Below are 61,938 nucleotides of genomic sequence, written 5' to 3'. Positions count from 1 at the left end.
CCACTACATTTTGAAAAAGGGGAGCAAAGAAAAAAATGTTTTTGTAAAGCACAGTTTCTAATCTTGGATGGGATGAGTAATTTTTTGACAGTTTTGATCAAGGAAAAGGTGACTAACTGAAATAGTAACATTTATTTAGTGATACTGCTTCTACCACCACCACTACTACAGGTGCTTTTAGCAACTCGGGTGTGTTTACATACACTAGCGTTGCTCTGAATTGTATTGGGTTGCACAAAAACAATTGGTGGGAAGCCAGAAGTTAAATACAATTCCATTTCAACTTACTGTGGATATGTGTAGGATAGTTGGTAATTATTTCAGGGGGAAATTGAGACTAATAATACAATACTTTAGATATTTTAACAGACTTTCCAAATGTGGGTCTGTTGTAGACCCACTTCCTCTGCTTACATCATGTCAAAAGAAAAGTCCACCACGAATTATTCATTTTTTTGTCCACATATGGAGCATGTGCAGGACTTTTTATTTTGACATGAGGTAAGCAAAGAGGAAGTGGGTTTACAACAGACCCACATTTGGAAAGTCTGTTTAATAATACGATACTTTAGATATTTTGTCTCAAATCCCCCCCTCTCATAATGACCAACTGTCCTCCCCACCGGCACTGTAAGTTGAAAGGGAATTGTATTTAACTTCTGAATTCGCACTACTGTTTCTGTTAATTATATTCACCATACTACTTTGAATGTTGAAAGAAGGGGAGTTGTAGCTCTTTAACATTTGAATAACATTTATATGACTAGTATTTTCTACTTATTTTTAAACCATGTAGGACTAACTTTCACTGTATTTTAACATTTTAATGTGCATTAAATGTATGTATGCCTGCAACCTGGACTCAGGGGTAGATGTAACATAGTAATCGAAAATCTGGGATGCTCAAATTAGTATATTTTAAATTTGGTGTGGAATGCATTAATTTGTGGATGTCCATTTCATATGTTACAAATGTTAAATACATATATGTTACAAATTCCAATTTGTTGTGGCTAACGTTGGCTAGGTGGCACCCACCCATCCACCCTCCTTTCATATTTGCTTTATTAAGTTACATGTCTTATGTAACCATACTAAACATAACATATCCCATAGGGCTGCGCACAATTGGTCCCAGCGTCGTCCGGGTTTGGCCGTCATTGTAAATAAGAATTTGTTCTTAACTGACTTGCCTAATTAAATAAAGGTTGAATTAAATATACTAGTTAAACGAGTGTCTCGTTTACTTTGTTACGTCTAGCCCCCGAGACCAGCCTGATCACGTATCACTTAATTATTAGAATAACTAGGCTATAGTCGATAGGCTTTTCTTTTTCAAAATTGTCATCTGTACGAATGTAGCTATCTTTTAACATTTAATAAAAAAATATATAAGTTGTAATGTGAACAGTATTAGTTAATTTGCCTCTGGTTTTTGAGTCTCATGTCAATCCATGTGTGATTGTCCCAGTCAGACAGGTAAACACTAGGCTAGCCTACAGGCCAAGGCAGCTGCAGTAGTATGTATATGTTTACTGATCATCTCTCAGGTAATTTGTCCACGATGCAGTACCGTAGCACTCTTCGGAGTAGGGAGTGGGAAGAGGAAAAAAAAGTAGAGAGGAAAGGGTGTTGTGTGTGTATAGATGCACACTTGCTGTAAAGGGACGTCATAGCCGATCACACAGACGAACAGGGCTAACGTTACCAAAACATGGCGATGAAATAGTTTATGGACTATATATCGGGAAATTACTTGGATGGTATCAACTATACTCTTAACTAAAGTATATATTTAGAAGTACGAACCAGCTCAAATTCGTACAATTGGATCCGTACAGAAACTGCTTTTTTTCACCGTCGGTACAGGCAGTGCAAGGCGCGATCTGTGTCAACGCGAAAGGAGTGAAAGTTTGTGTTCAGATATCGAATGTCGGACATTCGACGTAGCTAGCTGGTTACATATGATATACTGACCGCGCCATTTGCTTGCTACGTCATTTGTGGAACATTAAGTCTATGCAGGACGCGAATTACGGCCAGCTAGAATGCAAGCTTATTCAAAATAAATCTTATTTTTGATTTGTGCGTGGGTAGCTAGCTAGATAACGTTAACAGCTCTGCTGCAGACCACCTTCGTATTATTGCGCTGTTATTATTTAGCCAACAGCTAACTACCTAGCCAGGTAACTTAGCTAGCTACTTATTCTAACTTTTGTTTAATCTCACAAACATAATTGTATCGTGTAGTTAAACATTCAAAGTATATGTAGACGACCACTTCGTTCGAATTGTCATGCAACATATACGTATTAATATTGCCAAAATGAACGCATAGAGTGCAGCACAATATTGGGTCTCTAACGCAATGGGACTAGCTTGCTAGCTAACTGCATTTCGCCTTGCCGTTTTTGCGTCTGGTTGTTTATGTTAGCAAGTCGAGTCTCATAAGGTTCCCCCATATCTGTCTGAGCGGGACCTGACAGTGCAGGACACAGCTAAATTAAACATTGGGCCACCTGGATTTTCTACCGGCTGCTACTTTTTTTTACTAATTTACTACTTTTGCCAGTATGTCCGAAAACGCCCCCACACGAAGCTTGGATGACATCGACCTCGCAGCTTTGAGGGTAAGTACAGCGCGTGCCAAAGCTTCATTGATGATTGTCATTTTTGGAAACTTGCAACGACTAGTTTTCAGTTTTGACGAGCTTCCATCTAGCAAACGTTCTATTTAGGTTAAATGGCCAGTTGTGTGTAAAACGTGTTTTAGCTTTGACTGCCGATAATCTTATTAGCAAGCAAGCAGTATTAGTATTTGCTGAGGGAGAGGCTGTACAGACACGCCTAGCGCCTAAATTGATGACGTTTGTCGCGCAGCGAGAGTCGAGTGGAGACGTACTGGTTCAGTCAGTCGTCCAAAACTGTCCACGCCAAACTTGGTGTAAAACCACGCCCACGAGAAACCTAGCAACATTTAAAGCCGCGCTGATTGGCCAGAGTTCGGTTGTTCACTGTGACGAAGTAAAGGCGCGCGAGAGACGGAGGAAGTAGAGACAGAATCCCCACCAAAACATTTCCAGCCTTACCTTGCTTTTCCCGAATTTGTATATGAAGTTGCATTGAACTATGTAGATTTTTTTGTGTGAGTGATTGCAGCCAGTCTGACTGACCAGATGGATAGCATCAACATCACGGATAGTTGCGTTGTTTTTGGAGGTAGGTAAGCTGTGCAGACTTTTATTTAATGTTTGTTATTTGAATGCTCGGCAGACAAGTGTTATCAATCAATCAAATGTATTTATAAAGCCCTTTTCACACCAGCCAATGTCACAAAGTGCTATACAGAAACCCAGCCTAAAACAGCAAGCAATGCAGATGTAGAATCACAGTGGCTAGGAAAAACTCCCTAGAATGCAGGAACCTAGGAAGAAACCTAGAGAGGAACCAGGCTCTGAGGGGTGGCCAGTCCTCTTCTGGCTGTGCCAGGTTGAGATTATAACAGTACATGGCCAAGATGTTCAAACGTTCATAGATGACCAGCAGGGTCAAATAATAATAATCACAGTGGTTGTAGAGGGTGCAACAGGTCAGCACCTCAGGAGTAAATGTCAGTTGGCTTTTCATAGCCGAGCATTCAGAGTTTGAGACAGCAGGTGCAGTAGAGAGAGAGAGTAGAAAAAAGCAGGTCCGGGACAAGGTAGCATGTTCGGGACAAGGTAGCATGTCCTGTGAACAGGTCAGGGTTCCATAGCCGCAGGCAGAACAGTTTAAACTGGAGCAGCAGCATGTCCAGGTGGACTGGGGACAGCAAGGTGCTATCAGACCAGGTAGTCCTGGGGCATGGTCCTAGGGCTCAGGTCCTCCGGGAGGGGAAGTAGAGAGAGAATTAGAGGGAGCATACTTAAATTCACTAAGGACACCAGATAAGACAGGAGAATTACACCAGACATAAGACTGACCCTAGCCCCCGACACAAACTATTGCAGCGTAGATACTGGCGGCTGAGACAGGAGGGGTCGGGAGACACTGTGGCCCCGTCCGACGATACCCCCGGATACCCCCTTTCCGTTCACCTTCTCACCTCTGTGCCAGACTACACTCAATCATAGGACCTACTGAAGAGTTGAGTCTTAAATAAAGACTTAAAGGTCGAGACCGAGTCTGTCTCTCACATGGATGCTGTCTAGTAGTGTGCGTTGTCTAGCATTAGCTTAGTGTGGTTATGTAAGTGTTAAAGAAAGGACTATTGAGAGACTTAGCTTATTAACATTTGTGCTAGTTGGCAACTAAAAGAGATGCTGCATAGCTAGCTCTAGCTGAATGGGTAAAGCAAGCTCCATTGATTCACAATTACTGACAATCATGTAATGTTAGCTACTGTATCTACAGAGTCACTTGCTTGCTTTTCGTTTAGCTGATTTCAAACAAGGCCAGGAAACTGCGTGTCTCCCACAATTCGTGGTATGGCAGGCACGAAACAAACTCAACTCCCCTTTGCGCTTTCTTCCTCTCAGGCACGTTTACTTCCTCACAGGGAACTTAAGAACTATGACCAATCAGCGTGGCTTTGAATGTTGCTAGGTTACCCGTGGGTGTGATTTTGCACCAAGTTTGACAAGGATAAAAAGGATTTGGCTGACTCAATTAAGTCCTGGTCAATTGTTTGGTCAATAGGCTGTTGGTCGACCAAGATTTCTTTAGTCGGGCAGTAGCAACATTTAAAAATATATCATATTGTGTACAAGACCCCTGTCTGATTCGCACTGAGTGGACTGATCCATTGTGGAGGCCTTGGGGATGGCACAGTCAATCAGTCTAAGACGTGCTACTGAAATTGTATATGGTTATATTTCATAAGAACAATGGTGCAACGCTAATAAAAAAAATCATTTTATAACAATTGCGTGTTCTGCCTCGTTGGATAGCGGTCGCTCTCCACTAGAGGTCGACCGATTATTGGAGGACCAAAAAAAGCAGGTGCGCATATATATATATATATATACACTGCTCAAAACAATAAAGGGAACACTTAAACAACACAATGTAACTCCAAGTCAATCACACTTCTGTGAAATTAAACTGTCCACTTAGGAAGCAACACTGATTGACAATAAATTTCACATGCTGTTGTGCAAATGGAATAGACAAAAAGTGGAAATTATAGGCAATTAGCAAGACACCCCCAATAAAGGAGTGGTTCTGCAGGTGGTTCTGCAGGCAGCATGCACAATTGTGGCCTGCTGGAGGTCATTTTGCAGGGCTCTGGCAGTGCTCCTCCTTGCACAAAGGCGGAGGTAGCGGTCCTGCTGCTGGGTTGTTGCCCTCCTAAGGCCTCCTCCACGTCTCCTGATGTACTGGCCTGTCTCCTGGTAGCGCCTCCATGCTCTGGACACTACGCTGACAGACACAGCAAACCTTCTTGCCACAGCTCGCATTGATGTGCCATCCTGGATGAGCTGCACTACCTGAGCCACTTGTGTGGGTTGTAGACTCCGTCTCATGCTACCACTAGAGTGAAAGCACCGCCAGCATTCAAAAGTGACCAAAACATCAGCCAGGAAGCATAGGAACTGAGAAGTGGTCTGTGGTCACCACCTGCAGAACCACTCCTTTATTGGGGATGTCTTGCTAATTGCCTATAATTTCCACCTTTTGTCTATTCCATTTGCACAACAGCATGTGAAATTTATTGTCAATCAGTGTTGCTTCCTAAGTGGACAGTTTGATTTCACAGAAGTGTGATTGACTTGGAGTTACATTGTGTTGTTTAAGTGTTCCCTTTATTTTTTTGAGCAGTGTATATCCTCCACACAGCCTCCACACACACACACACACACACACACACACACACACACACACACACACACACACACACACACACACACACACACACTTGAAGTCAAAGTTTACATACACTTAGGTTGGAGTCATTAAAACTTGTTTTTCAACAACTCCACAAATTTCTTGTGAACAAACTACAGTTTTGGCAAGTCGGTTAGGACATCTACTTTGTGCATGACACAAGTATTTTTCCAACAATTGTTTACAGACAGATTATTTCACTGTATCACAATTCCAGTGGGTCAGAAGTTTACATACACTAAGTTGACTTTGCCTTTAAACAGCTTGGAAAATTCCAGAAAATGATGTCATGGCTTTAGAAGCTTCTGATTGGCTAATTGACATCAATACCTGTGGATGTATTTCAAGGCCTACCTTCAAACTCAGTGCCTCTTTGCTTGACATCATTGGAAATTCAAAAGAAATCAGCCAAGACCTCAGAAAAAAGTTGTAGACCTCCACAGGTCTGGTTCATCCTTGGGAGCAATGTCCAAACGCCTGAAGGTACCACGTTCATCTGTACAAACAAACGTTCATACCGCTCAGGAAGGAGATGCATTCTGTCTCCTAGAGATGAACGTACTTTGGTGCGAAAAGTGCAAATCAATTCCAGAACAACAGCAAAGGACCTTGTGAAGATGCTGGAGGAAACAGGTACAGAAGTATCTATATCAACAGTAAAACAAGTCCTATATCGACATAACCTGAAAGGCCGCTCAGCAAGGAAGAAGCCACTGCTCCAAAACCGCCATTAAAAAAAGCCAGACTATGGTTTGCAACTGCACATGGGGACAATGATCGTACTTTTTGGAGAAATGTCCTCTGGTCTGATGAAACAAAAATATAACTTTTTGACCACAATGACCATTGTTATGTTTGGAGGAAAAAGGGTGACGCTTGCAAGCTGAAGAACACCATCCCAACCGTGAAGCACAGGGGTGGCAGCATCATGTTGTGGGGGTGCTTTGCTGCAGGAGGGACTGGTGCACTTCACAAAATAGATGGCATCATGAAGGTAAATTATGTGGATGTATTGAAGCAACATCAAGACATCAAATTTTATTTGTCACATACACATGGTCAGCAGATGTTAATGCGAGTGTAGCGAAATGCTTGTGCTTCTAGTTCCGACCATGCAGTAATATCTAACAAGTAATCTAACAATTACACAACAACTACCTTATACACACAAGTGTGAAGGAATGAATAAGAATATGTACATAAAATTATATGGATGAGCGATGGCCGAACGGCATAGGCCAGATGCAGTAGATGGTAGAGTACAGTATATACATATGAGATGAGTAATGTAGGGTATGTAAACATTATATAAGTGGCATTGTTTAAAGTGGCTAGTGATACATTTATTACATCCTATTTTTAATTATTAAAGTGGCTGGAGTTGAGTCAGTATGTTGGCAGCAGCCACTCAATGTTAGTGATGGCTGTTTAACAGTCTGATGGCCTTGAGATAGAAGCTGTTTTTCAGTCTCTCGGTCCCAGCTTTGATGCACCTGTACTGACCTCGCCTTCTGGATGATAGCGGAGTGAACAGGCAGTGGCTCGGGTGGTTGTTGTCCTTGATGATCTTTTTGGCCTTCCTGTGACATCGGGTGGTGTAGATGTCCTGGAGGGCAGGTAGTTTGCCCCCAGTGATGCGTTGTGCAGACCTCACTACCCTCTGGAGATTCTTACGGTTGTGGGCGGAGCAGTTGCCGTACCAGGCGGTGATACAGCCGGACAGGATGCTCTCGATTGTGCATCTGTAAAAGTTTGAGTGTTTTAAGTGACAAGCCAAATTTCTTCAGCCTCCTGAGGTTGAAGAGGCGCTGCTGCGCCTTCTTCACCACGCTGTCTGTGTGGGTGGACCATTTCAGTTTGTCCGTGATGTGTACGCCGAGGAACTTAACTTTCCACCTTCTCCACTACTGTCCCGTCGATGTGGATAGGGGGCTGCTCCCTCTGCTGTTTTCCTGAAGTCCACGATCATCTCCTTTGTTTTGTTGACATTGAGTGTAAGGTTATTTCAGTCAGGAAGTTAATGCTTGGTCGCAAATGGGTCTTCCAAATGGACAATGATCCCAAGCATACTTCCAAAGTTGTGGCAAAATGGCTTAAGGACAACAAAGTCAACGTATTGGAGTGGCCATCACAAAGCCCTGACATCAATCCTATAGAAAATTTGTGGGCAGAACTGAAAAAGCGTGCGCAAGCAAGGAAGCCTACAAACCTGACTCAGCTACACTAGCTCTGTCAGGAGGAATGGGCCAAAATTCGCTCAACTTATTGTGGGAAGCTTGTGGAGGCTACCCAAAACGTTTGACCCAAGTTCAACAATTTAAAGGCAATGCTACCAAATACTAATTGAGTGTATTTAAACTTCTGACCCACTGGTAATGAGATGAAAGAAATTAAAGCTGAAATAAATCATTCTCTCTACTATTATTCTGACATTTCACATTCTTAAAATAAAGTGGTGATCCTAACTGACCTAAGACAGAGAATTTTTATATATATATTTGTAATAATGACAATTACAACAATACTGAATGAACACTTATTTTAACTTAATTTAATACATAAATAAAATCTATTTAGTCTCAAATAAATAATGAAACATGTTCAATTTGGTTTAAATAATGCAAAAACACAGTGTTGGAGAAAGTAAAAGTGAAATATGTGCCATGTAAAAAAGCTAACGTTAAAGTTCCTTGCTCAGAACATGAGAACATATGAAAGCTGGTGGTTCCTTTTAACATGAGTCTTCAATATTCCCAGTTAAGACGTTTTAGGTTGTAGTTACTATAGGAATAAAGGACTTATCTCTCTATACCATTTGTATTTCATATACCTTTGACTATTGGATGTTCTTATAGGCACTATATTATTGCCAGCCTAATCTCGGGAGTTGATAGGCTTGAAGTCATAAACAGCGCTGTGCTTCAAGCATTGTGAAGAGCTGCTGGCAAACGCAGGAAAGTGCTGTTTGAATGAATACTTACGAGCCTGCTGCTGCCTACCACTGCTCAGTCAGACTGCTCTATCAAATATCAAATCATAGACTTAATTATAATATAATGAACACAGAAATACGAGCGTTAGGTCATTAATATGGTCAAACCCGGAAACTATCATTTCGAAAACAAAACATTTATTCTTTCAGTGAAGTACGAGACCGTTCCGTATTTTATCGAACAGGTGGCAACCCTAAGTCTAAATATTGCTATTACATTGCACAACCTTCAATGTTATGTCATAATTATGTAAAATGTTGGCAAATTAATTACGGTCTTTGTTAGGAAGAAATGGTCTTCACACAGTTCGCAACGAGCCAGGCGGTCCAAACTGCTGCATATGACGCGAATGTGCTTTTGTTAAATCATCACCCGTTTGGCAAAGTAGGCTGTGATTCGATGATAAATTAACAGGCACCACATTGATTATATGCAACGCAGAACAAGCTAGTTAATCTAGTAATATCATCAACCATGTGTAGTTAATTAGTGATTATGTTAAGATTGATTGTTTTTATAAGATAAGTTTAATGCTAGCTAGCAATTTACCTTGGCTCCTTGCTGCACTCGTGGAACAGATGGTCAGCCTGCCACGCAGTCTCCTCGTGGATTGCAATATAATCGGCGTCCAAAAATGCAGATTACCGATTGTTATGAAAACTTGAAATAATCTCTAATTAATCGGCCATGCCGATTAATCGGTCGACCTCTACTCTCCACGGTTCTGAAACACATCAGTGCGCTATTGAATTGGCGCCTTTTCCTAGAGCATGTTGCTTTGTGCATAATAACAAAGTTAACCAGCATATTGGTGTTGAGAACAATGCAGGGGAGGCATCAGCAGAATGAGATGAGAACACAGCCCTTGACTTATTGTCTAAGAAAAGTGAGGAGAGAGGAAACCCAAACTTAATTAGGTCTATAATCCATAGCCTAACTTTTAAATGTGCCTGCCTTTTTAAATCATCAATATATCTACAGAAATAAGACTGAACCTGCATCTGTTGCCTGTTTGAGTGTTTAATAGCCTACTGATTCCGTGAACACCAAGCCTCACGCAATGACATCAAGTAAACAATAAAAAAAAATGAGTCTGTTTTTAATTTTTGCTTTGCTGTAATAAAGGCTTGACACTTTTTTTTCTCCATTAGAACAGGCTCTGGTAATATTTATAATTTATTTAGTGTTTAGACTTCCAAATTGTCAAATATTATATTTATAATAATAACGCAATTTTTATTTTTCTCATTATTAATGTCATTATCATTAGTAGGCTTAGTATAGAAGCCTTGTATAACCACCATTGAGCTGTAGGCCTAAGAGCGGATCCTGTTGAGTCCTTAATACCATAACTTACTTAGGCCTTTATTTCAATACTTCTATAGGCTACTGTATCAATCATTCATTCATTAATGTCATCACACATTATGTGATGACATAATGTGAGTCATTCATTATGAGTCATTCATGATTTGAAATGCAATCAAGCGTTTTAGTTTTTAAAATAAAGCAAGCCTAGAATAATTAGCTTAATCAAGAATAAACCGTTCCATTTAGAAAATTGCATTCACGAATGAATGCGACTGTTGTAAGTCTGCTGTAATAAAGGCTTAACAAAAAAAAGTTACAACAGACTCTCTGGTATGCTTATACTTTATTTATTGTTTACATTGTACAATATAATTTTTCTGATCATTTTGAAATCTATACAGCACCTGTTTGACACACACAATATGCACACAGCGCATGCTCCTTACCTTATTTTTCTTGATCTCCAGTATTTTCCACAACTAGTCACATTTATTCCACACATCTGACTTTCCCTTTACCTCCTGAGCAACCTGTAAATATTCCCCTTTTTTTAGTTTATTTGTCATGTCCTCTGCATCCATTTGACTGTCACATTCAGAGTTTGTTATAACCAATTTATTGATGTGGGGCGATTTGGGAAGCCATCAGCCACTAAATAATATAATAATACTCGTAGGAATGGTTTTCATCTTTAGCACACAATCTGTTGGTACTATACGATTAGAATGGTTCAAAATGTAAGTAAAATAGCACAATTTAAAAAATATATTGCACATGGAAACCAAATGAGGGTGGTCTATGGTGATAGGTGGGATGGGCTGAGAATGGCTAAGGGGTGGGGTTAAAGAGCTTATGTTTGGTAATTTATTATAATGTGATTGCTTTATATAAAAGTACCACGTACCAGTTGAAAGTTTAGACACACCTACTCATTCAAGGGTTTTTCTTTATTTTTACTTTTTTCTGCATTGTAGATTAATAGTGACAATATCAAAGCCATGAACTAACACACATGGAATCATGTAGTAACCAAAAAAGTGTTTAAAAAATCGAAATATATTCAGATTCTTCAAAGTAGCCACCCTTTGCCTTTGACAGCTTGGCATTCTCTCAACCAGCTTCATGAGGTAGTCACCTGTAATGCTTTTGCAACAGTCTTGAAGGAGTTCCCACATATGCTGAGCACTTATTGGCTGCTTTTCCTTCATTCTGCGATCCAACTCATCCCAAGCCATCTCATTTGGGTTGAGGTCGGGTGATTGTGGAGGCCTGGTTATCTGATGCAGCACTCCATCGATCTCCTTCTTGGTCAAATAGCCCTTACACAGCCTGGAGGTGTGTTGGGTTATTGTCCTGTTGAAAAACAAATGATGGTCCCACTAAGCGCAAACCAGATGGGATGGCGTATCGCTGCAGAATGCTGTGGTAGCCATGCTGGTTAAGTGTGCCTTGAATTCTAAATAAGTAACCGACAGTGTCACCAGCAATGCACCTTGAGTGGCGCAACGGTCTAAAGAACTGCATCTGAGTGCTAGAGGCGTCACTACAGACCCTGGTTCGATTCCAGGCTGTTTCAAATCCGGCCGTATTGGAAGTCCCATAGGGCGGATCACAATTGGCCCAGCATCTTCCGGGTTAGGGTTTGGCCGGGCTAGGCCGTTATGTAAATAAGAATCTGTTCTTAATTGACTTGCCAAGTAAAATAAAGGTTAAATAAAAATAAAACCATCACACCTCCTACTCCATGCTTCACGATGGGAACCACACATGCAGAGATAATCCGTTCAACTGCTCTGCATCTCACAAAGACATGGCGGTTAGAACCAAAAATCTCAAATTGAGTCATCAGACCAAAGGACAGATTTCTACCGGTCTAATGTTTGTTGCTCGTGTTTCTTGGCCCAAGCAAGTCTCTTCTTCTTATTGGTGTCCTTTAGTAGTGGTTTCTTTGCAGCAATTCTACCATGAAGGCCTGACTCACGCAGTCTCCTCTGAACAGTTGATGTTGTGATGTCTGTTACTTGAACTCTGTGAAGCATTTGGGCTGCATTCTGAGGTGCAGTTAACTCAAATGAACGTATCCTCTGCAGCAGAGCTAACTCTTGGTCTTCCTTTTCTGTGGCAGTCCTCATGAGAGCCAGTTTCATCATAGCGCTTGATGGTTTTTGCGACTGTACTTGAAGAAACATTCAAAGGTCTTGAAAATGTTCGGATTATCTGACTTCCATGTCTTGAAGTAATGATGGACTGTTGTTTCTCTGCTTATTTGAGCTGTTCTTGCCATAATATGGACTTGGTCTTTTACCAAATAGGCTATCTTCTGTATACCACCCCTACCTTGTCACAACACAACTGATTGGCTCAAACTTATTAAGAAGGAAAAAAATTCCACAAATGAACTTTTAACAAGGCACACCTGTTAATTGAAATGCATTCCAGGTGACTACCTGATGAAGCTGGTTGAGAGAATGTCAAGAGTGTACAAAGCTGCCATCAAGGCAAAGGGTGGCTACTTTGAAGAATCTCAAATCTATTTTGATTTGTTTAACACTTTTTTGCTTACTACATGGTTCCATTTGTGTTATTTCAAAGTTTTGATGTCTTCACTATTATTCTTCAATGTAGAAAATAGTCAAAACAAAAACCCTTGAATGAGTAGGGGTGTCCAAACTTTTGACTGGTACTGGACATACATGGGCAATATTGATGGAACTTTTTGGCAGATATTGTGCTTTTCAATTGAATTCTGGCTAAGGGTGGGATAATGTGGATTTGATTGGATAGAGCTTGAGCTGTCTGATAATTGAGATTGGTTTGATAGTATTTGGTGAAACAGGTGAAAAATACATGCACTTTCAGAATTGTTTGGCGAGCTGCTGGTAGCTTGCGATCAACCTGTTGGAGACCCCTGATCTAGCTTTTTTCATCTCCTTACTGCGGCAAGCAGGAGCGAAGTATACGCTGCCCCGTGTTGTTGGCTTGCAGCGCAAAATCTCCCCCATTGAGCAGGGTAGACTGTATCACGGTGACATCCAGATGGTTACTACCAATAATATAAAAACGTATTTCTCGTTTAGGCTGCAATCCTACTCTAAATAAAATAAAGTGGGGTGGAACAAATTGGAGATGGTGACTAGGGCTGTTACGGTGACCGTATTATTGTTATTGTTATTATTATTATTACGAGTCATGAAGGCAGTCAAATTCCACGTGACTGTTTAGTCACGGTAATTAGGCTTCTCCAAGCTCTGATGCTGCTGATGGTCATTAGTATCCTACCAAACGTGCTAACTGCTTGGTACTCAGCACTCCATTGTCTCTCTAACCACTGACATCAATGCAAATGTAATCGAAAATCTAATCAAACACTTAATGAGAGCCCATGAGCTCATGTTGCGCAACATTTCAATAGGCTATGCAATTGCATGAGGCCTAGTATATTTATTTCTCAACTTCCCTAATATTAAGCACATTGCTTCTCTTTATAACAGCAGTATAGCCTACTTGGCTGGCATGAAAATGAACCACGGGAAAAGTGCCCTCCATTTGCTATTTATTTAGTGCATTTTTCCCCTGCCCCTGTTTCGAGACAGGTGCATGATTAATGGTCCATTCTAAATCAAAACAATTTTCAGACATTATTTAGATCATTATTTAAATCAAGAATAGTCTGATGGGTAACAATATTAGCTTATCACTTGTGAATTATACATAATCACCTGTGAATGATGCCCCGCGTAAGGCAAGAAACAATGCCTTTTTTTGTGCGACTTTTTCGAATCATAGTCGCCCACCTCATGTAGCCTAGTCCATAGGCCTATATGTTTTGATAAGGTTTTTATCACAACTAAAGATGGCAAATAACTTTTTAAAATTAAGCACATTAATCCGCTTTACAAGGGGTGTAGAGCCTAACTGGCATACATAAGCAGCGCGTGAGTTTCAAGTTTGTGGAAGGTCATTTTCACCATAAAAATGCACCTTCATAATAAAAGCATTACATGCATAATCACATTTGCGGTCACTTTTGATAATCGTGTTTTCCCGCTAATGGAACATTTGTGCTTATGTGCAAATTGCTGTGCTTATAATGTGAAGAAATAAACTATTAGGTTATCAACATTGCGTCAAACATTTTTGGGGATGCTAGTGGATGTATTCATTTGGGATTTATCGCATCCCACAACTGTCCCAGACTATGTTTGGAATATTTCTTTCTCACACAGAATAGAAAGGTCAACTTTTGTACTATGGGGATCTTAGTGCTTTTTCTGTTCGTTAGGCTGACTCATCTTGTTGGCTGAAAAAGTAAATGTGGACAGTTCTTCCAATATCTTCAATATGCACCTCGGAATTGGATAAGGACGTGCGCAGCTGCGTCGCCGATGTGTCTTGCTTCACTTGTAGCCTGTGAGAGAGACCCGATTACGTGATGAAGAGCCATGTGAGTGAGAGGTGCTTCGGAGCATACAGAGAAGTGGGTGCTGTATGCTATAATTATTATATTTAGCCCAAGGGCACAACGGCCACTAGCCGCAAAAGGCATGGATGTTTTTTGTGGGCATTACGGCCACACAAAGGGGATGCCGCCTGGAAATTCAAGGCATTATCAAGTGCTTGTCAAATTGGGAATGAGAGACTGATGAAATGTGTACAGCCTGTGTAAAAATATCAAAGCAGAGCTCATGCCTTTCATGCAACTTTTTTCAAATCCTCATTAGTCGCATCATGCGGCCTTACAATGTATTAAAAATCAAAATGATATAGCCCAACATTTGTATAACTGAAGTTACATTGATAACTTGAAATTAAGCATATAGGGTACCTATTTCTTTGTTAACCTCAACACAGAATAGCCGCTCTCCCTCAAGTCATTTGGAGAAAATATCCTTTCTATTTTATTCAGCTTTGTTCAATTGTATTCTTCATACTATAAAATAATATAAAACAATCCATGGAATTCTAAGCAAATCTTGTCACAGCCATATGGCATAGCTAGATCAGGACCTGACATAAGGACAACTCAGAATATGCTATTCTTTTCTTCTGAAATAGACTACATTTTCTTATCATGTTTCTTTAGACCTGTCTAAAATACATTATGGATTTATTGTGAAGGTGTAGGCTATATTACATGGATTTATTAGACTTTTTAAAACACAAAGATCCAATGGCTTTTAAAATTAGAAGATAAACAAATCCAGATCCTCGGTCGCTGACTTTCCGGGACCAGATACCTTTTAAGGTATCTGTAAAATGAGATTAATTTGTAATGTGGGCCATCATTTGAGGTTGGCCATTCTAATACCATGATCCGGTGTCAGTATATAGTCAAACAAAGACTAAGGAGCATCTAACAGGGTGGAGTATAGTTTGATAAAGGGAGATTTTAATATCTCTCACCAACACACTCTAGCAATTTCAGTACAACGAGTTACAGACCAGACCTCTCCAGGCAATGCTATTTAATTCTCCATTTTGAGAGAGGGCTCTGAGAGGGATGATTCACTTGAGCTTATTGTTTGATAGCTGTCCTTATAACACCCACTCTGCCTGCTGCACATCAACACACACACACACACACACACACACACACACACACACACACACACACACACACACACACACACACACACACACACACACACACACACACACATTCACATAGCTTACAAGTAGAACCTACAGTAGGCTAGTAATAGTGCATGACTAGGACTTCTCTTTATGTAGAAGACTCAGATTCTAGTGGTGTAGTTAGTAGAATAGGCTAAATTCTTCATGAGACCCCGCATCAGAAAATGTCAGGTGGTCTGACAAGTGTCAACACACATTGAATCGCCCCCTTACAGATACCGTTGTTGTTTTTCATTATTTGATGTTTTTGATGGTAGTGTAAGTCTAAAGACCTAATTATTTGTGATTGTGATATGCTTACTTGTCCAGGGAGAGAGGAATATTCAAATTGTCAGATCTGGTTTTCTCTAGGTAAGTACACAGACATTAAGGGAGTCTTCTGACACACACAAAGATCCAACAGTATTGTCAATGGATAGAGTTTGCACTTCTGCACCCAAGTTAAGTTGACGGAAGTGAAGTTACCAGTTGGTCCACAGTGTGTTGCTCTCATGCTCTGTCTGTGATCAGTGTTGACAGTTTGTTGCTGGTACAGCCCTCCGCACTCCTTAGCTTTAATACAGCTCCACCCTCCCCCTCAATCTCTTTATTTCTTCCCTCTCTTCTCACTCTGCGTTGGACGTGGGCGATGCTGCCATCTCTCTCTCCTCCCTCTGGATGATTGCATTAGCCTCCTCTATTCCATCGTTCCCTGTCATTTCATTCATTTCCCCTATTTTGAACACTTGTACTCAAGAGCTTTTACTCCAACCCTTTTGTCAGTCTGTTGATCCTGCTCCTAGTGCTCCTCTTACACACAGCATGGATGCACTAATTGGACCGTTTGTCATTCCCACTGTTTATTTCATAATTTTCTTTCAAACCCCTAGCCCTAATGCTCACATCTATGTATGTATGCCTCATTCTCTTGTACACCTCTCTCTCACCTCTCCTTGTATGATTTCTCTCTGTTAAAGACAAACACTGGAAAAAGTCAGGAATTGACAGACCCATTATTGAAACAATATGAAAGCAGGATGGTCACCCTGTACATTTCCAACCTAAAGCAGCAAGTCCACCGTCCAAAGATCCTACACAGACCATATTGAATCACACTGTGAAAGTGGAACTGGGTGTCCCCCTTTTTTTTTTTTTTTTTTTTTTTCAGGGAAAAATGCGATGACTGATTTTAATATTTAGTTTGAAGTAGCCATAATGAATGTCACCTGTGGTTTTTATCTTATGGTGAGGGAAAAAATAGTGAAGTCAATTACTCCCTTCCCTATAACGCAAGTGGTGGATGGATGATGTCTAGAGCTTTTATGTGGCTCAAAACATCTCAATATCTCTCTGGCCTCCTTATTTGTGGGGTCAAGGCCTACAGTGCCTTCAAAAAGTATTCATACCCCGTAGCACTCACTCATGTCATCATGAAGTGCTTTGAGAAGCTAGTCAAGGATCATATCACCTCCACCTTACCTGTCACCATAGACCCACTTCAATTTGCTTACCGCCCCAATAGATCCACAGACGATGCAATTGCCATAAAACTGCACACTGCCCTATCCCTTCTGGACAAGAGGAATACCTATGTAAGAATGCTGTTCATTGACTACAGCTCAGCATTCAACACCATAGTACCCTCCAAGCTCATCATTAAGCTAGAGGCCCTGGGTCTCAACCCCGCCCTGTGTAATTAGGTCCTGCACTTCCTGACGGGCCGCCCCCAGGTGGTGAAGGTAGGAAACATCTCCACTTCGCTGATCCTCAACACAGGGGCCCCACAAGGGTGTGTGCTCAGCTCCCTCTTGTACTCCCTGTTCACCCATGACTGCGTGGCCATGCACGCCTCCAACTCAATCATCAAGTTTGCAGATGACACAACAGTTGTAGGCTTAATTGCCAACAACGACAAGACAGCCTACAGGGAGAAGGTGAGGGCACTCGGAGTGTGGTGTCAGCAAAACAACCTCTCACTCAATGTCAACAAAACAAAGGAGATGATCGTGGACTTCAGGAAACAGCAGAGGGAGCACCCCCCTATCCACATCGACGGGACAGCAGTGGAGAAGGTGGAAAGTTTTGACTTCATCTGCGTACACATCACGGACAAACTGAAATGGTCCACCCACAGAGACCATATGGTGAAGAAGGCACAACAGCGCCTCTTCCCTCATGAGGCTGAAGAAATATGGCTTGTCACCTAAAACCCTCAGAAACTTTTACAGATGCACAATTGAGAGCATCCTGTCGGGCTGTATCACCGCCTGGTACGGCAACTGCACCACCCACAACCGCGAGGCAAACTACCTGCCCTCCAGGACACCTACAGCACCCGATGTCACAGGAAGGCCAAAAAGATCATCAATGACAACAACCACCCGAGCTACTGCTTGTTCACCCCGCTACCACCCAGAAGGCGAGGTCAATACAGGTACATCAAAGCTGGGTCCGAGAGACTGAAAAACAGCTTCTATCTCAAGGCCATCAGACTGTTAAACAGCCATCACTAACACATACAGACTTGAAATTATTGGCCACTTTAATAAATGGATCACTAGTCACTTTAATAATGTTTACATATCTTGCATTACTCATCTCATATGTGTATACTGTACTTTATACCATCTATTGCATCTTGCCTGTGCCGATCTGTCATTGCTCATCCATATATTTATATGTTAATATTCAAATCCTTTACTTAGATTTGTGTGTATTATGTAGTTGTGGAATTGTTAGATATTGCTGCACTGTCGGAACTAGATGCACAAGCATTTCGCTACACTCGCAATAACATCTGCGAACCATGTGTATGTGACCAATAATATTTGATTTGATACCCCTTTACTTATTCCACATTTTGTTCTATTACAGCTGGAATCTATTTTATTAAAAAATAAATTCTCACACATCTACACACAGTACCCCATAATGACAAAATGAAAATGTTTTTAGATATTTTTGCAAATCTATTGAAAAATGTTAATGCAAAAATATCTAATTTATGTAAATATTCACACCTCTGAGTCAATACTTTGTAGAAGCACCTTTGGCAGCGATTGCAACTGTGAGTCTTTCTGGGTAAGTCTCTAAGAGCTTTTCACACCTGGATTGTGCAACATTTGGCCATTTTTATTATTTAAAAAATTATTCAAGCTCTGTCAAATTGGTTGTTGATCATTCCTAGACGACCATTTTCAAATCTTGCCATAGATTTACATCAAAACTGTGTTATGTTTGTGGCAAATCCAATACAACACTTTGTATTCAGGACAAAAAGTGCATTGCTTTGACATGTTTTTTGCAGTATTACTTTGTGTGTGTGTGGGCCAGTGACAAATCGCAATTGAATCCATTTTAAATTCAGGCTGTAACACAACAACATTTTGAAAAAGTAGAGGTGTATGAATACTTTCTGAAGGCACTCCATGTGCTCACCATGTCTGTCTCGTCATCTTGTCTCTCAGTCCATCTGGCCTGGTTGTCAGAGAGAGACACACCAGACCATCTTAGTGAATCTGTCCATCTTTTTCTCAGGACCCAGCAGGGATCTTTGAGCTGGTGGAGGTCGTTGGCAATGGGACCTATGGACAGGTGTACAAGGTAAGACAAGACGTATGGATGGGGCTTGGATCAGCGATCCAGCGTAGGTGAGAGACACTGAACCACCGAGCCGATTTAAGCTTATATTGAGGCTGTTTGAGTGTCTCCCCTTATCAAACCCTCGTTGTGGTAGTAAATCTGAGATTAGGATTAATGCAGCTGTGTTGGACCACGCTGAGGCTGTCAGTCTGAGGAGCTGAGAAGACTGGTAGTAGTAATGAGAAGATGGAGAGAACTAAAAAGTAGAGCTGAAGAGAAAATTATGTGGTGAAACATACAGTATAATCACTCTCAAAACAGATTAAACCAGGGCAGAGTTCCTTTAACTATTTGAGAATTTTTGCTCAAAGTTAGGATGTATTTTTAGAGCTGACATCTGCTGTTACTAGCCTTCAGTTTCTTGTTTTGATTGATTGACCAGTTGAGACAGGGGTTCTCAAACTTTTTGGTACCTGGAACCCCTTTTGTGATAGCAAATTAATCATTGACCCCCTCATAATCATAATACAACTCGAGTGAGATAAAAATAGCATACAAGAAGTTCTACTATGACTTTGGCAGGGCATGACCGGACGAACCAAGTCTCGGGCCCTTGGAAGGAACTTTTTTTAGGAACATTTTCGAAAATTGTATTTTGCTGTTTTCAAGCTAATTTCCTGCAATTCTACACATTTTGTCATGGAGCAGAGTTTTTGTTGTTGCTTCTTTCTGGTTAAAATCCTGCAATTTGATACATTTTGAGGCAGAGAGAAAAAATGAGGCAATTTTGAAGCTTGAATTACAGTGCATTTATGTAAAAAAATAAAATAAAAACATTAAGGGGAATACAATAAGTATTAAGTAAAATTTTTATAATTGGTGGAGTACTGTGAAAACCAATATCCCTATGAGCATCCCAGGCCCATTGCCCAGGGTTAAGAGCATACATTTTTGATTAAAGGAGCTATGTCATATTTTTGCATTGTAACTTCAGAAAATGTCCTTAATATACCTACAGTAATAGTGTAATGATGGTGTTTCACAATATTTACCCCCCAAAAATACTATTGGGTACACACAAAATTGCATTCTAATGATGCATACTTCTTATTGGTGTGTGTTTGCTAGCCCCAGTCTATTTGACAACGAGACGGCCCATCTTTTGTTGACCAATAAGAAGGCTGCACCATTTTGTCTGTGCCCAAGAACATTTTTGTGTGAAAAAAAATCATTTCACTATTACTGTAGATATATTGAAGACATTTTCTGAAATTACAATGCAAAAATATGACATAGTACCTTTAATATTATTATATTGTATTACAGTGTATAAACTTATTCCATGGATCCCTTGGCCAAAATTAGTTTAATCTGTTAGTAATATTCATAAAAAAAGCTATGAAAAAGAAAGAAATAATATATATTTATTTTGAGATCTGTCCGCAGACCTCCTGCAGTACCTCCGCAGACACCACTTTAAGAACCCCTGAGTTAAGATGATCAAGTCTACTCTGCCTTTATTCAGGGGCGTCATGTTAAGACGGGCCAGCTGGCTGCCATCAAGGTAATGGACGTGACAGAGGAAGAAGAGGAAGAGATCAAGGCTGAGATCAACATGCTGAAGAAGTACAGCCATCACCGCAATATTGCCACCTACTACGGAGCTTTCGTCAAGAAGAGCCCACCTGGACATGATGACCATCTCTGGGTCAGTGTGATGGCTGTTGTCCCTGTCTGGTGGTATAATCTGAGGGAGAGCTTCATTATTTAATGGGCTGTGTCTGATATCCATGAATGGCTTAATGCACAGAAACAATATTAGGATTACTGCAGGCAGCATTATTTATTACAGTGAACATTGCAGTGTGTCTGTGTGTATTTATGTGTGCTAAGTTCCGTCCTGTTTGTGTATAGCTGGTGATGGAGTTCTGTGGGGCGGGCTCCGTGACAGACCTAGTGAAGAACACCAAGGGTAACTCTCTGAAGGAGGACTGGATCGCTTACATCTGCAGAGAAATCCTCAGGGTGAGAAACCACACTACACCCAACCGTAGAACCATTACACAACAGTCTTTAGGCCAAGCACCCGCGTAAATCCCTACAGTGGAAAAGCACCATTACAGACTCCCTCCAGAGGGTGTCGAACCCCTGACTGAACTCTGACCTCTTTGATACCCAGGGCCTCTCGCACCTCCACCAACACAAGGTCATCCACAGAGACATCAAGGGACAGAACGTGCTGCTGACAGAGAACGCAGAGGTCAAACTCGGTGAGAGGATGGATGCTAAACTGTTCATGTGTTTGCTCTGCTGCTTCTTGTGTGTTATCTACATGGTTTATATGTACAGTGTGTGGGCTTGTTGTGATGAATATGTAATCCTGAGCTCTATACTATCAATCTAGTTTGAGGAGTTAGTGAGGTAACTTTGGTCAACTCTGAGTTCAACTCGGGATAACCGGGACCACAAAATTGGCTCACCTTTTAGCCAGGTACATTTCTATGGCAACGAATCCTTCAGATGTAATCTGGTCCGCGGCAGGCTAACTCAGGGCTAACTACATTTATACTGAATGTAGTGTCTGAGCGGCGAGTTGAGGACAAATGAAATCAGATTCCCTCCCTCTCAGATTACATCATCATCCCCTTCACCTGAACAGCTTCTACTCCCAAGCCATAAGACTGATACATAGTTAGGTATATACTTAACCAATAGCTACTCGCACGATCTGCATTGACCCGTTTTGCACTCTTTTGACTCATCTAAAAGCTGTTACTGTTTATCTATCCTATTGCCTAGTCACTTTATACCTATCTATATGTTCATGTCTACCTCAATAACCTTGTACCCCTGCACATTGACTTGGTACTGGTACCCTGTGTATTTATTCCTTGTGTTATTATTTTTCTATTATTTCTCTTTTTCTCTCTGCATTGTTGGGAAGGGCCCGTAAGTAATTATTTCACTCTTAGTCTAGATATATTGTTTTTTACGAAGCATGTAACAAATACAATTTGATTACATTTTTATACATTTGATTTTGATTTGAAGAACACAACTGATTAAATATTTTATTAATCAAACGTGTTTTTGTGTGTAGAGAAATACCTATCACATTGCACATTTAGTAATGACAAATGCACGTCACGCACAGAAACTTTTGTTTGACTTAATACAATTCTTTTATCAATAGGAGTGGGGAAAAAGGTGCTCATATATTGATAACCACATCAAAACACACCAAAGTAATAAAATAAGGATGCAATTTCTAAAAGTCTCTTTCACACGATAGCCTGCTGATTTTGCAAGATACATTTTCTTTAAATGTAAATGTGGCACTGACTCAATGAAGAGTTTGGCATTCAACTAGCCATGTACAACATGCACGTGCAGTTACAAGCCTGCTAGAGTTCGCGGCAGGCAGTCAAGCAATATCCACCATTATAGTACGGATGAAGCCTGAGCTAGAATGGGAAGCTAACTGAAGCTGGCTAGCTTTAGAAAACCCTGAGTAGATCTAGCTTGCAGGAGGTATACCCCTCTGCTCTTTGTGCCTGTAAGTTACCCTCCAGTGTGTGTTTACAGCAGCTTTCCTCAGTCTAAACATTGACTCACCCTCAGGCACACTATGTATTTGTATTATTTCTTTATCTACAACTTAACTAAATCACGACTTGAAGCGGAAGTCATAAAAGAGAATCGTTGCTAATATTCTACTACTAATACTGACTTCTGTCCTCTCCATTGTGGCCAGTGGACTTTGGGGTGAGTGCTCAGCTGGACAGGACTGTGGGGCGCAGGAACACCTTCATCGGTACGCCTTATTGGATGGCCCCTGAGGTCATCGCCTGTGACGAGAACCCTGACTCCACCTATGACTACAGGGTAATGACCCCTTTCCATCCTAACGTGTGTCTATGTTTGTGTTTGAGAGTGGCTACTAATTCTCACTGGTGTGTCCACAGAGTGATATCTGGTCCCTGGGGATCACAGCCATAGAGACGGCAGAGGGAGCTCCTCGTAAGTACAGTACAGTGAACCCACACACACATCTGACTCCACTTTATTACCCTATTAATCTACAAACACACACACACAGCCACGAAACAGCTTTATCTCCAGCTCTCAAGAACACATTCCGCATAACATAAACCTGCAGTGGAGAGATTGAATAATCTTCCTCCTGTCTCATTACTGGCCCGTAAATCAAGCCCTGTGTTTAAGAGGTGGCTCATTCACCACTGTGCTGCTCATGTAAGATAGGAGGTGGGGGGGCTATTGATCTGTGGCGCTAGATTGCCTACTCTATATCAAATCGCAAAGCACTACAAGCACATACAGTGCCTTCAGAAAGTATTTGTAACCCTTGACTTATTCCACATTTTGTGTTACAGACTGAATTCAAAATGTATAAAATATATTTATGTTCTTGCCCATCTACACACAATACCCCATAATGACAGTGAAAATATGTTTTTGGAAATTTTAGCAAATTTATTGAAATGAAATGCAGATATCTAATTTACATAAGTATTCACACCCCTTTGCTATGACACTCCAAATTGAGCTCCGGTGTATCCAATTTCCTTTTATCTTCCTTGAGATGTCACTACAACTTCATCCACCTGTGGCCAATTCAATTGTTTGGACATGATTTAGAAAGAAACACACCGGTCTATATAAGGTCCTACAGTTGACCGTGCATGTCAGAGCAGAGACTATACCATATACCAAGTTCAAGAAACTGTCTGTAGATCTCAGAGAGAATTGTGATGAGGCATATCTGGTGAAGGGTATAAAACAATTTCTAGAGTGCTGAAAATTTCCAAGAGCACAGTGGTATCCATCATTGGGAAACGGAAAAAATATGGAACTACCAACACTGCCTAGAGCTGACTGTCCAACCAAACTGAGCAACTGGATAAGAAGGAACTTTGTCAGGGGGGTGACCAAGAACCCAATAACCACTCTGACAGAACTACAGAGTTTTTGGGCTGAGATGGGAGAACCTGCCAGAAGGACAACTGTCTCGACAGCATTTCACCAAGCTAGGCCCACCCACTTGGGAGACTGGCCCACCCACTGGGGAGCTAGGCCCAGCTAATCAGAATTAGTTTTCCCCCACAAAATGGCTTTATTACAGACATGAATACTTGTCATTTTCATCAGCTGTCTGGGTGGCTGGTCTCAGACGATCCCGCAGGTGAAGAAGCCTGATGTGGAGTTCCTGGGCTGACGTGGTACATGTAGTCTACGGTTTTGATGCCGGTTGGACGTAATACCAAAATCTCTAAAACAACGTTGGAGGCGGCTTATGGTAGAGAAATTAACATGACATTTTCTGGCAACAGCTCTGGTGGTCATTCCTGCAGTCAGCATGCCAGTTGCATGCTCCCTCAACTTGAGACATCTGTGGCATTGGGTTGTGTGACAAAACTGCACATTTTAGAGTGGCCTTTTATTGTCCCCAGCACAAGGTACACCTGTGTAATGATCATGCTGTTTAATGAGCTTGATATGCCACACCTGTCAGGTGGATGGATTATCTTGGCAAAGGAGAAATGCTCACTATCCGGGATGTAAACTAATTTGTTCAATATAATACATTTTGAATTCAGGCTGTAACACAACAAAATGTGGAATAATTCAAGGGGTATGAGTACTTTCTAAAGGCACTGTATCACTATCACTTAAGAGATTGTGCACAAATATTTAATTTTAAAAGCCAGTGATATTAAATGAAGAGCCCTCTAATATAGACCACATGAAAAATGCAATAAATCTGGTTTTTTATATGAATGAAGGCTTGCTAAAATTAAGCATTTTGACATAACCCTCTGTGCACCCTTTGTGACTTCAAGGAAGATTTTAACCCACTTACGTTTCACCATCATTGTAAAGCCCTAGTTATGATGTTGCATTGACAAGGTCATTTTTGGCAATTTATTATTTATTTAGTGTTATTATTGGTTCCTTTTAAGGTCAAATAAAAAAACTGTACCCTCAATTTAAGGACAACCCTGTTAGGTGAACTGAATGCATTTTAATATGGTGAAACTATTCCTTAAAAAAAAAAAAAAACATTTCCGAACAGACATTTAACATCTTATGGTCAAACCCTAGTGTAAAAGCAGGTGAGCTGGCGCTACTCTTTTTGGCCAAGTTCTGGTGTTTTGTGGTGGAAAACTGAGCGTGTCAAGCATACCACGTCAACCCTGTTATCCATAGCTAGACAGGCTAGAAATGTTTTCATTTAATTTATGAAGCTTGCATTCAATTTCCCCTCGCTGTTGCATACAAGCTTCCATTCCCCCTGTCTCAAGGGGATTTATGGCATATTTTTTGTTTGTATTATCTTTTACCAGATCTAATGTGTTATTCTTCTACATTCATTTCACATTTCCACAAACTACAAAGTGTTTCCTTTCAAATGGTATCAAGAATATGCATATCCTTGCTTCAGGTCCTGAGCTACAGGCAGTTAGATTTGAGTATGTCATATTAGGCGAAAACATTTTAAAAAAAGGGTCCGATCCTTAAAATGAAATCGCCAACCCCGTTACTTTACTTGGCACTTACTATAGTAATTTAGTTTATTTAACCTCTTGAGATGGGAAAACAAATTGGTGTGGTGTGCCGTCATTAATTATGCAACATGGACTTACATTCTCACTAATACTGTGTTAGTTTCTATTGGTTACTGTGGGATACTACTGGCTAATTGTAAGATAGCATTGCTGTTGTTTTTCAAAACCTTACCAAACCACCCTGTGGTCTGACATGAGCAGACTAGTTTCACTAATTTGAACAAACCGACATACATTCTGTTGTGTTGACTAGATGTGCAAAACAGGTGAAATGTGCCCGTCTGTACAGGTATCACATTTAAGTTTCCACAGATGCACACACAAAACATATACAGCACAAACCTTATACATGTCGAGAGTAAGGAATAGCCAATTTAAACTGGTCATGTAATCATTGTGTAGTCACAAAGTTCTGAAATTAAAACCACTGAATGCCTTGGGCAGTATCAGAAGTACCGCCAGTGTATGCATTCTAGAATGCATTTTATTGTTGAGCTGATAACCTAACCAGACAGGTTTTGCTAGCTACGCTGGGAAGACAAGGAGTAACAGTGTTGCTCAAACAAGACAATGGGGCAATAGGTGTGAGCGAACAAAGTAAGGATTGGGATTAGGAAGACCACAGATATTGACTGGGAGTAGCTAGGCTATTAGTGTCACAATTCTCTGCATAGAATGATGTGATCCATTACAAGTGTATACTGTATAGTAATATACTACTGGTATTTATACTGTATAATAATATACTACTGGTATTTAAATTCTGTTTTGACTTAAATGCTTGGTGGGTATAATACCAATCCATAATACCTTTCCCCCATACCTCTTGCTCTCCCCCCTCTCTCTCCACCTCCAGCTCTGTGTGATATGCACCCTATGAGAGCTCTGTTCCTCATCCCGAGGAACCCCCCTCCCAAACTCAAGTCCAAGAAGTGGTGAGTGTGCTACTTAGATTCTGCTGTTATTTTTTCTGAAACTTCAGTTTTATTTTAGGACATAGCTATTTTGTCTTGACTCCCCTCACTGCCCATCCCTTCCTCTGCAGTGATAAGATTCCTTCCTTACCCTAGCCCTGCTGCGCTTTACGGAACTATTTACATCCAACACCAGCTGGCCATGGATTCCTTTCATACACTGTACTTACCACTGGAAGTTCAGTGGCATGCCAGAAATGTTATCACTGAGACTAAGTCAAGATTAGGGGTGTGGCGGTCATGACTTTTTCTCAGTTGGTTATTGTCATGCAAAAGACTGCCAGTCTCACGGTAATTTACCGTTAATTAACATAAACACATTTAGTATCTCCAGGCCTCAACACATACAAGCCGCTGATACACGCCTTTGGAACATCTACATTAAAACGTAGTATAATAGTATAATATATCAATTGAATATACACCACTACAATAAATCCACTATTTATTTTAGTCAGGTCTAAAGAAACATTATGATATGAAGAAAATGTATTTCAGAAGAACAGAATATGAGTTGGCCTACTGTAGGCGTATGTTATTTGGCTATGCTCCTGCTTTAGGCTTGTTCATTTAGCTGACAAGATATTCTTATGTCCCGTGCCATTATTTTATTTTATAGTAAGAAGAATATAATTGAACTTAGCTGAATAAAGTAGAAAGGATATTTTTACCATTACAGAGCAAGTGCGCATATGAAGTGGCTATGTTGAGCGTAGAAGTGATACTTTGAAACAAGTCCTATATGCTAGATTTAGAGTTATTTGACAACTTTAGTTGTGAATGATACAGACCTTTTAGAATGCCTTAGAAATCAATACATATATGGGCTGCATGATGCTACTATAGGCTATTGATGGTTTGAGAAAGTAGCAAAAACAGCTTGCGCTCTGTTCCTTGCCTCATCAGTCAGTTAACATGACCTTCATGAATTCTGAAGCCTTTATGTGCTTATTTTGATTACATACATGCTTCAAAATTCACAAAAGGATCTCATAGAACTCTTCTAAGCCTGTGTTTACCACAGGCCTTATTTTCGGTGTTTATCCCCCAAAAAACTATTATTTCACAATGAATTCCCCCATAGCAATGATTGAACGAACCAAAGGTAAGTCATTTCCGTTTTTTAGGACTACAAACTGGGGATCTCTATTAGTCCAGTAGTCACCAACCGGTCGATATCCAAGGCATTCCTAGTTGATCACCAAACATTTCTGTACAAAGCCCAATGATAAAAGCCCTGCATTCCCATGAAAATACCAGTGAAAGATCTACCTAAAGGAGCACTGTTGTACATTGCCACTTTAAATGTATGGACACTGACTGTCTTTCTGTCTCTATTTCACTCTCCCACGCACACAGACCTTTCCTGTTCTTCTCTTTTTCTGAACACTCATCTTGGGATAGTTTTCATTCCCAATTACATGTGACCTACATTCCCAATTACATGTGACCTACAGGAGATACCAGGCCTCCTAAAAGTCCCACTCACACCAGCTGTCCCATCTCTGTCCACCAAACAGATGTTACTCAACACCCTCCTCTGCCTCACCTGACTCTGACACTCATTACCCCCCCTTCAGGTCTAAGAAGTTTATAGATTTTATTGAGGGCTGCCTGGTGAAGACGTACACCAGCCGGCCGTCCACAGAGCAGCTCCTGAAGCACTCGTTCATCCGGGACCAGCCCACAGAGCGCCAAGTCCGCATCCAGCTCAAAGACCACATTGACCGCACACGCAAGAAGAGGGGAGAGAAGGGTGAGAGAGGGAAGGGCCGGCCTGAGCCTGACTGAGGCCTCTGTAATTTGGGTTGCGCTATTTTGTGTTTTCCATATAATGGTTGTTGGAGACTGATGGTGGGGTGTATTTTTGATTGGAGGGTGGGGGTGAGGTGTATTATGGTATGGAGGGTGAGGTGTAGTATGGAGGGTGGGGTGTATTATGGTATGGAGGGTGAGGTGTATTATGGTATGGAGGGTGAGGGTTAGGTGTAGTATGGAGGGTGAGGTGTGTTATGGTATGGATGGTGAGGGTGGGGTGTATTATGGTATGGAGGGTGGGGTGTATTATGGAGGGTGAGGGTGGGGTGTATTATGGTATGGAGGGTGAGGGTTAGGTGTATTATGGTATGGGGACTGAGGGTGGGGTGTATTATGGTATGGGGACTGAGGGTGGGGTGTATTATGGTATGGGGACTGAGGGTGGGGTGTATTATGGTATGGAGGGTGAGGTGTATTATGGTATGGAGGGTGAGAGTGAGGTGTATTATGGTATGGAGGGTGAGAGTGAGATGTATTATGGTATGGAGGGTGAGGTGTATTATGGTATGGAGGGTGAGGTGTATTATGGTATGGAGGGTGAGTGGGATGTATGGAGGGTGAGAGTGGGATGTATTATGGTATGGAGGGTGAGAGGGATGTATTATAGTATGGAGGGTGAGGTGTATTATGGTATGGAGGGTGAGAGTGGGATGTATTATAGTATGGAGGGTGAGAGTGGGATGTATTATGGTATGGAGGGTGAGAGTGGGATGTATTATAGTATGGAGGGTGAGGTGTATTATGGTATGGAGGGTGAGAGTGGGATGTATTATGGTATGGAGGGTGAGAGTGGGATGTATTATGGTATGGAGGGTGAGAGTGGGATGTATTATGGTATGGAGGGTGAGAGTGGGATGTATTATGGTATGGAGGGTGAGAGTGGGATGTATTATGGTATGGAGGGTGAGAGTGGGATGTATTATGGTATGGAGGGTGAGAGTGGGATGTATTATAGTATGGAGGGTGAGAGTGGGATGTATTATGGTATGGAGGGTGAGAGTGGGATGTATTATGGTATGGAGGGTGAGAGTGGGATGTATTATGGTATGGAGGGTGAGAGTGGGATGTATTATGGTATGGAGGGTGAGAGTGGGATGTATTATGGTATGGAGGGTGAGAGTGGGATGTATTATAGTATGGAGGGTGAGAGTGGGATGTATTATAGTATGGAGGGTGAGAGTGGGATGTATTATAGTATGGAGGGTGAGAGTGGGATGTATTATGGTCATTATAAGTACGCATGTTTGCAGTACTACAGTGCATTCGGCAAAATATTCAGACCCCTTCACTTTTTCCACATTTTGTTACGTTACAGCCTTATTCTAAAATGGATAAAATATTTTTTTTCACTCATCAATCTACAAGCAATACCCCATAATGACAAAGGAAAAACTATATAATTATTTACCTAACTATTCAGACCCTTTGTTATGAGACTTGCAATTGAGCTCAGGTGCATCCTGTTTCTATTGATCATCCTTGAGATGTTTCTCCAACTTGATTGGAGTCCACCTGTGGTAAATTCAATTGATTGGACATGATTTGGAAAGGCACACACCTGTCTATATAAGGTCCCACAGTTGACAGTGCATGTCAGAGCAAAAAACAAGCCATGAGGTCAAAGGAATTGTCCGTAGAGCTCAGAGATAGGATTGTGTCGATGCACAGATCTGGGGAATGGTATCAAAACATTTCTGCAGCAGTCCTTCAAAAACACAGTGGCTTCCCATCATTTTTAAATGGAAGAAGTTTGGAACCACCAATACTCTTCCTAGGCCAGATGGAAGCCACTCCTCAGTAAAAGGCGCATGACAGCCTGCTTGGAGTTTGCCAAAATGCATCTAAAGGACTCTCAGACCATGTGAAACAAGATACTCTGGTCTGATGAAACCCAGATTGAGCTCTTTGGCCTGAAAGCGAAGTGTCCCATCTGGAGGAAAACTGGCACCTTCCCTATGGTGAAGCATGGTGGTAGCAGCATCATGCTGTGGGGATGTTTTTCAGTGGCAGGGACTGGGAGACTAGTCAGGATTGAGGGAGGGATGAACGGAGCAAAGTACAGAGAGATCCTTGATGAAAACCTGTTCCAGAGCACTCAGGATCTCAGACTGTGGCGAAGGTTCACTTTCCAACAGGACAACGACTCTAAGCACACAGCCAAGACAATGCAGGAGTGGCTTCGGGACCAGTCTCTGAATGTCCTTGAGTGGCCCAACCAGAGCCTGGACTTGAACCCGATCGAACAGCACTGTAGACCTGAAAATAGCTGTGCAGCGACGCTCCTCATCCAACCTGACAGAGCTTGAGAGGATTTGCAGAGAAGAATGGGAGAAACTCCCCAAATACAGGTGTGCCAAGCTTGTAACGTCATACCCAAGAAGACGCAATGCTATAATCGTTGCCAAAGGTGCTTCAACAACGTACTGAGTAAAGGGTCTGAATACATTAAGTAAATGTGATATTTCGGGTATTATTTTAAAAAAATAAATAATTTGCAAACATTTCTAAAAACCTGTTTTTGCTTTGTAATTATGGGGTATTGTGTGTAGATTGATGAGGTGAAAAAAATGATTTAATCCATTTTAGAATAAGGCTGTAATGTAACAATGTGGGAAAAGTCAAGGGGTCTGAATACTTTCCGAATGCATTGTAGATGCTATGCGTTCTCACTTCTGTTCTCTCTCTTACTGTCTTTGTTTCAGAGGAGACAGAGTATGAGTACAGTGGCAGTGATGAGGAGGATGAGAACCGTGGGGAAGACGGAGAGTCCAGGTAACACAACACTACCCCAACAACGTTACTACCCCAAGCAATACCGCAGTAATATAAGACCACAGTGCCCTGAGATGAATGACACAATCTCCTGCTTCTCTACTATGATCTTTCCATTACCTCATCCTGCTATATGTCTGTCTCTCTGCGTCGTTCTCTCCCTTCCACCTCTCTCTCTCTCTCCGTCCTCAAGTACCTCCATCCTGAATGTGCCTGGTGAGTCGACGTTGAGGCGGGACTTCCTGCGTCTGCAGCAGGAGAACAAGGAGCGATCGGAGGCTCTGAAGAGACAGCAGGCCCAACTGGCCGCCCAGCGCCGAGACCCAGAGGAACACAAGAGACAGCTGCTGCACGACCGACAGAAACGCATCGAGGAGCAGAAAGAACAGCGTCGCCGCCTGGAAGAGGTAATACGCACAGGCCTTATATCAATTAGATTTGCTCACCTCCTGCACCCTCTCTCCTCCGTCCTCTCTCCTCCGTTCTCTCTCACCTCCTGCGCACTCTCTCCTCCGTCCTCTCTCACCTCCTGCGCCCTCTCTCCTCCGTCCTCTCTCACCTCCTTTTGAAAAAGGTAAAAGTTAATCGAGGAGAGTTGGTGAGGAGAGGGAAAGTGGACAAATGCACTCGTATGAAATGACTTTTACAGCGGTGGATCCCAAAATAAATGTGTGAAGTGCTAAAAACTAATTTAGTTAGTAGTGCAAGACATTTTATCGATAAAAGGAGGCTATCGAGGAGGGTAGGACCGTCTTCTGTTAGTCTACTAACAAATTTACACACACCTCAACCACTTATCGGTTTCCGAGTCACGGAGGAGAGAGGACGGAGGACTGGCTTTTGCACAAACGAGAGAACTCCACTGACACACGGTCACACACAGCCTTATCAACTGCGGCTAGTGTTCTTTAGCAGGTTCAAGTAAACCACGATTTTACCCTGTGAGGTAAAACCAGTGACCAACATGGTTCAGCTGACTTTATTCTAACTTACAGAGAATGAATCATCACAAGCTTTTATACAGCTATTTATCTCACCCCAAGTCTCTAAGGTTTTCACAGTAGCCAGGTTTACTGGGCTTGTACTAGGCTGTTATGTATATTGCCAAAACACACTGTACAGTGTTTTTGAAGATGCCATAATACAGCAGGATATGAAGCTTGCTAATTTAGCAAGTTGGTAATGCCAGGTAGCCTAGTGGTTAGAGCGCTGGGTCAGTAACCGAAAGGTTGCTGGATCGAATCCCCGAGCTGACAAGGTGAAAATCTGTCGTTCTGCCCCTGAACAAGGCAGTTAACCCACGGTTCCCCGGTAGGCCGTCATTGTAAATAAGAATTTGTTCTTAACTGACTTGCCTAGTTAAATAAAAAAAAGCTATCTATATTGCTTTTTTTTTTTTAAATAATGAATATTATAATAAATAATTGTACATAATTTCTGTGCCAACTAAAAGAATTCAACTGGATTTAAATCTCAAATGTTAGATTCACCACATGCAGTAGATGGGAATTGATTATCACAAGGTCAGGTATCAACTTTTCTTCAGGGAGAGAAAACATTTTTTATCGCTGAATGTTCTCTGGAGATAGTTCATTAATTGGCAACAACAAAAGAGAAGACCAGCATCTTAAATGTAAAACATGTCATTAGCAAGTTATATCTTGTTTTAATACAACAATGAGGAAGCCTCTCTTAAGGGAGATGTTTTAATAGGGAGGATGTAGTGTCTTTTCAGAAGGCGGCTTAAATCTATTCAGGGCGATACCAATTAAAGTGATGCTCCAGAGCTTTTGTATAATTTCAGCCAGTAGTTTTGAAAGTAGTGCTCACAAACCAAAACGGGTCCCTGAAAATTGTAGACAATTGTGTACTACGTCATGCAATTCGTATGATATGTTACGAATAGGAATTTGTACAGTATGTTAAGAATTTGTAAGTGCTGAAGACCTATTCTCAACTGGCTGGCAGAGCATGTTTTGACAATGGATTTCGAAGTGGTTATGAAAAGAAACTTCACGTTAACTTAATTGGTCAACTCCACTAGCCCCACTGCATCAAAAAACATACTTTGTATATTTTTGGGTTGCTGCAGTTCAGTGTTGTGGCACTGTAACTTTGCTCTCTCGGGGCTGTAAGAACTCTGTCACAAAATATATGGTATAAGAGGCAGGAATTCAGTTGATGAGGGATTAATATTGCACCATTCCTGTTAGTAGAGACCTTGAAGAGTAGGCATATGAAAATAAATTAAAATGTAAAAAGCCTAAAAAGTAAGAATTTTGTAAAAATGTGCTCAACCAGGCGGTTGTCACTGTATGTAATAAAAGAGAACTGCACTTTGTCATACATTATTATCTCAAAATGTCTGAATATGTGGGAAACATGGTAGAAGAACCTGGATCATTTGAAATATATAATTCCTTTTGGAGGCACATTGCAACATACACAACCTGAAAACACATTCATTTCAATGTAATTGAATATTGGACATAAATTACCATAATTTGTATTTAAAAAATATATATAAATCCACATTTACCAAAGCTTACTCATCTATAAACTCCATTGAAGCAGACCTAAAGTATGTTTTTTAAATATTGTTGAGATGAGTAAAAATTATATTCAAATTGTAATTCAAATATATAAAACATTAAGAACACCTTCCTAATATTAGCGAAGAGACAGAATCATTAGATAATTTGTTTTGCTACTGTCAATATTTAGCTTGTTTTTGGTCGCAGTCAAAATGTGGTATTTCATGGGCCTCCCGAGTGGCACAGTGGTTTAAGGCACTGCATCGCTGTGCCACTAGAGATCCTGGTTTGAGTCTAGGCTCTGTCGCAGCCGGCCGCTACTGGGAGACCCATGGGGCTGCGCACAATTTGCCCAGCATCGTACGGGTTAGGGGAGGGTTTGGCCAACAGGGATGTTCTTGTCCCATCGCTCTAGCGACTCCTGTGGCTGGCCGGGCGCAATGCACGCTGACACAGTGTTTCCTCCGACATATTGGTGTGGCTGGCTTCCGGGTTAAGCGGGCATTGTGTCAAGAAGCAGTGGCTGGGTTGTGTTTCGGAGGATGCACGGATCTCGACCTTCGCCTCTCCTGAGTCCGTACGGGAGTTGCAGCGATGAGGCAAGACTGTAACTACCAATTGGATACCACGAAGTTGGGGAGAAAAAGGGGTAAAAAAATGAATGTGTTATTTCATAGTTTTGATGTCTTCTCTATTATTCTACAATGTAAAAAATAAAGAAAAACCCTGGAATGAGTAGGTGTGTCCAAACGTTTGACTGGTACTGTACTTATTCAAGAGTTTTCCTTTATTTTCCTGTTTTCTACATTGTAGAATAATAGTGAAGACATAAATGATGAAATAACACATGGAATCATAGTAACCAAAAAATGTTAAACAAATCAAAATATATTTTATTTTTGAGATTATTCAAAGTAGCCTTTGCCTTGATGACTGCTTTGAACACTCTTGGCATTCTCTCAACCAGCTTCATGAGGTAGTCACCTAATTTATTATTTGACCCTGCTGGTCGTCTATGAACATTTGAACAGTGGCCATGTTCTGTTATAATCTCCACCCGGCACAGCCAGAAGAGGACTGGCCACCCCTTATAACCTGGTTCCTCTCTAGGTTTCTTCCTAGGTTCCGGCCTTTCTAGGGAGTTTTTCCTAGCCACCATGCTTCTATACCTGCATTGCTAGCTGTTTGGGGTTTTAGGCTGGGTTTCTGTACAGCACTTTGACATCAGCTGATGTAAGAAGGGCTTCATAAATACATTTGATTGATTGATTGAATGCATTTCAATTCACAGGTGTGCCTTGTTGAAAGTTAATTTGTTGATTGGTGATGATGACATGAACATGCATCTATACATGCGGTAAAGCGGCATTGGACTAGTAACCGAAAGGTTGCAAGATCGAATCCCCGAGCTGACAAGGTAAACATCTGTCGTTCTGCCCCTGAACAAGGCAGTTAACCCACGGTTCCTAGGCCGTCATTGAAAATAAGAATTTGTTCTTAACTGACTTGCCTAGTTAAATAAAGTTTATTTTTTATTTTTATTTACGGTCATTCGAACTCGACCAAAACAATGGAATTGCCATGGAAACATGTGGGAGAAAGATACTGAATCTCCTTGCCCCCCAGGAAAATTAGCATACGTTTAGGCTATTGTTTGTGTGTTCCACACAATGTTGTGGTAAAAATTTGAGTATAATGTTTGCATATGGATGTCAATCCCAACACATGTTCATGTCATCAATCAACAGCAATACAGTTCAAAACGACTAACTACTACCACTGAATTCTGTATGCTAACTAGCTTATATGAACCAGAGTCAGTGTTTAGCAGGCATTTACCGCATCTATGGCATTGCTGGTATGGCTGTATTTTGACTTCTCAACCGCCTGGTAGAGATCTGTTATTTCCTAAATAAACATCAAGTTGAAAAAAAACCCATTGATAGTTCCTATTTGAGTTCTTAGTAGTAGGAATTTAAGTTTTTAATAATAAAAAATTGTAAGAAGAGACCGGTAAAGGTTTAAAGAACAACTGGCCAAGTGTTTGAATCAGGGAGAAGGTCAGTCTCAGAAGATGAGCAGGGCTGCAGTGGCTGGCGGTACATGTGTGACTCACAACCAACATCTCCCCCCTCCTCCTCCCGCTTTTTCTCTCTCGCTTGCTCTTTTACACCTTTTATTTCCTCTCACAGTGGAGGAAAAAAACTAACGGTTTATGCAAAAGTAAGGCATCCATTATAACCACAACATAATATGCAAAAGTGGCTTCCACACTCATTTCTCTCCCTCTCTCCTGTTATCCCTCTCAGCAACAGAGAAAAGAGCGAGAGATGGTGAGACAGCAAGAAAAGGGCCCCCATCGGAGACTTGACGATATAAGGAGGGAGGAGGATAGGAGGCTGGCCGAGAGGGAGCAGGTAACCAACCATGAGAAGCGCAGGAGCACAGTCAGCCAATTGTGGAGAGGTGTGGGCGTAGCCTATTCTGCAGGCTACTGCAAGCCACTCTGGCTGTGGAATGTCCGTGAGCTGGTTGCCATGGCAGCAGGGATCTAAATTAGAGTATTTATACAGAGATGAGTTTTCTGTGGGTGAGCTCAGTTTCTGCGTCTCTCTTTTGCTTCGTTTCTGCTCTACCTTAGTAACACTGTGACTGGCATTATATCAGTCAACCTACGTTTTATAATCAATTCTCCTAGTCTCCTTTTCTCCATAAACCGTTTCTCTCCTACCATTGCCCGTTTCTAAGTGATAACTAACCTGCATCGAGTCCTAAATGAAGAAGTGATGCAATTTATATGGATTTGTATTGTAGAGGCTAACAGTCAAACTGCAAAAGCTAATACCTTTTTGCAGTAGCTTTTAGTTTACCTGTAGAATTTTAAAGCCATGACAAATCACTAAGGCTGTGTACTAACTAGTGTATGACAGTCATAATTTCCCCCCTACATCGTGGTCTATTTATATCTATCCTCTTCTTCTCCATTGTCTTTCCTTTCCCTCTTCACCCCTCCTCCACCTCTCTCTTCAGGAGTTCATAAGACATAAGTTAGAGGAGGAACAGCGGCAGTTAGAAATCCTTCAGCAGCAGCTGCTTCAGGAGCAGGCACTGCTCATGGTAACTCTCTTCCTTCCTTTATCCTGCAGTCACCTCCTCTCCTCAGCCCTAGTCTACCCCTACCTCTGCCTGCAGGGCATACTGCTTACCTTACCCTCCTCCTCCTACTGGCACTTCACACCTCTCACCACTAGAGGCGTCAAATACTCCAGTTTGACAGTTTGCACTAACATACTGTATTTTGCTTCTTTGTTTTACGAAAACATTTCTTGAGAGAACTAGAGAATCATTGAGAGACTTTGAGAATAAGGCCCATGTCTATGTATACCCTGCATGATGTCCCCATCTTTGTATGTAGGATTGTGTCTGTCTGGGGGGCATGTCAAAGGGGTGTGTATTGTGTACTAGCCATGCTCAGGCCTAGAAAAGTCTGCTTTGACCGTATCATGGTGTGTGTGCAGGAGTACAAGCGTAAGCAGCTGGAGGAGCAGAGGCAGTCTGAGCGTCTGCAGAGGCAGCTGCAGCAGGAGCATGCCTACCTGGTGTCCCTGCAGCAGCAGCAACAGGACATGAAGCCCCAGCCCCTCTACCACTACAGCAAGAACGTGGAGCCCAACAATAAGCCTGCATGGGCCCGAGAGGTACAATAATGCCACACGGACATGAACAGTGGAACGTGCTATAACTTCAACTTAAATAACCCTATCGACCACACCTTTCATTAAATAGGGTTTTATAACCTAGAGTAATACCAGAGGGATATATTTAGCAATTACCCTGTAACAAGTTAGCATCAAGCAGTTATGCAGTATCACCTTAAGTGTCATCTTTTTTCCTGAAAGTTAGTCTGATTCGACATCTCTGTGATGGGCTTTCTCCCTCTCCCCCATCACTTCTCCCCTTATTTCCTTCCATTTTCCTCTCTCAGGTGGAGGAGCGCAGTAAGCTCAACAGGCAGGGCTCCCCCAAAATCTGCAACACTGTCTCTGACACTGCCATCCAATCACGCTCTGACTCCATCAGCCAATCCGGAGGGGGCCAGGCTGCTCAGACCCCGCCTATGCAGCGGCCTGTTGAGCCTCAGGGGGGACAGGGCAAGGTGTGTGTTGGTGTTTGTTCATCTGGGAATATATTTGTGTGTACTTTATTAATATGTTTCCCTTGTTACAATATAGTGTAGACATGTTGTTGAAATACTGGTTTATCACAATGGAGACTGCAATGTGTCAAAGTTGAGAGAAAAATTAGATGTTCTTTCCTTCCCCATGTCTTTTTCCTTGGACTGCATTACCCCCTGTCTAATAATGTTTATTTTACCTTTATTTATTTTCAATCTTCTTTTCCTTCCTTTTCTCCCCTCTCCTCCTCCTGGACCCACCCTTTTCCCTTCTTATTGCTTTCATATTGTCTTATTTCCCTAATTTCATAAAATGGCAAAAATCCCTATATGCCCTGCACAATCCTCCCTCCTATCACTCTATTTTGCTTGCTCTCACTACCTGACCCTGCCCTCTCCTCCACCTCTATACTCACTTCCTCCGTTCCCTCCTTCCTCACTGCTGCACCGCTGCAGTTCCAGATGGCCCACTTGGTCCCGCTGAAGCCCTACGCTGCCCCTGTCCCCCGCTCCCAGTCCCTGTGTGACCAGCCCACTAAGACCATGTCCGCCTTCCCCACCCAGGATCCCTCCCCCACCCCCCGCCCCGTCCACTCCAGGGAGCTGGTCCGACAGAACTCTGATCCCACCTCCGAGAGCCCCGCCCCACAGCCTCGCAAAAGGGAGGACCGCGGCCCCTGGATTCGCCTGCCAGAGATCGAACAGCCGCCCAAGGTGAGAGGCCACCTGCTGGGTTTTAGTCTTTTAGATATACTGTACCAGTCAAAGGTTTGGACACCTACTCATTCAAGGTTTATGTTTTATTTTTACTATTTTCTACATTGTAGAATAATAGTGAAGACATCAAAACTATGAAATAACACATATGGAATCATGTAGTAAGCAAAAAAAGTGTCAAACAAATCAAAATATATTTTATATTTGAGAATCTTTAAAGTAGCCACCATTTGCCTTGATGACAGCTTTTCACACTCTTGGCATTCTCTCAACCAGATTCATGATGTAGTTGCCTGGAATGCATTTCAATTCACAGGTGTGCTTTGTTAAAAGTTAATTTGTGGAATTTCTTTCCTTCTTAATGCGTTAAAGCCAATCAGTGTTGTGACAAGGTAGGGGTGGTATACAGAAGATGGCCCTATTTGGTAAAAGACCAAGTCCATATTATGGCAAGAACAGCTCAAATAAGCAAAGAGAAACGACAGTCCGTCATTCCTACAAGACATGAAGATCAGTCAATCTGAAACATTTCAAGAACTTTCAATGTTTATTCAAGTGCAGTCACAAAAACCATCAAGCGCTATGATGAAACGATCTCATGAGGACCGCCACAGGAAAGGAAGACCAGAGTTACCTCTGCTGCAGAGGATACGTTCATTAGATTTAACTGCACCTCAGATTGCAGGCCAAATACATGCTTCACAGAGTTCAAGTAACAGACACATCTCGACATCAACTGTTCAGAGGAGACTGCGTGAATCAGGCCTTCATGGTTGAATTGCTACAAAGAAACCACTACTAAAGGACACCAATAAGAAGAGGATGCAGAGTAGGTGAACGGATGATCTCCACATGTGTGGTTCCCACCGTGAAGCATGGAGTAGGTATGAAGGTTTGGAAGTGCTTTGTTGGTGACACTGTGTGATTTATTTGGAATTCAAGGCACACTTAACCAGCGTGGTTACCACAGCACTCTGCAGCAATCTGCCACCCCATCTGGATTGCGTTTAGTCCCACTATCATTTGTTTTTAAACAGGGTAATAACCCAACACACCTCCAGGCTGTGTAAGGGCTGTTTGACCAAGAAGGAGAGTGATGGAGTGTTGCATCAGTCTAATACTACAATCACCCGACCTCAATCCATTTAAGATGGTTTGGGATGAGTTGGACCGCAGAGTGAAGGAAAAGCAGCCAACAAGTGCTCAGCATATGTGGGAACTCTTTCAAGACTGTTGGAAAAGCATTCTTCCTTAGGAAGCTGGTTGAGAGTATGCCAAGAGTGCACTGTCATCAATGCAAGGGTGGCTACTTTGAAGAATCTAACATCTCAAATATATTTTGATTGAACACTTTTTTTGCTTACTACATGATTCAATATGTGTTATTTCATAGTGTTGATGTCTTCACTATTATTCTACAATGTAGAAAATAGTAAAAATAAAAACCCTTGAATGAGTAGGTGTGTCAAATTTTGACTGGTACTGTATATTTACAAAATATATGGGGGAATGAAAATGTTGCATACAATTACATTGATGAGAGCTATAATCTATCTGCAATATTAAAGCTGATCTACCTGAAAATTGCAGATGTACTTAATGTTTTGTACACCTAGTGTACATGCGGTAGAGGCCAATGGAACGTAGACCGTGGAGGATAGAAGGACATCGCATTGGCGCACATTAGCAAATCAGATTTAACAAAGTGGATATTCGTCATCCGTCATGATTGATGTATTGTAACAGGCCCACAATGTGGTTACTAAAGTCAGATTTGGCAGTTTTCACTGCATAACATTTAGAAGTTTCTTTTCAGGTTTAGAAGAAGTGACTACCAAATGCTAACTCTCGTTCGTATAAGCTGGTAGCATAGGCAGCATACAGTGGGGGTAGTCAGTCGTTTTTAACTGTAATGCAGTTGATTGGTGACGATGACGTGAACATGCATCTACACATGTGGTAAAGAGGTCAATCGAACTCAACCAAAACAATGGAATTGCCATGGAAATACGTGGGAGAAAGATCCCACATCTCCTCCTTGCCCCCCAGCAAAATTAGCCTACGTTTAGGTTATTGTTTGTGTGTTTCAAACAATGTTGAGGTAAAAATGTTAGTATAATCCTTGTTTATGGATGTCAACCCCAACACATGTTCATGTTTAAAACTTTTTTGGTTACTACATGATTCCATATGTGTTATTTCATAGTTTTGATGTCGTCATTATTATTCTACAATGCCTTTCTACAGTCTTTCGAAAGCCAAGTGAACAAACAGATCATCTTCCATCTCGAATCCCACCGTACCTTCTCCACTATGCAATCCGGTTTCCGAGCTGGTCGCGGGTGCACCTCAGCCACCTCAGCCACGCTGAAGGTCCTAAACGATATCATAACTAACATCGATAAAAAACAGTACTGTGCAGCCGTCTTCATCGACCTGGCCAAGGCTTTCGACTCTGTCAATCACCGTATACTTATCGGCAGACTCAACAGCCTTGGTTTCTCTAATGACTGCCTCGCCTGGTTCACTAACTACTTCTCAAACCGAGTTCAGTGTGTCAAATCGGAGGCCTGTTGTCCGGACCTCTGGCAGTCTCTATGGGGGTGCCACAGGGTTCAATTCTTGGGCCGACTCTTTTCTCTGTATATATCAATGATTTCGCTCTTGCTGCTGGTGATTCTCTGATCCACCTCTACACAGACAACACCAGTCTGTATAATTCTGGCCCTTCTTTGGACACTGTGTTGACAAACCTCCAGATGAGCTTGCCATACAACACTCCTTCCGTGGCCTCCAACTGCTCTTAAATGCTAGTAAAACGAAATGCATGCTTTTCAACCGATCGCTGCCCGCACCCGCCCGGCCGACTAGCATCACTACTCTGGACGGTTCTGACTTAGAATATGTGGACAACTACAAATACCTAGGTGTCTGGTTAGACTGTAAACTCTCCTTCCAGAGTCACATTAAGCATCTCTAATCCAAAATTAAATCTAGAATCGGCTTCCTATTTCGCAACAAACCCTCCTTCACTCATGCTGCCAAAACATACCCTCCATAAAACTGACTATCCTACCGATCCTTGACTTCGGCGGTGTCATTTACAAAATAGCCTCCAACACTCTACTCAGCAAATTGGATGTAGTCTATCACAGTGCCATCCGTTTTGTCACCAAAGCCCCATATACTACCCACCACTGCGATCTGTATGCTCTCGTTGGCTGGCCCTCACTACATATTCGTCGCCAAACCCACTGGCTCCAGGTCATCTATAAGTCTTTGCTAGATAAATCCCCGCCTTATCTTAGCTCACTGGTCACCATAGCAACAACCACCCGTAGCACGCGCTCCCGCAGGTATATTTCACTGGTCATCCCTATAGCCAACACCTCCTTTGGCCACCTTTCCTTCCAGTTCTCTGCTGCCAATGACTGGAACGAATTGCAAAAATCACTGAAGTTGGAGAGTTATAGCTCCCTCACTAACTTCAAGCATCAGCTGTCAGAGCAGCTCACAGATCATTGCAGCTGTACACAGCCCATCTGTAAATAGCCCGTCCAACCAACTACCTACCCCATCCCCATATGTTTTAGTTTTTTCTGCTCTTTTGCACACCAGTATTTATACTTGCACATCCTCATCTGCACATCTATCACTCCAGTGTTAATTGTAATTGCTTCGCCTCTGTGGCCTATTTTTTTTACCTCCTTACTTAATTTGCACACACTGTATACAGATTGACTGTACATTTGTTTATCCCATGTGCAACTCTGTGTTGTTTTTGTCGCACTGCTTTGCTTTATCTTGGCCAGGTCGCAGTTGTAATTGAGAACTTGTTCGCAACTGGCCTACCTGGTTAAATAAAGGTGAAGTAAAAATAAAGAAAAACCCTTGAATGTTTAGGTGTGTCCAAACTTTTGACTGGTTCTGTATATACAAAAGTATGTGGACACCCCTTCAAATTAGCGGATTCGGCTATTTTAGCCACACCTGTTGCTGACCCGTGTATAAAATCGATCGCACAGCCATGCAATCTCCATATATAAACATTGGCAGTAGAATGGCCTTACTGAAGAGCTCAGTGACTTTCAACATCGCACCATCATGGAATGCCACCTTTCCAACAAGTCAGTTTGTCAAATTTCTGCCCTGTTAGAGCTGCCCCGGTAAAAGTGTTGTTATTGTGAAGTGGAAATGTCTAGCAGCAACAACGGCTCAGCCATGAAGTGGTAGGCCACACAAGCTCACAGAATTGAACCGCCGAATGCTGAAGCGTGTGGTGTGTAAAAATTGTCTGTCCTCGGTTGCAACACTTACTACCGAGTTCCAAACTGCCTCTGGAAGCCATGTCAGCACAAAAACTGTTAGTCGGGAGCTTCCAAGCCTAAGATCACAATGCCAAGCCTCTGCTGGAGTGGTGTAAATCACCACCATTGGACTCTGGAGTAGTGGACACCCGTTCTCTGGATTGATGAATCACGCTTTACTATCTGGCAGTTTAACAGCCAAATCTGGGTTTGGCTGATGCCAGGAGAATACTACTTGCCCCAATGTATAGTGCCAACTGTAAAGTTTGGTGGAAGTGGAATAATGGTCTGGGGCTGTTTTTTATGGCTCGGGCTAGGCCCCTAGTTCCAGTAAAGGGAAATCTTAATGCTACAGCATACAATGACATTCTAGACTATTCTGTGCTTCCAACTTTGTGGCAACAGTTTGGGAAAGGCCCTTTCCTGTTTCAGCATGACAATGTCCCCGTGCAAAAAGCGAGGTCCATACAGAAATGGTTTGTTGAGATCGGTGTGGAAGAACTTGACTGGCTTGCACAGAGCCCTGACCTCAACCCCATCGAACACCTTTGGAATGAATTGGAATGCAGACTGCGTGCCAGGCCTAATCGCCCAGCATCAGTGAGGTCTGGCACTGCGGGGAAGCAAGTCCCCTTAGCAATGTTCCAACATCTAGTGGAAAGCCTTCCCAGAAGAGTGGAGGCTGTTATAGCAGCAAAGGGGCGACCAAGTCCATATTAATGCCGATGATTTTGGAATGAGATGTTCGACGAGCAGGTGTTTACATACTTTTGGTCATATAATGTATTTAGTAATGTCGGATATCTCTTGATCTTTCGCAGATTCCCCAGAGGACCGCCTCCATTGCCACAGCTCTCAACACCAACCTATCGTCTGGCATCAGGCATCCAGTCAGAGCCAGGTAACTCAGACGGACACATCTAAGCTACTCTCATTCTAATTCCGGCTCCTAGAACCAAATCTCCCGCTACTTGATTTAGGTTTTGGCGGCAAACACTTTGCAATCTGTCTTAACGAAGTCCATACCTCCCTCTGCCAAAGCCTGTTCCCAGTCCTTCCCTCCCTCTTCAGAAAGGGCACACGTTTATTCATATGTTATGCACTACATGCTAACATGGAGGTATCTGGCGATGTTTTCGATGAAACTATTTAGCAGGTAAGCAGTGTTTAGAGAATTTTGGCAAAAATTTGTCCCCACTAAACAAACAACACCTCCGAAATCATGCACCAAACAAAGTCAGTTTTACTCCCCGTCTCACTCATGAGCTCATTTGGCAATACATTCACATTTTAAACATGTCAGAATACTATTCTGATTCCAATCATGACACATGGAGGATGGTAGATCATGACAGAGTTATGATATTCACTGCTGAGGTTTTAATAACTAATAATCTTATCTCTTCCTTGTAATAGCAACCCAGACCTCAGCCGCAACGACCGCTGGGAGAGAGGAGATAGCATGAACCACGTATCCAATCTACCCCAGACTGGCTCTCTGGAGAGGCACCGGATACTCAGTGAGTCAATCACATTCTCTGTGACTGCTTATCTATCTCCTTCTCTTTCTGTTGATCCCTCTTATGGAATGAAAGCAAGCCCCAGCAATGATGTTAGCAATTCCATGTTGACATTCAGAATGTTGGTTTCAGGCTCCTCCAAAATAGACTCCCCCATACTAGGCCATGATGGGCGCATGACGGGGCACAAGCCAGGGGAGTCTCGCACGTCGTCCCGCCCTAGTCGCCCTGCTGTAAGTACCCCTCACCTGTAAAACACCCTCACTATGAACACTGCATGAAGGATATTCAGACACTTTACACACCCTTCCCATTTGTCAGCTGTTCACACGCATCTTCTTTTCAGCTTATCACTTTTGAAATGAATTTTCACTGACTATTCTGCACTATTGTAACACCTGCACTCACTCCCCAATCCCTACAGCGGATCTTTTTCTGGAAATTGACTCCTACACTAACAGTTTCTCTTTTTTTCATATCCTATTCTCTGCACTTTTCTTTTTCTCTCTTCCTACACCGCTCACTTCCCTGTTTGTCCACTGCTTCTTCCAATGCACAGAGTTACAAGAGAGCTATAGGAGAGGTTAGTATCTGTGTGTGTGCTGTGATACACATGTATTGGTTTCACTATGTCAGGCTGCTGTGTTAAGTTACACATGCCTGTCATAGTTCTAGTATGCTGGCAAAACCTGTCGTCTGTGTGTCGTGTGTGTGTGTGTTCAGGACCATGGGCTGTATGCTAAGGAGCGTCCTGAGGAGCAGCCCAGACCTCCGGTGAAGGCCAATGACTACTCCTCATCCTCAGAAGGCAGTGAGAGCAGTGAGGAGAGTGAGAGTGGAGAGGGGAATGAGGAGGAGGACAGCCCTACAGACCGGTCAGTACCAGGGTGGGAGAACACACACTGACAAACAGGAAGGAGAAAAAAGGAGAGACAGCTTATTGTGTGAATAATGACATTGAAAGGAGAGACGGCTTCTCGTGTAAATAATGACATTGAAAGGAGAGACGGATTCTTGTGTGAATAATGACATCGAAAGCCCATTCTTATCCTCTTTATACCGCCACCCTCACCTTCCCTTCTTTCATTTTCCTGTCTACCTTATATCCTCTGCTGTTCCGTCATTTTCCTCTGTTTCTTCCTCCTTGACATCCTCTCCTGTCTGTCTTTAGTCCCCGGGATGCCGACACTGACTCGGTCAACACCATGGTGGTTCATGAGGAGGAGGAGGGCGAGGGAGGGGAGGAGGGGCAGGCTGGAGGCTACAGGGACCAGACCATGCTGGTGCAGAGGGTGAGTTATGTCTTTCAGGAAGTAGCCTACTGGACTAGAGAGAAGTAATCTGTATTAAACACACATATGTATACATGTATGTGTGTGGAGTTGTGTAAATGTGTGTGGGTGGTCAGGTTACTCTTATGTAGGAGGTTGTGTTGGGCCATTGTGACTGGTTTGTCCCCGTTGCCTGGCAGACACCAGAGAAGCGGAGCCACAATGGATACACCAACCTGCCTGATGTGGTGCAGCCCTCCCACTCCCCCACTGACTCCGCCTCCCACTCCTCCCCTGGGAAAGACTCTGTTTATGATGTGAGTCTCTCTGACTCTCTCCCCGAATACAAGTACAATCATGGACATGGTTCTCTGCCCAAAACTCCATTCTCTCCCTTCCTTCCTGTTTCCTCCAGTATCAGTCCAGGGGTCTAGTCAAGGCGTCAAGTGGCAAGTCCTCCTTCACCACCTTTGTTGACCTGGGCATGTACCAACCACCAGGTGACACTGCGGATGCCATCTCTGTGGGCAGTAAGTACAGACAGAATGTCTCATTATCAAAAGGTTAAATGAGGTTCCCCTATACACCCTCAATTCCTTAGTTCCCTATTCCAGTCTCTAGCTTCATTACTCGGCTCACAATCCAGCATCTTTTACTTTACTGCTGTTATTAAATCTGAGTCATGGAAATGTCTCACAGCAGGAGGGCAGCATTTGCCCATAGTAGCTTGATTCAATATCATTCCCTTAAGGAAGTTTTCTCTCCTCTTCCCTCTAAACTTTGCCTGCTTCTCTGCCTCCCTCCTGCTGTGTCCAGGCCTGGGCTCCAGGTTTGAGCAGCTGAAGATGGAGGTGAGGAAAGGCTCCATGGTGAACGTGAACCCCACCAACACACGCCCCCACAGCGACACCCCCGAGATCCGCAAGTACAAGAAGAGGTTCAACTCTGAGATCCTCTGTGCTGCTCTCTGGGGTGAGACAGACGGCACGCTGGTCTAAGCTATAGCCAACACTGTAATCATTTTATTCCATCCACCATGAGTATCACATCTTCTACATATTTCCTGTAGGTCCTGATTGTTTGCATTTTGGGGATATTTGTATCTGTGTGTGATTCCCAGGTGTGAACCTGCTGGTGGGGACAGAGAACGGTCTGAAGCTGCTGGACCGTAGTGGTCAGGGGAAGGTCTACCCCCTCATCAATTCGCGCAGGTTTCAACAAATGGATGTTCTGGAGGGACTGAACCTGCTCATCACCATATCAGGTGATTAGTACTGCTCAGCACTTGAACAACACTCTGCGCTCACCTGGGGTCTGTTCAGGATAAGTCACAAAATCTTCAGATAGAATCTGTTAGCTCTACATTTTGCCTTTCTATCTGCAACGTCCTGAACGTTTCATTTCAACTGAATACACCCGTGGCTAGTTAAGGATCATATCACCTCTACCTTACCTGACACCCTAGACCTACTTCAATTTGCTTACCGCCCCAATAGATCCACAGACGATGCAATCGCCATAACACTGCACACTGCCCTTCTGGACAAGAGGAATACCTATGTAAGAAAGCTGTTCATTGACCATAGCTCAGCATTCAACACCATAGTACCCTCCAAACCCATCATTAAGCTCAGGGCCCTGGGTCTCAACCCCGCCCTGTGCAACTGGGTCTTGGACTTCCTGACGGGCCGTCCCCAGGTGGTGAAGGTAGGAAACAACACCTCCGGCCCCACAAGGGTGCGTACTCAGCCCCCTCCTGTACTCCCTGTTCACCCATGACTGTGTGGCCATGCACGCCACCAACTCAATCATCAAGTTTGCAGATGACACAACCATAGTAGGCCTGATTACCAAAAATGACGAGACAGCCTACAGGAAGAAGGTGAGGGACCTGGCGGAATGGTGCCAGGAATATAACCTCTCCCTCAATGTCAACAAAGCGAAGGAGCTGATCGTGGACTTCAGGAAAAAGCAGAGGGAGCAGCCCCCTCTCCACATCGACGGGACTGCAGTGAAGGTGGAAAGCTTCAAGTTCCTTGGCGTACACGTCACTGACGATCTGAAATGGTCCACCCACACAGACTTGTGGTGAAGGTGGCACAACAGTGCCTCTACAACCTCAGAGGAGGCTGAATAAATTTGGCTTGGCTCCTAAGACCCTCACAAACTTTTACAGATGCACCATTGATAGCGTCCTGTCGGGCTGTATCATCACTTGGTATGTAAACTGCACCACCCGCAACCGCAGGGCTCTCCAGAGGGCGGTGCAGTCTGCACAACGCATCACCGGGGGCAACTACCTGCCCTCCAGGACACCTACAGCACCTGATGTCACAGGGAGGCCAAAAAGATCATCAAGGACATCAACCACCCGAGCCACGGCCTGTTCACCCCGCTATCATCCAGAAGGCGAGGTCAGTACAGGTGCATCAAAGCTGGGACCGAGAGACTGAAAAACAGCTTCTATCTCAAGGCCATCAGACTGTTAGTCATCACTAGCCGGCTACCACACGGTTACTCAACCATGCACCTTAGAGGCTACTACCCTATATACATAGACATGGAATCACTGGTCACTTCAATAATGGAACACTAGTCACTTTAATAGTGTTTACATACTGCTTTACTCATTTCATATGTTTATACTGTATTTTAGTCAGTACCACTCCAACATTGCTCGTCCTAATATTTATATATTTCTTAATTCCATTATTTTACTTTTAGATTTGTGTGTATTGTTGTGAATTGTTAGATATTACTGCACTGTTAGAGCTGTGAACACAAACATTTCACTACACCCGCAATAACATCTGCTAAGTATGTGACCAATAAAATTTGATTTGATTTGACAAGGACCTGTGCATCACAAACTCCATCTGTTGCTACTCAGCCCCTTTTCTTATCCACTGTATAACCTCTTACTGTGTGTGTGTGTGTCTGTCCCAGGTAAGAAGAACAAGGTGCGTGTGTACTACCTGGCCTGGCTGAGAAACAAGATCCTCCACAATGACCCGGAGGTTGAGAAGAAGCAGGGCTGGACCACTGTAGGGGAGATGGAGGGATGTGTCCACTACAAAGTGGGTGAGTAAAGGAAGGACTGAGACAGCGGAACAGTGATGTGACCCGTTATTGAACCGTATATCTATTATCAATGCATTTTCCAACCATGTACATTTACACATATGGTTTTTGCCTTTTTGGATGTGTTTATTTATAGTATAATATAAAGGCTCTAATCCCGCTTTGTTGTTTGTCTAGTGAAATATGAGAGGATCAAGTTCCTGGTGATAGCTATGAAGAATGCGGTGGAGGTATATGCCTGGGCTCCCAAGCCTTATCACAAATTCATGGCCTTCAAGGTAGGTCTCACTTTTCCTGCCTTATTGTTCTGAGTGCCAGGTGTTCTATTTCCCACAGCCAGTCAACCAGAACAACATGAAAAAAAAATGTATGTTCTCCCTCTTTCTCGTCTCTCTTTCCGTCTCGCATCTCTCTCTCTCTCTCCTCTCCTCTAGTCCTTTGGTGACCTGCCCCACAGGCCCCAGTTGGTAGACCTCACAGTGGAGGAAGGTCAGAGGTTGAAAGTCATCTATGGCTCCATTGCTGGCTTCCACGCCATCGACGTTGACTCTGGGAACAACTATGACATCTACATCCCAGTGCATGTAAGTGGATAAGTTCCTAGTGACACCACTGTCGTGTCTTTGCTATCATTAAATTGAAGACTTAGTTTTTATCAAAGATTCCTGTAATTAGGGATTACGCGATCAACTGATTAATAACGTAACTAATTAACTATGAATTTGGGGCACCAAGGAAAAATATTCGGATTACAAAGTTATAATTTCTTAAAATAACTTTTCAGATATTTTATCTGATCAATTAGTCTTCGGATTAATTAATTATTTACTTTACCTCACGTTAGTCTCATTCCAAACGTTGTAAATTGTTGGTTATCTGCACGAACCCAGTCTTCACTATGAGTCATCCATACATCAATTGTCTTAAATCATTTATTTATTACTAACTAAGTAATTCACAGAAATGCATAAACAAACAAACAAACTTAAAATGGTTACATGAAATGATAGGAGAAATATGCCCTAGTGGGCTGAACCGGCATGGCGGCTTGTTAGACAAAGGGAAAATTGGGGGTCGACTAAGAAGTCACTACAGAGTTCATAATTATAACAATTGACATGCTAATCCTTTACACATGAACGCTCACTCATTCGGGAACAATTGCAATCAATATATATATTTACGCTCAGTGTGTCGTCTTGATCGCTGGAGAAAAGTTAGTTTCTGTTGGAGAGTTTCGTCTGTCTCTATCATGGTTATTGTGGGTAGTTCAGAGTGAAATTCATTATAGAATGGATGTTTCGGCGGTTGTCGTTCTTCGCGTTCAATGATACCGAATTCCTAGCTGCAGACTAGTAGTCAATATCAAAGACTTGTTCTTATTCTGTCGGTATAGTCTTTGAGTTTAACCACGTGGTATGGTTAAAGACTCAGCAATTGTCCACAACCTTTGTCTCCTCCTAATGGAGAAAAAACATGGTCTGGTGATAATTTCTCAAGTTGGGTTTTTATTAGGAATTGCAGAAAGGGGCTGTCCCAGGATGTCTGACCCAACTGGGCTCAGGGGCTGGTCCTCGGATTTAGTTCAAATCAAAAGGGATTTGTATTTTTCTTCATTAAACAGTCCAAAATCATATTACACAATTATACAAACAGTATCATACTCACTCATTCATTTTATACAACAATTAGATGTAAACCTCATATCTGAGGTTATTATATAAACAGCGGTATGGTAATGTAGCCACACAGTCTCCCATGAGTTTCCCAAGTTGTGACAAACGGACATATTAATAGCTGGAATCTTCACCGATCTTTTATACTTTTTCCGGAACATGAAATCTGTTCGTACCTCAAGTTCTGTGAGGTGGAAGAAATCCCTTTGTTCTCTTTGGAAGTTTTACCCTCTGCTATACTGTGTGTCCATGAGGAGATTCTCAGGAATTTACGACGTCTCTTTGTGACCACAGCAGCCTAGTTGTAGGGGGCAGGGAGAGGCAGGGAGAGGGGGATGGGGCTTGCTATACCCAAGCAGGCAACGTCATGACACCACACACATATAAACAGGGCCAGACAGAAACTATGGGGACAGAATATCCTTAAGCCCCCACAAATTCTTCCAAATCAGATAGACTTGAGAATACATTCACACCTAAAATAGCTACAGAACATGAATAATAACCTGTTTATTGATTAGATGCCCAAACTTGACAGGTATTGATGTAAAAACCTCCTCACAGTTTTCACCCACTTCTTGCTAGCTATACATTTTCATCACTTCACAGCAGTGTGGAAGTACTCGAGCCCAGGACTCGGATTCGAGTCCCGATTTTTCATGACTTCTGACTCGACCATTGGTGACTCTGACTCGCCTTTTTGTGACTTGTATTTTCACTTGGACTGAGTATGCTACTATGATAAGCAGAATATTAGCAGAACTGTGTGCGCAGAGCAGCAAGGCTTCTGTTCTCTAGCAGTGGGAAGGACGCGCCACAGCCTACATCAGCTGGTGAGCTGCTGCGATGCAAGCAATGAGTGTGGGCAGACAGGCAAGGCAGGCTCTGCGTCCCCGTAACCACAGACTACTATTTAGCTTTGCCTGGTTAAGAAACACAAACTGCTTTACGAAATTGAAAACCATAGTATTGAGTTTAAGAGTAAAACAGTCTAGCTATTTCTCTCCCCCTTGAGCATAGAAAAGTAGGCTCTTTGAATTTGTCGTCTCACTCTACCCTCCTAATTTCCCCCCTACAACCTATAGCTATGTTCTGACAAGTCTTAAGATTTCAATCTGCATTAAAAAACCTACACAAATATCAGTGGGTGATTTTACAAAAAGTAGCAGAGAGCCTGTTACAATTATTGCAAGTAATAGTCTGGTCAATCTGACAGGAGCAATAGCCAATTCCATCTAGAGAACATTCATCCATTACTGACTTGACATAACTATTGAACATTACATTAAAATAAAATGTGTGAGCCTGTGTATGAATTACTTATTTGTTTCATAGTCTATTGCATATTGCAGCCATTTATGACCATTGGGCAACAGGAGGTAAATCTTTGCGTTACTTCAATGCTCACATTAAAATCTTCCCACCAGCCCGCCACTAGTTGTTGCTGGGAAGATTTCTTCTACTAAATCTGAGCTAAATCAATAGAGGCGCGAATCTCTAGCAACAGACGAGCATCGAGCCATCAGTACGAGTGTGCAAAAAAACAGCAGTAACCAAATACCAAACCCTGAATCATTAATTTTGCTTTCCAAAGTTTTTCAGCAGATGGTGCAAAGAGTGTCGCGCAATGTCAAATATGTAACAGAAAAATATAGAAGACCGGAACCACTTCGAACTTCAAAACTCAGACCCAGTGATTCAGACTTGAGCATTTAGACCAGGACTCAAACACTGAGACTCAGACTTCAGCCATAGGGACTCGTGACCTGACTATTGGTGACTCGGAATTAGCCATAGGGACTCGTGACCTGACTATTGGTGATTCGTACTTAGCCATAGGGACTCTCGTGACTCGGACTTAGCCGTAGGGACTAGTGACTTGACTATTGGTGTCTCTGAATTAGCCGTAGTGACTCGACTATTGGTGACTCGGAATTAGACGTAGGGACTCGTGACGCGACTATTGGTGACTCGGACTTAGCCATAGGGACTCTCGTGACTCGGACTTAGCCGTAGGGACTAGTGACTTGACTATTGGTGTCTCTGAATTAGCCGTAGGGACTAGTGACTCGACTATTGGTGACTCGGAATTAGCCATAGGGACTAGTGACTCGACCACAACACTGCTTCACAGACTCTTATTCAGAGCGAGAATCAGTGCATTTAACTGTTAGGTCAAAAAATATTATACTCCTTCTCTCTGTGTGTGTTCAGATCCAGTGCCAGATCATGCCCCATGCCATCGTGTTCCTGCCCAGCTCGGACGGCATGGAGATGCTGCTGTGCTACGAGGACGAGGGCGTCTATGTAAACACCTACGGACGCATCATCAAAGATGTGGTACTTCAGTGGGGCGAGATGCCCACCTCCGTTGGTATGGCACATGTGTACAAACACACACACACTTCCTCATAAAGTTGCTGTGTTCTGAGTTATCTCCTTCTCTTTCTCTCTGTTCAGCCCATATCTGCTCTAACCAGATCATGGGTTGGGGAGAGAAGGCCATAGAGATCCGTGCTGTAGAGACGGGCCACTTGGACGGAGTCTTCATGCACAAGAGAGCCCAGAGGCTCAAGTTCCTCTGTGAGAGGAATGACAAGGTGGGTCACACACACATACTCACACAAACAGGTATGCACACACATGGATTCAGAAATGTACCCAATCTATATGTGTGTTGTCGTAATCTTCTGTTTTGCATCTCAGGTGTTCTTTGCTTCGGTGCGCTCCGGGGGCAGCAGCCAGGTCTACTTCATGACCCTGAACAGGAACTGCATCATGAACTGGTGAAACAACATCGTCCCATACAACTATGTCCCGTAGTCAGTGTATGGAAACCACCAGGCCAAGCTATTGACACTCAAACCCCCACCCACCCCCCACGCCCCACTTACAAGGACACACCACACAGTCAGACTCAACAAACACAACACACACATACAGCACACACAAGCCTACTGTAAATTCATTCCAGCCTAAAGTCTTCACGACAAAGTCTATCTCACCTGCCACCTGCTGACTCCCCTAAACTGATTAAGCTTCCTCTGAAATGGTAGCTAACTATGAGACATCACCACAGGATTCTCATGTAATATCATCTCTACTCTACTGTGTATATACTTGTCCTGTATTATTGTACCTCAGTCACTTGGTGGACCTGTGTTTAGTCGTAACTACTGTAGTTAGTTCCTTCTTATTGGAGGTATGTTAAAAACATTCCTTACTGGTGAAATACATTTGGAAGAAGGCAAGATTGAACCAATATAAGTCAAGATTGAATTGTAAATAGCCAGTATCTAACATGTTCACATGGAAGAGAACATGGGTAGATTGAAGTCACTGGCAGACTTGTATATTACACCTCCATTTGGGGCGTTACCATGGACCTGATATATACTGTACTGGCACACCCTAGAGGTTTGAAGTATTGTTGCAACACTTCACCATAGAAGCTCACTCACTATGCTAAGCTTCTAATTCCCTACGACATCATTATTCAACTCATTGTTTAAAAATAAGAAGTGTTGTTTGATTAAAACTTGATTTAATGTTTCTTATTTTGATGTTTTTTGGGATGTAGGTTTAAAAAACCTCATCGGAAGATGGACTATCTATGATGTGAACATAGTATTGTTCTATTCCTTAGTAAATCCAGAGAAGTTAAATAGAACACACTGCTGTGCTCAAGCTATACACCTTCTATTCCTTTATTATATCCTTGCTACATATCGGGGATGGACCTCCTCACCTTTTAGGAGGCTTTCTAACTGGCTTTAGATATTTCTACCTTTGTTTCTTGTCAATATCGCTAATATCGCAACAAAGATTTGATATCTGTACGGTTCCTGTATTTGGTATTAGCCTAACTGGTATTCTTACTTTTATCTCTACTGTTATATTGCCGTTATATTGCAATATATATGCTGTTCTAGTGCAGTTCTTGTTCGGAGAAGGGAGTTGAGTTAATTTGTTGTGTGTAAAATATACCAGTGGAAGGGAGTGAGGTGACTTGTTAAGATGTGGGGGTCGAGGGGTGATGAAGTATGAAGGCTTTGAAGTCACAGTAATAAAGAGGACATAGAGGATTTGGAAGAGAGAGAGATGTAGTTGTAAGAATATTATAATGGAAGTCAGGTTTTCTTCATCTTGCGGATGTTATCCAGTTGAATATAGTTCCCTTTTCTCTTACTAGAGCTACTCTGTCCGCAACCTCCGTTTTTAATGTATTTTATGTTCATTGGTATGGATTTGGGTATGTGTGTTTTGTATGCAAAGGTGTGTGTGTGTGAGTGTTTGTAGGGATGGGGCTGCAGTGGATAATACTGAACTATTATTGTGGTTTCAAGCAACAGCTGTGTGGTTCTTGAGCCAGTATTGAACTTCACTGAGTGATGCTTTAGCAGTCCCAGTTTTGTGGCATCTTTGGCTCTGCAATACTGTACTAGAGGACTCAAACTCATTGGGCACTTTTATTTATCATACTAAACTGGTAGTAAGGCAACAAGTTGTTGAATATATTGGTATTGTTGTTTTCCCTACCAAAATTCACAATACTTCTCTGAACATACTATGAATCTACTTTGATTATTTAAGAGATCAGGGGAAATGCATAAGCTGTGGGTATTTTATGTACTTTACTCTAAATGGATTCTATATATTATAAATATATTTAGTATAGAAGCAAATATTATTAACACCTACTCATTCAAGTGTTTTTCTTTATTTTTACTATTTTCTACATTGTAGAATAGTAGTGAAGACATAAACTATTAAATAATACATATGGAATCATGTAGTAACCAAAAAAGTGTTTAAAAAATATTTTATATTTGAGATACTTCAAAGTAGCCACCCTTTGCATTGATGACAGCTTTGCACACTCTTGGCATTCCCTTGACCAGCTTTACCTGGAATGCTTTTCCAACAGTCTTGAAGGAGTTCCCACATATGCTGAGCACTTGTTGGCTGCTTTTCCTTCACTCTGCGGTCCAACTCATCCCAAACCATCTCAAATGGGTTGAGGTTGGATGATTGTGGAGGCCAGGTCATCTGATGCAGCACTCCATCACTCTCCCTCTTGGTCAAATAGCCCGTACACAGCCTGGAGGTGTGTTGGGTCATTGTTCTGTTGAAAAACAAATGATAGTTCCACTAAGCGCAAACCAGATGGGATGGCGTATCGCTGCAGAATGCTGTGGTAGCCATGCTAGTTAAGTGTGCCTTGAATTCTAAATAAATCAGACAGTGTCACCAGCAAAGAACCATCACACCACCTCCTCCATGCTTCACGGTGGAACCACACATGCGGAGATCATCTGTTCACCTACTCTGCGTCTCACAAAGACACGACGGTTGGAACCAAAGAATCTCAAATTTGGAGTCATCAGACCAAAGGACAGATTTTCACCGGTCTAATGTCCATTGCTCATGTTTCTTGGCCCACGCAAGTTTCTTCTTCTTATTGGTGTCCTTTAGTAGTGGTTTCTTTGCAGCAATTCGAACATGAAGGCCTGATTTCACGCAGTCTTCTCTGAACAGTTGATGTTGATGTGTCTGTTACTTGAACTCTGTGAAGCATTTATTTGGGCTGCAATTTCTGAGGTGCAGTTAACTCTAATGAACTCATCCTCTGCAGCAGAGGTAGCTCTGGGTCTTCCTTTCGTGTGGCGGTCCTCATGAGAGCCAGTTTCATCATACCGCTTGATGGTTTTTGCGACTGCACTTGAAGAAACTTTGCATCTTGAATTTTTCCAAATTGACTGACCATCATATCTTAAAGTAATGATGGACTGTCATTTCTCTTTGCTTATTTGAGCTGTTCTTGCCATAATATGGACTTGGTCTTTTACCAAATAGGGCTATCTTCTGTATACCAACCCTACATTGTCACGACACAACTGATTGGCTCAATTGCATTAAGGAAAGAAATTACACAAATAATTTTGGCGTACCTTTTAATTGAAATGCATTCCAGGTGAAGCTGGTTGAGAGAATGCCAAGTGTGCAAAGCTGGCATCAAGGCAAAGAGTGGGTACTTTCAAGAAGCTTACATCTAAAATATATTTTAATTTAACACTTTTTGGGGTTACTAAACTCAGCAAAAAAAGAAACGTCCTCTCACTGTCAACTGTGTTTATTTTGAGCAAACTTAACATGTGTAAATACATTTGTATGAACAAAACAAGATTCAACAACTGAGACATAAACTGAACAAGTTCCACAGACATGTGACGAACAAAGGAGGGGTCAAAATCAAAAGTAACAGTCAGTATCTAGTGTGGCCACCAGCTGCATTAAGTACTGCAGTGCATCTCCTCCTCATGGACTGCACCAGATTTGCCAGTTCTTGCTGTGAGATGTTACCCCACCGGGAAGTTCCCGGACATTTCTGGGGGGAATGGCCCTAGCCCTCACCCGCCGATCCAACAGGTCCCAGACGTGCTCAATGGGATTGAGATCCGGGCTCTTCGCTGGCCATGGCAGAACACTGACATTCCTGTCTTGCAGGAAATCAGGCACAGAACGAGCAGTATGGCTGGTGGCATTGTCATGCTGGAGGGTCATGTCAGGATGAGCCTGCAGGAGGATGTCTTCCCTGTAACGCACAGCGTTGAGATTGCCTGCAATGACAACAAGCTCAGTCCGATGATGCTTTGACACACCGCCCCAGACCATGACGGACCCTCCGCCTCCAAATCGATCCTGCTCCAGAGTGCAAGCCTCAGTGTAACGCTCATTCCTTCGACAATAAACGCGAATCCGACCTTCACCCCTGGTGAGACAAAACCGCGACTCGTTTGTAAAGAGCACTTTTTGCCAGTCCTGTCTGGTCCAGCGACGGTGGATTTTTGCCGATAGGCGACTTTGTTGCCGGTGATGTCTGGTGAGGACCTGCCTTACAACAAGCCTACAAGCTCTCAGTCCAGCCTCTCTCAGCCTATTGTGGACAGTCTGAGCACTGATGGAGGGATTGTGCGTTCCTGGTGTAACTCGGGCAGTTATTGTTGCCATCCTGTACCTGTCCCGCAGGTGTGATGTTCGGATGTACTGATCCTGTGCAGGTGTTGTTACATGTGGTCTAGCACTGCGAGGACGATCAGCTGTCTGTCCTGTCTCCATGTAGCGCTGTCTTCAGCGTCACAGTACGGACATTGCAATTTATTTCCCTGTCCACATCTGCAGTCCTCATGCCTCCTTGCAGCATGCCTAAGGCACTTTCACGCAAATGAGCAGGGACCCTGTGCATCTTTCTTTTGGTGTTTTTCAGAGTCAGTAGAAAGGCGTCTTAGTGTCCTAAGTTTTCATAACTATTACCTTAATTGCCTAGCCTCTGTAAGCTGTTAGTGTCTTAACGACCATTCCACAGGTGCCTGTTCATTTAATTGTTTATGGTTCATTGAACAAGCATGGAAAACAGTGTTTAAACACTTTACAATGAAGATCTGTGAAGATCTGTTTAGATTTTTACAAATTATCTTTGAAAGACAGGGTCCTGAAAAAGGGATGTTAATTTTTTTGCTGAGTTTATATGATTCCATATATGTTATTTCATCGTTATGTCTTCACTATTATTCTACAATGTAGAAAATAGTAAAAATAAAACCCTTGAATGAGTAGGTGTGTCCAAACTTTTGACTGGTACTGTATATTAAAATGGAGAGTACGGAACATAATCGATTGTAAATGGATAAAAGCACTTAGTACAGTTAAAATGTCTATATTTTACTCTGTGAGCATGCTTGCATGCACATATATGAGCAATTCCTCCTGTATCACAATTCAGTATCAATTCTTAGATTAGTTTCCCCCTAGCCTACTTTATTGAATATCAGCTGTGTGACATTGTGACTGATATCTCACGTTTTTACACACTCCACAAGTAGCTCTGACAGTCATGTAAATGGTCCTCCTATCTTAGTAAGCCAAACTGCCATGTTTACAGTTTAAGCAGTGCCTTGGAGTAGGGAAGAGACTGGGTGTTGAGGGTTAAAGGTAGGTAGTGAATATGACCCTCCACTCGCTCTTATAACTGAACTCCAGGAAGAAGAGGTTATACTGACAGACAGTTTACAATAATAAATAGTTGCCTCCTTTGTTACTGGTGTCCTGTGCCAATGAAGTGCACTTACATAGAAACCAGAACATCCCTATATGACTCAACTACTTTTACATTTGTAACATTGTCAACGACTATAGATTTTATTCTGTAATAACCTCAATGTTTACCTACTGCTTTTTAAATGTAATACTCACCAGTTACAGTGACTGTAGATCTGTTGCCATCATCTAGAAGAGTTAGTGTAGAGGAAATATTACACATGTAGTCTGTAGGCATTTTCTATAGAATTTTACAATATCCTTGTATGACCCATTCATGTAACTACAATATTGGCACAGGACAAACGTGCAGTTCATGGCAGCAAACCTACCCAATTTTGAAAATGATTATATGCCTATAAAGATACATTTTGTCAGAGGTTGATGTGATAGTCCTCTAGACAGTATGAGGGAGGCCAATATACCATATAAAAGCCATAGGAGTATTCCACATTTGTTGAGAATAATTTGATAGTATTTTATATGTTCAAATGAAACTTAAGCCAGTGACCTGGGATGTGACGTTAGATGCGCTTGAAATGGAGATAAAGATGCAGGTTTTTCTTGAGTGATCAGATATGTGGACTGGGTGAGATGCAGTGGGAAATTAACTAACTTAATATATTCTGAAAGGACTATTTTATTAAAGCATATGTAAATTATATAAAGATTTAACAAAATGAATGTACATTATAAAACAGATTAGTATTTGTATAACATACTTTACGGTCTGGTATATGAATTAATCTAAGCACAATGTATTCTAATTTACGGCACAGAAAGCAAAGCTATAAATGTGGGTGTCTACGTAAATGTTTGGACCGTCTTTGTGGGTGTGACGCATGAGCGTGATGGTGGAGCTGTATGTATTTCCAGTGGAAGTGCAGATTCCTCTTGATACTGCCTAACTAGTAGTCATACTGTTAGTTGAGAGGGAGGGAGGGACCAGTCTGATATTGAGGACATGTATTGTCATTGTGAGATCGGGGAATAGTCAACCGAGACAGAAAGGTTGGTGAATGGAGAGGGTCAACAGTTGTCATTAACTTTTTTATTGTCCAATCTAAATTCATTATCAGTCAAGTGTAGTGTTACAACAAAGTTCTAACAGTAAAATGGGATTGTTTAATGTTTCAGCCCCACAGAACATCGGTATATCACAAAGGCTGTCCTTGCCATATCAAATGTTGTGACGTTTCTCCTTCATAAGCAATATGAGCGTTAAGAACAGATGAAGTTCAATTCTCTGCTGTCTGTCTGTGAGACTTGTGGGAGGGTGTTTGTCGTGGCCTTTGGCAGACTGAATCTAAGCTGGACTGTTTGTCCTTGTCTCGTTAGTGAAGGAGATACCCGTATGTTGTTTAATAAAAAAAATGTGCGGTCTTAATCACAAGAAAATATACCTTCTAATCCACAGTCTGCATAATATTCATACATCACGTTAACAGCTGTGATGCTTGTCTAGTTTTGCATTCATGCGTTTATCCAGTTATTGCCTTTTGATGAACTATAAGGTGGATCATAAGGCTGTGTTTACACAGGCAGCTCAATTCAGATCTTTTGACAATTTCCCTTCACGAAGTCCCACCCCAGAATTTTGGGCAAGCAAACGCATGGATAGCAACTGTCGTCGAGGCCTAGCCAGTGTTGCCAATTTAGTGACTTTGTCGCTATGTGTAGCGATTTATTTTTGTTATATAAAAAAATGACCCCTTCAGTGACTTATTGGGAAGAGGCTAGCGACAAATTCAGCTACTTTTAATTTCAGGCTGCATTTGGAGTTTTGCCACCGAGAGTTTCCATGGTTTTGATAGCATGTAGCTAATTTCCCCCGTAAATTCTGAGAGTTGGAGAACAGGCAGAGAAGCACAATGGGAGGTGCCGTGGGTTAAAACTACATTGGGGGCCGCAGCTTAAAACTACATTGGGGACCGCAGCTAGGCAAATCTGTGCTGTGACGTCGTAGCGGCACATTAATGCCATGTGAGGGGAGTGGAGGAAAAACGTAGTTTCCTGAAATGCAGAGCCTGTTGGAGCATTAATCTGAAATTATACTTTTGTTCCATTGTTTGTTAGGTCAACTGGTTGGCTAGCCAAGGTTGGCTCTGTCGCACTAGGCCTTTTCAAACTGCAATGTTCTTAGCCTTGGGCTAAAATCTTCCTTAGCCCAGGGCTAAGGAGCGGTGTGAACGCATCTATTGACAACCTAACGTAATATAACTTGTTTTCTCAATGTATGTGAGCTAGCTAAGTTATCCATGCTATTAATACAACTCCCATCTGCTGTTGACATCAGGATATGATTTGAGAGCACTAACTAGTTAACTCCAAAAGTGGTTAGTAGCTTTGACTGCATGCTGACAGTGAATTCAGAGAGCCATTCAGTGGCTAACCACACTAGCTACAAACCATTGGAGGCTGCTGAGGGTAGGACGGCTCATAATAATGGCTGGAACGGGGCGAATGGAATGGCATCAAACTCATGGAAACTATGTATTTGATGTATTTTATACCATTCCACTCATTCCTCTCCAGCCATTACCATGAGCCTGCCACCAACCTCCTCTGCTACAAACAATTTTACCAGGTTCCCGTAAAGCAATTATAATGACAGTCCACCACAACATACCCAAGAGATTCCTGATTAGCCAGGGGTAGTCTGTTTTAATTTAATTGTTGTGTATTAAAACAGTTTGACATCATTGCGAGGGGATTTCGCCAGTGGTTGACAAGGGAATTGGGCTTCCAGGGAAAATGTTGTCAGAGGTTGCAACAGTAACCAAGGGGAGCAGAGCTTAACGTGGGTAAATTATTTATATATCTGATATTTTCCCCAATGTGTAAACGGCAACAACAAAAACACATTTGAATCTGATCTTTTGACTTCTGATGTATACCACATCCACATGTGGATCTCAATCGTGATATAATTCTGATGGTTTCATATGTGACCTGTCTGGATGATTAGATTTGTTTTTTTGCACATGACCTGCCATTACCATGACAACCACAGCTACATTTAAAGGAACAGTGACAGAAATAAGCA

At 42.3% G+C, this 61,938-nt stretch overlaps 1 protein-coding gene across 1 annotated transcript; it reads left to right on the top strand.

The window, feature by feature from the left end:
* Positions 1-1,605: 1,605 nt before the first annotated feature.
* On the top strand, positions 1,606-54,347 carry mink1 (misshapen-like kinase 1). Its single transcript, XM_039005539.1, has 30 exons — positions 1,606-2,630; positions 19,320-19,385; positions 20,890-21,072; positions 21,279-21,389; positions 21,544-21,634; positions 23,119-23,249; positions 23,330-23,384; positions 26,808-26,886; positions 28,506-28,681; positions 31,446-31,515; positions 31,709-31,922; positions 36,359-36,466; positions 37,568-37,747; positions 38,035-38,205; positions 38,680-38,937; positions 44,069-44,148; positions 44,664-44,767; positions 44,900-45,000; positions 45,491-45,642; positions 45,939-46,059; positions 46,239-46,355; positions 46,454-46,568; positions 46,855-47,010; positions 47,159-47,302; positions 48,985-49,119; positions 49,297-49,397; positions 49,554-49,703; positions 53,010-53,169; positions 53,256-53,395; positions 53,502-54,347. The coding sequence occupies exons 1-30, from the start codon at positions 2,574-2,576 to the stop codon at positions 53,583-53,585; spliced, it is 3,810 nt and encodes a 1,269-aa protein (XP_038861467.1). The 5' UTR covers positions 1,606-2,573; the 3' UTR covers positions 53,586-54,347.
* The last annotated feature ends 7,591 nt before the right edge of the window (positions 54,348-61,938 follow it).

Source organism: Salvelinus namaycush, chromosome 12, assembly GCF_016432855.1.
Source record: "Salvelinus namaycush isolate Seneca chromosome 12, SaNama_1.0, whole genome shotgun sequence".
Taxonomy (NCBI): Eukaryota; Metazoa; Chordata; class Actinopteri; order Salmoniformes; family Salmonidae; genus Salvelinus; species Salvelinus namaycush.
The sequence above is the reverse complement of the archived record's forward strand: the minus strand, read 5'-3'. Positions and strand labels throughout refer to the sequence as shown.

Coding starts and splice junctions, on each gene's coding strand:
- mink1 (XM_039005539.1), top strand. CDS start 2,574: ATGTCCGAAAACGCCCCCACACGAAGCTTGGATGACATCGACCTCGCA. Junction 26,887..28,505: donor AAACTCAAGTCCAAGAAGTG/GTGAGTGTGCTA, acceptor CCCCCCCTTCAG/GTCTAAGAAGTTTATAGATT. Junction 44,768..44,899: donor GGAGAGGCACCGGATACTCA/GTGAGTCAATCA, acceptor TGTTGGTTTCAG/GCTCCTCCAAAATAGACTCC.